The sequence below is a fragment of the Leucopleurus acutus genome, assembly GCF_964270905.1.
Source record: "Leucopleurus acutus genome assembly, chromosome: 11".
Classification (NCBI taxonomy): Eukaryota; Metazoa; Chordata; class Mammalia; order Artiodactyla; family Delphinidae; genus Leucopleurus; species Leucopleurus acutus.
The window spans coordinates 5093752-5161370 of record NC_139152.1 but is presented as its reverse complement, the minus strand read 5'-3'; the positions used below and the strand labels follow the sequence as shown (position 1 = coordinate 5161370).

Sequence of the window (67619 nt, the reverse complement as noted above, 5' to 3'; positions counted from 1 at the left end):
GGTTTTTCCAGTAAAACCCCTTTGTGTTAAGATGGTCTGAGTGCATTTCTAAATGTAACTAAAAATAGCCTTCCACTTTGTCTCATTTTATTACTGCAATACCTCTGGAGGGAATGAGTTACTATTTCCATTTTACAGATGAAGATATTAAGGCACATAGAGGTTAACTAATTTCCCATCTCTCAGGATCTCAGAACTGAGTTTGGCCGTAGGTAATGCTCCAGGTGGTATCAAAACCACAACTATGGGCTTCCCTGGTGGTGCAGTGGTTGAGAGTCCGCCTGCCGATGCGGGGGACACGGGTTCGTGCCCCTGTCCGGAAGATCCCACATGCCGCGGAGCAGCTGGGCCCGTGAGCCACGGAGAGGCCACAACAGTGAGAGGCCTGCGTACCGCAAAAAAAAAAAACAAAAAAAAAAACCATAACTATGAGGGTAAGTACTGGATCTTTTCCTTATTTCCCTGGCTCCTATCAAAATGTTTAGAACAAAGTAGGGGCTCAATTAAAATTTGTGAAATGAATGAATGAGGAATCTCTTTTATCGTCAATTTGTCAAATGAATCAAACATCTAAAAAATTAGCTGATATAAGGGGAGAGAATTGTTTTTGGAGAAATTTAGAAAATTATAAAGCATCAATATTACTTTTTTAATTATCCAAGAACTATGTATAAAAACGATGTTTTCATAAACCTTAACAATCAGGAAAAAACAGTTGAGAAATGAGGATCTTTGAAAGAATGGACGTTATCCTGCATTATTCACTCAACAGTTCAGAGATTACCCTTCAGCTTATAAAATGAACAAGGAGTGCATTTAAATGTTGTTTAGACAGAAGCTAGAAATAACCACTGCTATACTTTTGTTGAAAACATATCAAATCACATATGCTATCTTTTTTAATGAAAGAGGATGCTTTGTTGTGGCAGCTCATATGATGGAATTCTGAATTAGTCAGGATAGGCCAAGTTATGCTGAGGTAACAAATTCGTCCTGAAATTTCCATGGCTTACCACATAAAAGTTTATTTCTCTCTCATGCTACATGTGTGACATGGAGTAAATTTGTGAATTTACTCTGCAAATTCCCTCAGGGACTGGAGTTAACAATGACATTAGTACATGGATTCATGATAACTGTGGCAGGAAATGAGGACAACTGAGGGTCTTGAACCAGTTCTTAGGTGCTTCCTCCATTCACTGTCCAGAGCTACTCACACAACCCAGCTAACTGCAAAGGTGATGGGGAGTATGGGGGAACACATAAATGTTTAGTGTGTGGACAATGCCATACGGACCATGCATGTCTGAGTCTCCCAGGTGACCTCAGCCAGTGTATAGGTCTTATTTGTGCCTCTGGTCTGCAACTTTCCCCTGATCTCCTCATTCATTGTTTCTTCTTCCAATTTTACTGACATGCAGCAGCACTGTGTAAGTTTAAGGTGCATAACATAACGATTTGACTTACGTACATCATGAAGTGACTACCACAAGAAGTTTGGTGAACCTCCATCATCTCGCAGACACAAAATTAAAGAAAAAGAAAAAATTGTTTTTCTTGTGATGAGAACTCTTAAATTTACTCTCTTAACTTTCATATATAACACAGCTGTGCTCATCATCTTCATCCTGTGGTACGCTACATCACTAGTATTTAATCTTATAACTGGAAGTTCGTACCTTTTGACTGCCTTCATCCAATTCTCCCTCCCCTACCCGCCCCCGCCCCTAGTAATCACAAATCTGATCTCCTTTTTCTATGAGTTTGTTGTTTGTTTTTGAAGTATAATTGACCTAAAACTCTACGTTAGTTCCTGTTATGCAACATAGTGATTCAATATTTCTGTACATTTCAAAGTGATCACCAAGATAAGTGATTAAACATGTCACCTATATTCGCCACACCATACATTTAAAAAATATATTTATTTATTTGGTAGCACCGGTCTTGGTTGCAGCAGGCAGGCTCCTTAGTTGTGGCATGTGAACTCTTAGTTGCAGCATGCATTTGGGACGTAGTTCCTTGACCAGGGATCGAACCCCAGCCCCCTGCCTTGGGAACACAGAGTCTTATCCACTGGGCCACCAAGGAAGTCCCCCCTCACTGTACATTTTATACCCATGAATCATTTATTTTGCACCTGGAAGTTTATACCTCTTAATCTCTCTCACCTATGCTTTCCTCCCAGCACCCCCTTCCCCACTGGTAACCACCAGTGTGTTCTCTGTATCTATAAATGTGTTTCTGTTTTGTTATGTTTGTTCATTGGGTTTTTTATATTCCAGATATAAGTGAAATCATACAGTATTTGTCCTTCTCTGTCTGACTTATTTCAGTTACCATAATATCCTCTAGGTCAATCTACGTTGTTGCAAATGGCAAGATTTCATTCTTTTTTTATGGCTGAGTAGTATTCCAATGCGTGTGTGTGTGTGTGTGTGTGTGTGTGTATGTTTATTACATTTTTTTTATCCATTCATCTGTTGATGGGCACTTGAGTTGCTTCCATATTTTGCCTATTGTAAACAGTGCTGCTATGAACAGTGGGGTGCATGTATCTTTTCAAATTAGTGGTTTCATTTTCTTCAGATATATACCCAGCAGTGGAATTGCTGGATCATATGGTGGTTTTATTTGTAGTCTTTTGAGGAACCTCCATACTGTTCTCCATAGTGGCTGCACCAATTTACATCACACTAACAGTGTAGGAGGGTTCCCTTTTCTCCACACCCTCATCAACACGTCGTCTTTTTGATAATAGCCATTCTGACAGGTGTGAGGTGATATCTCATTGTGGTTTTGATTTGCATTTCCCTGATTATTAGTGATGTTGAGCATCTTTTCATGGGCCTATATGTCTTCTTTGGAAAAAATGTCTATTCAGATACTCTGCACATTTTAATCAGGTTGTTTGGGTTGGTTTTTTTTTTTTTTTTTTTTTTTGATGTTGAGTTGTATGAGTTCTTTCTGTATTTTGGACATTAACCCACTATCGGATATATCATTGGCAAATATCTTTTTCCCATTCAGTAGATGTCCTTTTTCATTTTGTTTATAGTTTCCTTTGCTGTGCAAAAGCTTTTTAGTTTGATGTAATCCTATTTGTTTATTTTTGCTTTTGTTTCCCTTTCCTGAGGAGACATATCTAAAAAATATTGGACTTCTCTGGTGGTCCAGTGGGTAAGACTCCACCCTCTCACTGCAGGGGGCCCAGGTTCAATCCCTGGTTGGGGAACTAGATCCCACATGCATGCCGCAACTAAGAGTTTACGTGCCACAACTAAGGAGTCTGCATGCCGCAACTAAGAAGTCTGCACGCTGCAACTAAAAAAAAGATCCCACATGCCGCAATGAAGATCCCGCTTGTCGCAAATGAGACCTGGCACAGCCTAAAAGAATAAATAAATAAACTTAAAAAAATATGTTTCAAATAAATGCCATTAAAAAATAATAATAAAAAATTAAAAATATTACTAAGACTGATGTCAAAGAGCTTACTGCCTATGTTTTCTTCTAGAAGTTTTATGGCTTCAGGTTGTATAATTAAGCTGTATATTTAATCCATTTTGAATTTATTCTTGTGCATGGTGGGCGAGAACAGTCCAGTTTGCTGCTTTTGCATGTAGCAGTTCAGTTTACCCAACACCATTTATTGAAGAGGCTGTCTTTTTCCCATTGTCTATTCTTGCCTCCTTTGTCATAGATTAATTGTGTATATAAGTATGGGTTCATTTCTGAGCTCTCTGTTCTGTTCCATTGATCTATGTGTGTGTGTTTGTGCCAGATCATACTGTTTTGATTACTCATGCTTTGTAGTATAGTTTGAAATCAGGGAGCATAATACACAGCTTTGTTCTTCTTTCTCAAGATTGTTTGGCTATTCAGGGTCTTTTGTGATTCAATACAAATTTTACAATTATTCTTCCAGATCTGTGAAAAAATGCCATTGGTATTTTGATATGGATTGCATTGAATCTGTAGACTGCTTTGGGTAGTATGGTCATTTTAACAATATTAATTCTTCCAATCCATGGACACAGTATATCTTTCCATCTGTCTATGTTGTCTTCAATTTCCTTCATCAGTGTCTTACAGTTTTCCGAGTACAGGTCTTTTACCTCCTTAGTTAGATTTATTCCTAGTTATTTTATTTATTTTGATGCAATGGTAAGTGGAATTGTTTCCTTAATTTCTCTTTCTGATAGTTCATTTTTAGTGTATAGAAATGCAATAGATTTCTGTATATTAGTTTTGTATCCTGCTGAATTCGTCAATGATCTCTAGTAGTTTCTTGGTGGTGTCTTTAGGATTTTCTATGCATAGTATCATGTCATCTGCAAACAGTGACAGTTTTACCTTCTCCTTTCCAACTTGGGTTCGTTTTATTGCTTTTTCTTGTCTGACTGCTATGGCTAAGGTTTTCAATACTATGTTGAATAAAAGTGTCAAGAGTGGGCATTCTTGTCTTCTTCCTGATCTTAGAGGAAATGCTTTCAGCTTTTCACCCTGGAGTATGATGTTAAATGCGGGCTTATCATATATGGCTTTTATTAAATGTTGAGGTATGTTCCCGCTATACCCACTTTGTTGAGAGTTTTTATCATGAATTGATGTTGAACTTTGTCAAAAGCTTTCTCTGCGTCTATTGAGATGATGATATGATTTTTATTCTTCAATTTGTAATGTGGTGTGTCACATCAATTGATTTGTGGATATTGAACTATCCTTGCATCCCTGGGATAAATCCCACTTGATCACGGTTTATGATCCTTTCAATGTACTGTCGAATTCAGTTTGCTAATATTTTCTTGAGGATTTCTGCATCTCTGTTCATCAGTGATATTGGCCTGTCATTTTCTTTTTTTTTTCTGTGATATCTTTTTCTGGTTTTGGTATCACGGTGATACTGGCCTCATAGAATGAGTTCAGAAGCATTCCTTCCTCTGCGGTTTTTTGGAATAGTTTGAGGAAGATAGGTCCTAGAGTCTCTGGCTGTAGGACCTGGGGTTCCAGAGCTCGTGTTGACCTGCTGGTAGGTGGAGCCAGGTCCAAGAATCTCTGGCTGCAGGGCCCAGGGGTCCTGGAGCTGGTGTTGACACCTAGCTGGCTGCTTGGCCTCAGGCATCCCAATACTGTTGCCTGCAGGCTGGTGGGTGTGGTTGAGTCCCAAGGGTAATAAACTCAAGGGAGGATTCCAGAATGGCAGCTGCCAGCGCCCGTGTCCACGTGGGAGAACAAGCTCCCCAGAATGCCTGCTGCCACTGTCTGTGTCCCCAAACATTCTGGGGCCTTGTCTTCCTGGTGCTGGGCTGGGGAGCCTGATGTGGGGCTCAAACCACTCGCTCCTTGGAGAGACCCTCTGCAATTGTAACTATCCTCTGGTTTGTGGGTCACTCCCTCACAGGTGTATAGGTCCTGACTGTACTACCTCTCTGCCCCTCCCACCCATTTTGTTCTGGGTCCTTTTTAAAATCTTCAGTTGTAGAAGCTCTTTTCTGTAGTCTTCCTATCTTCCTCGTCAATGGTTGCTCTGTAAATAGTTGTAATGTTGGTGTGCCCCTGGGAGGAGGTGGGCTCAGGGGCTTCCTACTCTGCCATCGTGGCTGCTCTCTCCTCTGCTCATTCATTTATCCAGTGACCTGCTCAGCCTCTTCCCTGGGGTCTCTAGTATAGGCATCTCAAGCTAGCTTTATCCATGCAGAACCTTTGATTTTTGCCTCCAAAGATGGCCCACTCCTCTCATCTCAGTAAATGGCAATACCTCTACCATTGCTCACATAATCCTGATTCTTCACTGTAACCTTACGTTCCCCATCAGTGTCATCACAAATTTCTGTAGGTTCAATAGTACAATGACTGCTGGACTTTTGCTTTTATTTTCAAATAAAGATCTAATCCCAGTCTTCACTGAGGATAAGCCAAGTGTGAAAATACCTGATCTATCTGGAATGTGGGATGGGGGAGGCTAGTGAGGGTTGGAGTCCATTTGCAGGGCATCTAAATGGTTTCAGCAATAGAATTGGGGCTGAAAATAATTCTATTGTGACCAAACGTTGGCCTGTTGGTTACTCAGAGTCAGTGAAATTTCTATTCTTCTTGTTTATAAATATATATTTTTAAACTGAAGGTTTTTCCTCTTTCTGATAGTAAGACTAAAATATATACAGTCTTAAATCTCCAGGACTTCAGAGCTCTTTAAAGATACACGTCTTTGAAATTTGCAGAGACTTGTTCCATGAATTTGTCCCCAGTCCTGTGGTGTAAATGTTTCATGTATGTTTGTGAAGAATGTGGATTCACTCATTATATGGTGCCGAGTTCTATATGTGTCTGAAATAATTGTGTTGTTAATTGTGTTGTTCAGATCTTCAATAAGAAAGAAAAGGAAGGAAGGGCGGGAGGAAAGAAGGAAGGAAGGGAGGGAGGGAGGGAGGAATTTAAAACCTAAAAAAGAAGTTTCTGTGGCCTCTCTCACCAAATGATGTCTTGAATCCACTTCTTATGGCTTTACTACATCCTCCACTAACCCTCCATCATCTCTTGTGTGAACAACTGTTAACATAGCTTGTCTGGAGAGTCTGTTCACATAGCTCTGCTGCCTGCACTCTTGTACCCCATAAACCATCCCCTCCCCAGCCAGCAAAGCGATAGCTCTGTAATCATCTCACGTCACCCCCCTGCTTGAAATTTTTTCACGGATTCTCATTGCCACTGAAGTCCCAGCCCCTCCAAGGCCTAGGTGACTTGGCCTCTCTCTGGGTCTCTGGTCCCATTTCCCTCCTCATGGCCCCTCTTCACCGAGCTCCAGCCAGAACGGCTTCCCTCTGTTCCTGGACCACGACGTCATGCTCATTCCTGCCTCAGGGCCTTTGCATTTTCAGTTCCTTCTGCCGACAAAGCCCTTTCCCAAGATACTTGCATGGCCTACCTCCTTCTAGCCTTCAGATCTTAACTCAGAAGTTAAGGCCTTCCTTCCAGTCCCCGCCCAGTCACTATGTGTTACCCTATCTTAGAGCACTTAGGCCTGAAATTATATCATCTATTTACTGTTTTCACAGGTTTATTGCCTGTCTCTCTCTGCGGGAATGTAGGTTTTTTTGAAGAAAGGGACCCTCTTGTTCTCTTATACGTCTTTAGTGCCTGGAATGGTGACAGTCACGTTGTAGAAGCCCAATCAGTACTTGTCATCCAGAGAAATCATGTTCCTAAAGAATATCTAATGATACCGGTAAGTGGTTAAATGGAAAAAAAAAAAAAAAAGGAAAAAAAAACTATTCAATAGGATAGAAAACTATTCACTGTGAGCCTGATGTTATAAGAAAAGACACATACATTATAACAAGATAAGAAGAAACGTATAGGTTGTGTCAGGGGTTTGTCTAGGTGATATTTATAATGTTAAAAATGCTTCTGCTATTCTACTGTTAAAGAACTTTTCAGCTGTATGCGTATAATTAAGATTTTGTTCATAAAGAAAATTACCCAGAGGGCGGATAGGGGAGAACGCCTATACTGTTGTATGTATGTGGTCACGCATATATACTGAGGCAGGCCGAAGTTCTAACATAAAAGCACTTACTAGAGTAAAACTCTGAATATTCAGAAAGAAGTCTGAGTCGGTGGGTGTGTGTGCTCCTGGGATTTGTCCTGTTTACTTACGATTGTTACGTTACGGTTCTAACACGAAGCTCGTCAAGGCTCATCAGGAGAGAGACAAGAAGATTTTAAGGCTAAAAACGGGCAGACAAAACAGACATCAGGTATTAGTATAAACTAACAAGCGTCTTCAGGGCCAGCTGAGAATTGGGTTGTGCAATTACCCAAGTTATTTCTTACCCCGCGACCTTGCTTTCTCCTCCTATTGCTTTGTAGTTGGAAATTGTCGTGGTTTATGCAAATTTAATAAAAGAGAAGGTCTTGGACTGTTATTGGCAGGGATTTTCTGACACCACCCACTGTCATAATTGATTACATGCTGTACCCTGATGGAAGAACAGAATTTCTAGGCCAACAAAAAAAAAATCACAAATACACGGTAAACCATCTGTTTGTCCAGCGACTGAGAAATAACAATGTGAGCCCTGATCCGAGCCGGAAGGGGCTGCCGGTCCAGCTGTGCCCGGTCCTCCATCAGCCTGAGGTCTGAAGGTGGAGGGAGATTGGTTCTGGCAGCCGCTCTGGCAGCATCTGACATCTGTCACCCAGAGTTCCCCATGATTGCTGCTTCCAAAAAATCGTATCTGCCAGACAGCTTTTCTGCTGATGGACAGTCCAAGGAGGCCTTGTCAGCCTGCTTCTGGGGACCTCCCTTTTATCTGAATTCATGTATCCAATAATCCCTTTTCATGCCTTGCCTTATAGCCTGTCACTTAGCAGGGAAAAGAACTTCCCCTGAGCCCAGGTTCATTGCTGTTCGGAAGAACGGCAGCAGAATGAAGGGGATACTATGGAAGTTGTAAGTGCTTATGGTTTCATAAGCCTTTACAACGTCCATAGTTGTAAATGCTTCATAGGCTGTAGATGAGAGCGGTCTCCTCCATCAGGATCCACAGGAAAACCCCGCCCCCCACCGCCCCTGCCTTTTTGGAAAATTAACATGTGCATTGTTAACGCCTTTAAAAATAATTAACAAGGTGCTTGATGTGTTTGCATATACAGGCAGTGTATATGCAACTGCTGGGAGTTGTTTCCAGGACCTTCCTCGGATACCAATCTGTGGATGTCCAAGTCCCTCATATACGGTGGCACAGTATTTGCATGTCACCTGTGCACATCCTCCCGTATACTTTGAATCGTCGCTAGTTTACTTAGAATACCTAACACGATGGAAAGGCTATGGAAGTAGTTGCCAGCGCTCTGCAGATTCACGCTTTGCTTTTGGGGACTTCTGGAATTTTTTCTCAAACATTTTCAATCTTCGGCTGAACCTGTGGATGTGGAAGGACTGTATTCAGATTCTTGTTGAAGCTTCCAATGTATTAGGCGCTGTACATAGACTACCTCATTTAATCTTCTTAATAAACCAGCAAGGTTTCCCAGCTAACAAGCAGCAGCCCTGGGATTCAAACACAGATATTCTTGCTTAAGTGAAATTCCCTCTCCACTGTGGCATCCTGACTTTCCCTGTCACCATATTTGCGACAATTTTTATGTAACAGATAAATGTACAATACTGTCAGTAACACTCCAGACAGACAGCAAGCAGTGGGGGGTATTGATTGGGAGGATCCCCTCCCCAGACACTTGACAGAGTGCTAAGGAAAACCCTGGAGTCCTGTTCTCCTGGTCCAAGTATCTGGAAAGATGTAGGATGTGAAGCAAGTAAAGCCATAGGAAGTGCCCTACCGAAGCAAACCTTCTGTAGACTCTTCATGCTGATCTATGGGGATGTGTGGAAGACAGAAGTGAATGATTTGCTGTCAGGACATCTGAGCTGTCAAGACTTTCCAGGAAGGTACTGACCAAGGTACCCAGAGGGTATCCAGACTCCTTAAGCCCAGCCACGAATGGAAAACTGCACAAGCCAGGAGCTCCCTCAGCACGTTAACACCTCCGTTGCTGGGCAACCCTTTGCTGAGAACAGCAGGGAGCCCTTGCAGGGTTCAGGTTATTGTATCCATGGTAGGATACATTTTTTGAAACAGTACCAGTGTATTTCTTCCAGCATTTTTCCCTTGCATTTTTGGCCCTTTATCCCGTGTCCCCTTGTCAGGGAAGGGAAGGTGACAGAGAGCCAGGGAAATGACCACCTGGAGGATAAAGAAAGTAATCTTGACATGAGCAAAGTTTTGAGAGACTGTGATGAGGTCTTCCCTGATCCCTGGACCAGAAAGATTCTCTGGACTGTTGGGGGAGGGGAAATGATGAGAGCAGCGATGTTGGTGGGTCCCTGAGGAATAAGGACAAACTAAAGATGTGAATTTTTTTTTTTTTTTTTGGCTGCATTGGGTCTTCTTTGCTGCACGCGGGCTTTCTCTAGTTGTGGCGAGCGGACGCTACTCTTCGTTCTGGTGCGTGGGCTTCTCAATGCGGTGGCTTCTCTTGTTACGGAGCACAGGCTCTAGGCATGCGGGCTTCAGCAGTTGCGGAACGTGGGCTCAGTAGTTGTGGCTCGCGGGCTCTAGAGTGCAGCTCAGTAGTTGTGGCGCACGGGCTTAGTTGCTCTGTGGCATGTGGGATCTTCCCGGACCAGGGCTTGAACCCGTGTCCCCTGCATTGGCAGGTGGATTCTTAACCACTGCGCCACCAGGGAAGTCCCAAGATACGATTTTTTTTAAATGACATACGTGTGCAGCGTTGGTAGGAGAGCAGAAGCCCTGCCCCTTCCCAGGCAGAGCGCCCCTGGAGGTGGCGAGACCCCACAGAAGCAGTGGCTTTGCAGAGCCTTAGACAGAGTCTGGGGTAATCTTTTGGCTCCGGGCCCCAGCATAGTATGGGAGCAGCAGAATGTTTCTTTTCCATCCAGAAGAAAACCACAGTTACAGTGTTTGCACTTTTCTTTAAAATATTTTGGAATATGCAGCCCATGTGTGTGATTTCGGTAAGTTATAACCCAGATGCTACAACCATTCTGCCTTAGCCACCTGGCTCTGCTGTAACAGAAGACTGCAGACCTGGGGGCTTCAACAGCCAACATGTATTTCTCACAGCTCTGGAGGCTGGAAGTCCGAGGTCAGGGTGCCAGCACGGTCGGGTTCTAGTGAGAGCCCTCTTCTGGTTGCAGACTGCCAGCTTCTCGCTGTGTCCTCACACAGCAGAGAGAGAAGAGACAGCTAGGCTTCCGGCCACTGCTTATAAGAGCGCTCATCCCATTCATGGGGACTCCACCCTCAGGACCTCATTATCCCCCAAAGGCCCCACCTCCAGATACCATCTCACCGGGAATTAGGTTCCAACATATGACTTTGGGGAGACACAGACATTCAGTCTGGAACACATTCTAATCAAGAATGAACAGTCTAGGGCTTCCCTGGTGGCTCAGTGGTTGAGAGTCCGCCTGCCGATGCAGGGGACACGGGTTCATGCCCCGGTCCGGGAGGATCCCACATGCCGCGGAGCGGCTGGGCCCGTGAGCCGTGGCCGCTGAGCCTGCGCGTCCGGAGCCTGTGCTCCGCATCGGGAGAGGCCACGACAGTGAGAGGCCCGCGTACCACAAAAAAAAAAAAAAGAATGGACAGTTCTAAGGTTGGTGCACTGGTGTCCTAATCAGGAGAACCACAGCCCACGGGAACTTCTATCTGTATTTCGATTGCAGTGGATACTTAATTAGCATCCTGAATTAAAGAAAATAGATTTTGTTGGTGCAAATGGTAACGTGTGCAACACGAGTTAGACGGGGGCCTCGTTGAAATTGTGTGTATTGGCTGAGACGTTTTAGGGACCCCCCCTCCCCACCAAATGACCAGTAAAGGGTCTAGAGAGACCGGCCTCCATCCTCGGGGTGCTGCTGGCCGAGCCTCGTCTCTCTAACAGCCCTCCATCCAGCCGTGGGATTGGGAGGCCCTCTGGTTGCTCCTTGCTGACTGTAAAGGAAGAGAACCCTTCCTTTGGAACATTTGCCTGGAGGAGGGAAGCCTTCCTGCGAGGTGGTGGTGGAGGCAGAGCTGCACAATGTGGCGGAAGATTCTGGGTCCCAGTCCTAGCCTGACCCTTGCTGCGAGCTGTGTGTCCCTCGAGTCACTCGGCTACAAGACGAGGTGTCAGATTCATCGGGGGTCGTGAGGGTCATGAGATGCTTGTGAAAGCTCTTTGAAGATTGCACTTAGCTGCTAAGAAGTCTCCCTCATCTCAGAGCTTAAGCTGGCGGTATTGAGTGGCTAAACCATCGATACCTGTCTGGAAAATGAACTTTTGAAAAGACTGAATTAGGCGCCTCTCTCACACTCCGCTTTATTTATTTATTTTTTAACTTTTTATTTTATATTGGAGTATAGCCGATTAACAATGTTGTGACAGTTTCAGGTGCACAGCAAAGCGACTCAGCTGTACATATATATGTATCCATTCTCCCCCAGAATCCCCTCTCATCCAGGCTGCCACACAACATTGAGCAGAGTTCCCTATACTGTACGGTAGGTCCTTGTTGGTTATCCTTTTTAAATATAGCAGGGTGTACATGTCAATCCCAAACTCCCTATCCCTTCCCTGCACCCTTCCCCCACTGTTAACCATAAGTTCATTCTCTAAGTCTGTGAGTCCGTTTCTGTTTTGTAAATACGTTCATTTGTATCATTTCTTTTTAGAGTCCATGTATAAGCGATATCATATGATATTTCTCTTTCTCTGTCTGACTTACTTCACTCAGGATGACAATCTCTAGGTCCATCCACGTCTCCACAAATGACCCAATTTCGTTCCTTTTTATGGCTGAGTAATATTCCATTGTATATATGTACCACATCTTCTTTATCCATTCCTCTGTCGATGGACATTTAGGTTGCTTCCATGTCTTGGCTCCTGTAAGCAGCGCTGCAATGAACATTGGGGTGCATGTATCCTTTTGGACCATGTTTTTCTCCAGATATATGCCCAGGAGTGGGATTGCTGGGTCATACGGTAGCTCTATTTTTAGTTTCTTATGGAGACGCCATACTGTTCTCCATAGTGGCTGCACCAATTTATCACACTCCGCTTCAACCTTGACAATGGCTAACATTTATCAAGCTCTGGCTCTGTGCCAGGCACTGTGGACGTGTTAAAATGAGTAACTCAGGAGGTACTGTGAGCATTGGACCCCATTTCAAAGATGAAGAAACCGAGTCATGGAGGGGCTCAGCAGTGATGCCCGAGGTTACACAGCCAGGGGGTGGTCCAGGGGTGGGAGTGGAAGGGGGGGAAGAGGGGATCCCAGAGCAGGCACTTGTGTTCGTTACCACTGCATGAAATAGCAGCCGTCCTGTGACTCCTTGTCTGTTTCTGCAGGGAATGCAAAGACATCGTACCTGGAACACTAGGTGCCGGAGACACATTTGTCGAATGGGGTGTTGGTGCAGGATATGCCCGGCCCGTGACCAGCCCTCACTTATTGAATGAACAAACAGTGCCCGAGAGCCCCACGCATAAGAAGGGGTGGCGAGAAGTCATCATTGTTGATGGTTGGGATGACTGAAACAGTCTTGGGATTTGTACTTTTCAACAGATCCAAAAATCTCACAGGTTTATCTTCTTATGGGGTGAATATAGCGGTAGGAGAATTGCAAGTGGCTCCCCAAACAAGCAACAGAGAAAAAGCTGATCTTTAAGCTGGCGCACCTGCAGACCTCAGTGTGGGCTGACTCGGGGGTCTCAAAGGAAGTTCAAGAATCTGGCCCAGCTCCTGGTTATCTGGTAACTAATAGCCCATGAAGAGATAACAGAGCAGAGATGACAAAGCCTAATGAGGAACGCAGGTCTTTTTCACTTGGGGTAGAAAAGTAAAGGGAGGGTCCCAAGCCTGCTCTGCTCCCCCTGGGACTTATGGGGGTCCTGTTTCATAGCTGGAGGTGGGACAGGCTGCAGAGCTGCAGACTTCTTGGGGGACAGGCGGCTGACGTCAGTGAGGGAAGCAGGTTCCACGGTGGGGGGGGGGGGGCGGGCGGGGGGAAGGGGTCAGACTGTCTTCAGCAGCAGCCCTGACTGCCTCGCAGGCCTGTCTTTCGCCAGAAATGTATTTCCCAAGAGGAGTTACAATCCTTACTTTTACGGGAAAGTTCTCATCTCATATTGGCCCGTAAGTCATGATGAGAGTCAAACTGAACACGCCCGCAGGCTGGACTTGGTTTACAGGCCGCCATTTCTATCTCTGAATTAGACACTGAAAAGAATGGCAAGAAGTCACGAATGGCACCAGCCACCCCCCAGCTGGAGTCAGGATGTGGCAGTGCTGACAGGTGCAGGAGAGGGAGCTGCCGTCCCGCTCACCTGCGGGAGGTAGGAGCCACCCTACACCTGGCTGCCCCCCTTCTCTCTGTTAAGTTGCTCCCGCCTGTGGCATTAGCGCCACCTACTGGACTTTCCAGGAAGTGCTCTATGTTGACACCCATCAAGGCCAGAGGGAGGAAGGAGATGGGGTTCCGGGGCAAGTCGCCAGCAATGAAATGGAAGCTGTGTTTTGGATAAGCATAAACGCCAAGCTCCCGTGGGATGCTGAGGCACGGTCCGAGGGAAATCAGCGGGGCTGTCTTGCTGTGTCCTCAGGCCGCCCAGTTTTGCTTGCCCACCCGATGGGATCTGACCCCCCACGGCAGCAGGAGGCCTCCAAGCCCAAGCCATCGGCTCAGAACAGCCAGACGTATTTCTCAGGAGGAATTAGGTACATGGGAATCGACGTCTGTGGCCAAGTTCATCCCGTTTCACGAGGATAACATCTGTGTTCATGGTGTTTAAAATCCGTTATATTATGCATACTCTTCAAGCTCTGAGTATTTTCCCGTCACTTTTAAAATCACTTCCCATCCCCTTATTTTTGGAAAAAAGTCAAACTCTGTTTCCAAACTCTCCTGCATCTTTCCACACGTGTTTTCCTAAAACTCATTGGCTTGAGGGAAACCATCCCATCTTGTCAGAAATTGCCCCCTGCCACCCAGGGCACCGGCGTTTGCTGTCAAGAGCTGTGTGCAGTCTTGGGGGCGTGTGCGTGTTGTGTCCCATGGAAAGCCTCTTAAACCAGGGGGCATGGGTTTTGTCTGCTCTGCTCTTCCTTGCCGGCCCAGTGTAGACCCTGCTGCACACGCGTGTTGGCTGTGGCCAGTCGGCTCTTTGTGATGTGCTGACCCTTCCCCCCGGCACGTTTGTTGCCGTTGCTGCTATAAGAGCAGGGCAGAAATGATCTGGTGTAATACCCAGCTCTGAATGTTCGCCTCATGGCAGCAGGTTGAGAACATCACTAAGGCAACTGGAACTTTCATTTTGGTGTGACCTCTGTGTCCTGACTTAAAAGTCCCAGATCTCTGCAAAGTCGTTAGAAAAGTTAGTCACTAGAGCACAAACAAAAGACCTGGGATTTCGAAGTCTCCACTCCATCACTAACGTCCACGCGCAGAAAGGGCCCTTTTGTCTCAGGTTTGAGGTTTTCCACTTATAAGATGTAATGGATCTGAGAGTGTGTTGTGAAGGGGCCGTTGGACTGACCCAGAGCCAGCTGTGTGGGATGGAACACTTGCTTCTTCAGCGTCCTTCCCACCTGCAACACCCGTAGCCCCGGATGGGAGAATCCAGCCTTTCTGGATGGAACTTGTTATGACGCCGTGTTGGAGTGTTATTAATGGACACAGCACCAACACTGCAGGGCGAACAGGTCGGGAGGGGAGGGAGGGAGGGAACTGGCTGGACAGCAGGTCATGCAGAAGAGGATTCCAAGGATGGTTAAGAGTGGCAACCAGAGGCCTTGGAAACTCCCGAGAGGTCCAGCAGACTCCACTAGGCAGAAACCCAAGAAAAAAGTTATCCCTACTTTTCCCCAAGAACACTGGAAATCAGTGGGGGATGGAGACAAAGGGGAATTTCCAGAGTCCTTGTAAGATGAAACATCCTATAAAGTGGAGCTCCTTGGGAGTAACGGGGAATGTTTTCATCTGGACTTTCGCACCGCGACCAGTATTTATCTTCCCACTTGCAACTCAGGTCAGAATGAAACTGGAAAACAGCCTTCAGTGACTTTTTTTTTTCCTTAGGAACTAGGTTATTATTTTGTGTCTCTGTAGCTTTATTTCCTTTAATATTTCATTGTTTAACTCTCACAGAAATTCACTTATGTTTTTACTTTTATTTTCACATTTAAAAAAATTTTATATTGGAGTACAGTTGATTTACAATGTTGTGTTAGTTTCAGGTGTACAGCAAAGTGATTCAGTTATACATATACATGTAACTCTTCTTTTTTCAGATTCTTTTCCCATATAGGTTATTACAGAGTATTGAGTAGAGTTCCCCGTGCTGTACAGTAGGCCCTTGTTGATTGTCTGTTTTATATAGTGTGTATATGTTAATCCCAACCTCCTAATTTATCCCTCCCTACCACCTTTCCCCTCTGGTAACCATGTTTGTTTTCTAAGTCTGCGAGTTTCTGTTTCTGTTTTGTAGATAAATTTATTTGTATCATTTCTTTAGATTCCACATGTAAGTGTTATCATATGATATTTGTCTTTTTCTGACTTATTTCACTTGGTATGATAATCTCTAGGTCCATCCATGTTGCTGTAAATGGCAATACTTCATTCTTTTTTACGGCCGAGTAATATTCCACTGCATATATGTACCACATCTTCTTTATCCATTCAGTGACTTTGGAGGAGACAGGGAACTACAGAGAAAATGAATTTTCATAGTAACATCAAAAGGGCATGACGCATCACTCTTGGCAAAGAGGCTGGTCTGAGTTGCTGGGGTCGGGGAGCAATGGGCAATTTTTTTAAGTGTGGACTTTCCCACCCCTTTCCCAGGTTCTACCTCACCACCCTTCCACCAAGGCAGGAGTCCAGTCCTCACAGGAGGGATACAGAGAGGGAGGGTCAGGAAGCAGGTGGGAGCCGGGAAGAGCTGCAGGCAACCGGGAAAAGCTGCGGAGGTTGGGTTCTCCAGAGACACGCCCTCCCCTCCCCGCCGAATCTAGAGGTAGCACCTCGGAAGCCAGGAGATACTCACACCCAGGAATGAGTAGCTGGCAATAATCAGAAGATTAGCACCTGAGGTCTGGTCAGGACAGCAGTGACTGACCCACCTTCTGAAGGTGGCCTGAGGCTTCTGGTTTCTAAGAGGGTTGTACGGGTGACCCAAAAGTTAAAAAAAAAAAAAGGTCATCCATTGGTTGCACTGCAATGACACACAGAGATGACCCTCCAGGTTAGGATTTGCATTTTATCCCAGCACCAACTGCGGCCAACAGAGTCCTGACGCAAGAAAGTTGTGTCCCACGCTGAGGACTGCTGGTCAAGAAAGAAGTCAAAAGAGCCAGAGAATTTAGGTCAAGGTGAGTTTATTGTCCAAATAGCATAACCTAATTGCATCCAAAACCATTTTCAAATCCATCTTTAAGCTAGTCAGAAAAACAGGTTATTATTTTTAAAAATCACTTAACACTGAACAGATAGGACCTCTGAAAAGGCAGCTTGACTATACCATGTCACCATCATGGCCAATACAACATTTTTCTCCCATACTTCCTAAAAACCTTCCGTGTATACTGATCGTGCTACTTCAGCAATTGCTCGCATGCCGACCAAATAAACACCCACACCTCTTACAGAGTACATGGTGAGAGAATAAAACTGACGGGATATGGCATCACACTCATTTTAAAGCAAAAAAAAAAAAAAAATTATAATAATAATAAAAGAAAGTCCAAGACGAGAAACTGTAACTGAGAGAGAGAGAGAGAGAGAGAGAGATCTGAGGTACATGGTAATGAACATAATGGAAAAAATCCAATGGCCTGGTGATCTGCCGGGGACTTCAGAGCTGGCCAGCAGTACGAAATACAACCAATTGAAAAAACAAAACGAAAGAAACCACGAGAACTTTTTTTTTTTTTTTAAAGGATAGGCACCTGTCAAAATACACTGGCTACTGTAATGGCTACAGTCAGTAAGGCACTTTTTTCCCCAAAGTAGGCTGCAGGCGAAGGGATAAATGTGGCAGCTCCAACATGCGTGTGTATGTTTGCCGATGGCTTCTGGAAACCTAAGCCAGGAATCGGGTCTGACAGCCCAGCCAAGTCTAAAAGCAGAGACACACGGATACAGAACGGTGGTCCTGGCTGAAGTGACGGTTCTGGGTCATTGAGAATCCAGAATCATGAAAAGCCAAGTGGGATGAGGAAGCCATACACGTCCTCTCAAATCTCCCGGCCCGATTTTGTACCAACGGGTGACAGGAACTGCCCCGAAGCTACAGAGCGTCTGCTGGCTGAAGGGGACTTTACTGTCTCAGCAGTAATTTCCCTTTTAAAGCTATTCTCAGGGTCGGACTGTCTCAAAGATAAACAAAGAGGAATCCTTTTGGCTTAGAAGCCAGCTGGCTTACTCAGATTTCCCCCCCATTCTTACTTCCCATTTCCACTCTACCAATATTCTCTTCTTGAGCTAGAAAATTATTTACATGAGATAAGGTGCGAGTCTATTTCTTCTCCCAGCCCTGACCCCTGTGGCCCGTGGAGGGAAAATGCCCCTGCCCTCTCTGAGAAAGTCATCCAATCCTGCTACCGTCCGCAGCCCCTTCGGAAGGGAAGCCCCCGATGCCCGCAGCCGAGGTGGCGTCCCCTCGGAGCCACGCGTGCCCAACTCGGATGCTGAAGGAGGCCGAACCGGGCCTCCGCCGCAGCACACGCCCCAGCAGGGACCCGGCTGGGGGACGCAGTGGGCCGCTCAGTGGGGTGGGGCAGTTCCAGAGGACAGCCTCCCCGGACAGAAGCCCCTTCTCTCAGCCTGGGGGGGGGGGCGTTCTGCTGAGGCATCGGTGCCCTGCCCCCGCCTGCAGCTTCTCTGCTGTCACGAACCCGCATGGAACTGAATTATGCTTAGCATATATTTTTGGCATACAAGGATTTTCCCCCGTAGGATTTGGCCAAAATTTGGCAGGTGAGGGGAACAACTTAGCTCCCACTGATGGAGAAAACCATAAACAAACAAACAACCAAAAAAAACCACCAAAAAAAAAAAACCATACAGAGGAGGAAGTAAAGTAGAGAGAGAAAGACAACAAGGTAGAAGAAGACCAGAATAGGTTTGGAACCCTCTTAGCGGGAGGAAAGAGAACAAAATGCATGGGGAGAAGTGAACTCCTCTGGGACAAAAACTCCTACCGAGGAAGCCAATCCAGGGAGCGGTTATAAGCCAGTTCAGCAAAGCCGGGACCCCTTCTTCTGCGTTAAGGAGAAAGCAGGCAGGAAAGCTAAACTACCTGGCGCGCTCCCCACCAGCAACCCCACACCTCCCATCACACTAGGCCCTGAGGATGGGAAAGAGACAAAGCCGGAAGGCCCCAGCGGCCCCCTGGGGGCTCCAGGGAAAGTGGAAAGTGAAGGACTCTGGGGGAGTCTGCTGGCCTGTTTCCTTACTTGTCAGGTTCTCTCATTTGCTGCTTCCCTTTGAGCTTAGCGGCTGGTCACTGTTCAAGGGATCTGTACCTGGCTTTCTCTTTAGGTTCCAAGACTCCCAAGAACTCTAGGGTCCGTGCATTCCTCCATCCTGTGGAACCCCTCGGGGCCTAGAAGAGTGGCCTGTGCAAAGTGTGCTCCCGATAAAACAGGCTGCTCAGCCTTCCTCTCCAGAACCTCAGAATACAGCACCCACTGGCCCACCAGAAATCCCTAGAATGTCAGGGTCATGTAACTCACCAAGTCCTGAACCCTTCTAACACACTTCAAGGGAGACTGACGCATCTGGGGCTGCATATCTCTGCAGAGAAGCAGCCTCCCTACCTCCCTTCGACCACCAATCCAATACTCATCTGACCCATCTTTCCAACCATGCCAATTCAACGCACGATCTAAAACCTGAAAACCATTTAGTGCCACTTAGCAAGGACCTGGCTGCGCTTGCCTGCCGCAGGCCGGACAGGTGGGAGCAGTTGCCGTGGCAACCCTACCTGCTGCAGGTTCAGACCTAGGAAACCCTCCGAGATCATCCTGAACGGGGGCTGCCCGTATCTGGGAAGGGGCCAGAGAGAGGGGAAACGTTCCAGATGAAAGGACCCAAAGCAGATGAGAGCCCTGCTTTAGAAAGGCCTGCAAGATGAGACTCTCCAGATAGCCTGCTGGAATTCTCTAGTCTGTGTCCTGATCGCTGGTACCCACGTGGTACCTACTCCACTGCATCAACCTCTGTGCTGAGTGTCAGCCTTGCGGGGGAGGGGAAATCCCTTGGTTTTTTCCATCATGATGAGGATACCAGAGTCAGAATGGAAGCCTGATGACCTTCACCACGGAAGAGGTCCCTGGGCGTGAGAGACCCTGGGGCCAAATCCTCCACCTGCCACCTGGGAGGGGCCGCACAGCCTCCTCCCCACCTTCTGCCTTCCCTGACTAATGGGCTCCCAAGCAGAAACTGTCCGGTTGTGAGGTATTATGAGAACAAAAATGTGAACCATTTTCTTTTGTAGCTATTGATTTTGTCCAGTACACCTGAGGTAAAGAATACTCTGTCTTTGAAGGATGTGACCAGAGAGGAAAAAAAAAAAAAAAATCCATGAATACGCTACCAGAAGAAAACAAACTATGTATGGAAGGGCTTTTCCAGTACGAAGAACTCCTATCTCAACCATCTACTTCAGGACTTGGAAATTTAAGCGGGAAAATAATATATTATAAAATTGTTTATAAGATAGCAGCACACTCGGTGAAACATTACAGCTATAGGTACTGTTAACGTGGATAACAATGAATGATCTCAGCTTCTTAGCAGCGCAAAAAAAAAAAAATAATAAAAAAACTGAACATAATAAAATGAAAAATAAGAGACCCTTAGATTTTTCTCCATCTTAAACCCTTATACTACGAAACAAGGCAGAATCTGTGTATAAAACAATTCTTCAGAGTAGCCCTGTTCTGATCTTTTTTTTTATTTTTACTTAAAAAGGCAAATATTTTAATAGCTTCATTACCTGTCAATTATAATTGTGCAAAAAAAAAAAAAGTTGGTGCTTCAACCTCTCTGCTAACTGAATGCCTCTAAGACGTGGAGAGGAAAAAAAATTCAAGTACGCTGAATGCAACCTTGCAATGAAATCAACAAAAAAACGGAAACGGGAACGAAATGCCACATTGATGACCCGCTGTCTGTCTTTGCACCAGCAATAACGCTTTTTTCCATGTCCAAAGGAGGAGTACAGAGGTGGGAATTAAGATCCTTCTGTGCCACCAAAATGGTAACAGAGCTTTACTTTTAGGAATGTTGTGATGGGGATTTCAGCGGAAGAGGGTGTGTCTTGAGTTCCGGTGGGGATGCCAGAGAGTGTCAGATACAGGACAGCAACCCAACTGGGGGCAGGAGGGGAGGGGGCACAGGAGGAGAAGGGAGGCATCTACTCTGCATGATTTGCATAAACCATCCCATCTATCCCTCGGGAACAATTTTTCAAAGTGCTTTTCGAATGGAATGGTTTATACCAAAACGCTCACCTGTGGACCAGACACGCCAATCAGCACCAAAGAATTCGTTTGTTTCCTAATGAGGGATGCCAAGGTCACATTACTCTCTTGAACACATCAGGAGAAAAGTTTCCATTCCAGATCCCACCCTCGGGCTCCATCTGCCTCCATCTCATAGGAGTTTTGGGGATGGCCCGTAGCTAGATGGCCCCTTTTCGATAAAAATTGGGTGGTGTCTGCAACGAACCATGTTTGGAAGAAGAAGCAAGATGTCGAAAAACGTGAAACCCCAGGATCCAATCACCTGTGTCCAACAGGCAAACATCACCTCTTTTAGGTAGCAGCTACTGTAGACAGCGAGAGCTGTCACGAGAGGCCCAGCAACGCTCCTGACTTAGTAACAAACAGGTGGTCGGGAGGAAGGGCGCTTCTCCATCCAAAACGGTTCGATCGCACTGAGATTATTTTGTAACTCCCTCCCCATCCTGTCCCTCCTTATTTCTAACTCCTTCTCGAGTTCATTGCTTTGCAATCTAATCCTGCCATAAGTGGCATCTGCAATTCCTCGAAAGTATCCTACCAGGGGTACATACATGCTAGTTCATAACAGGAAAAAAAAAAGTCTCTAATTTGTTCCCATAGTGCAGGCATACATTTTCGCTAGCTACTCTGCAGGTTTTCCTGTAAGCATTTTACTATGACTTTTAACATCATCAAACAATAATAACTGTTCGCATATATACGGGATTCCCTTCTGTTGTACTTCAAATAGGCACCAGATGCTGTTACTGATTCCGTGTTTATAGGACCTTTATCTCTCACTTCTAAAAGATCTTTCAATATGATCTAGGTGGGGGCAGGTTTTTTTTTTTTTTTTAAGTTTCATCCTAAAACATTAAGAGAACAAAACACAACCAGAGACAAGGAGAGAGCAGAGTGGACGCTTCTCTCCCATTCGGCCTGCCCGACATCCTCACAGGTCAATATCCCGCACGTCTGTAGGGGTGCTGGCTTGGTCCAGCTCGTCCTCCGACTTGGATCCGTCGCCCTGGTCCTGACGGTACTGCTGCAGGCTGTTCAGCAGCACCACCTCAATCTGCTCCTGGCAGGCTTTGAGGCAATCCTAGAGGAAGAACGGTCCAGACCAGAGCTGTTAGCAAAGGCAACAATACGCAGAGCAACTGATGAAGAGAACACACATGATTCAAGCCCCGCCAGAGTCTGCGCTCGCTTTCCAGCAGAAAGAAAGCTGAAAGGTACAGGAGATGCATCCTTCCGGTGCCGGAACCTCACCACTCCAAGTGGGGTCCATGGGCCGGCGGCATCAGCACCATCTGGGAGCCTCTTAGAAATGCAGAACCTAGGACTTCCCTGGTGGTCCAGTGGTTAAGCATCCACCTTCCAACGCAGGGGACGCGGGTTTGAGCCCTGGTCGGGGAACTAAGATCCCACAGGCCGCAGGGCAGCTAAGCCCACGGTGCCGCAACTACTGAGCCCGCGCTCCGGAGCCCACACGTCAAAACCAGAGACAAGCCTGTGTGCTGCGATGAAAGACCCCGAGGGCCACGACTAAGACCCGATGCAGCCTAATTAATTAATTAAAAAAAGAAAAAAGAAATGCAGAACCTCATTCCTCTCCAGACCAGTCAGATCAGAATCTGCATTTTAGCAGAAGCCCAGGTAAACTGTATGCACAGGACCTGGGCACCACTGGCCAAGATGAGCAGCTGTTTGTGGCCACACGGTGCCTGGTAATCCAAGGGCCAACGAGATGCTTCCCGCTTGGGGACACTGGGAGGTGAGAAGGAAAAGGGGAAGGCCAGCCGTACAGACAGTGTGACCGCACTAGACCACCCAAGGGATAGAGAAGAGAATGGACTGAACTACACTGATCCTCATAGCGACTGCGGAACCGCTTAAAAACAAGCAATCTGTTTTTCGCTTATTTACCGTTCCCTTAACTCTCATAAAAATACAACACAGAAATGTTTTCAAAATTCTGGACACTTGAGCCGTCTAATTTGGGAATAGGCAAAAAAATCCCTGCAGCATTGCTTTGATATTAGTCTATATTTGGTAGGGAAGATGCACCATGTGTTGATCTCAGGCAGATGTTTCTGTTAGCTGGTGGCATGGGACCCAGCGGCAATTCGTGGGTGTCACTAGGGAGGGATGGTGGTTGGTAGTCGCAAGTGGGAGGTGAGCTGAAGAAATTGCTCTTAGGAGCTATTTCCCAACATCTCTCCTTGGCAAGCCTGCTTTCCTGTGCCCTCGAAGCAGCACAGACACATGGAAAATATGTTAAATCCACTCTGCCTGGGTCTTTCCACAGTTTAATGTACGTTTCCCTTGTGCTTGTTTCACCGTGCAACTACCCAGCGGTTACTGTCTGCCGAGCACCAAAGCGTTATCTCTATTTTCCCAAGATCTAAAAATAAAGTTGGGGTTCTCAGGAACACCGTTTCCATTCCTTTCTCATCTCTCATCCATCTCAGCTTTGTATGAAATTCAAGATCGGGAGCAATGGCAGACCGAGCACTAAGGGCAGAGATGAAATTTCACCTGCAATGAATTAAGAGCGACTAGAAGGCAGGGGTATTTGCTGTCGCCCCACCAGACTTGCGGGCAGCCGTTAAGCTATCTTCCTTCTCTGACCTCAGTTTCCCCACCTGTAAAATAAGGCTCAGGAAACGCTCACAGATGGAGGACCAACTGAGATCATTTGGACAAAGTGCTAAGTTCAACACACGACAATCATTTATTATGAACAGAAAGAAGTCCATCCTGGACTGTGAAAGAATTCCTGAGATTTCTTTGAAACGAGGTACGAACGAGCATTTGCTCAGGACAGGTGAGGCGGGCAGTGCAGCGGGCACAGTGGATGGAGCGTCCGGCAGGGCAGACGTACCCCGGCCCAGAGCTCTCCGTCCCCAATGAGAAAGAGCCAGGGACTGGCCACTGAGGACCCAACAACGTTTCTTAGACTGGCCTGTGGCCTCGCCTGGTCATGTCCTCTAACCTGCCTGACCCCCTAACGGGTGAATTAGAAGCTGACGGGCCTCGCCCACTGCCTGCTCTGCCCGCCCAGCACTCCTCCTCCAAGGCCCGTCCTGCAGTGGCCGTGCTTCTGGTCACTCGCCACTCACGAAGGTGCTCGGTGGTGAAGGCTAAAGGCAGGATGCTTCTAAGGGCGCCTGCATTTCAGCGGAAGGCACTAGCGGACCCGAAAGCCTTATGATCTCAAACAATTAATCTTAAAGAACAAGGTTAACAACGTAAAAACTGGCGACAGTCAAAACTCCTCTGGCTTGTCCCTGAGGAAGCTCCTGGCCAATCCTGTCCGACTTTCCTTCCCCAAGGCTCTATTTCTGGGTCAGCACATCTGCCACCCCAATAATACGACAAACTCAGGATGCCGTGACCATCACTGCCTTAGCCACACCAGCAGCCGAGATGGATGGTCCTCCAAACAGGGAGACCGGGCTCTGGGGAGCTAAAGAATTTGATTCGGGGCCACGGACAGTCTCCCTTTGGGTCACCCATGTTCCTACTCTTCCCGGTATTTAGATTTCCCTCCCAGCAGCCTTAGACCCTAAAGGAACAGTTCTGAGAAAGGCCTACAGGGAGGGCTGGCACACTGGGCAGTGACTTCTACGGGACTTCAAGAGAACACAGGCGTCGAATGTCATATTTATGTAACTTCCAGCCAAAAACAGCTTTCCCGAATAAAATGAAGAAAGATTTCACATAAAACACAAACTCTCCTTTCTTGATTTTTCCAGTCCCACTTGAATTTCAATCTAAATCATTCCTGACTATGGTCAGCTCTTCCTCTTTGGTATCTCTTACTCCAAGGGAAAAGGGACGACTATAGCAGTTCCCCCAGAAACGAGGGACCCTGAAGCCCATAGGCTCAGCTGTGACAGCAGGACGCTAAAGCTCTCGGTGGGCCAATGGTGTCCCTCATTGCTGGAAAGCGCGCTGGGGTCTCCGTCTAACCCTCCCCTGGTTCCACTGCTTCATGACTTGGCTGTCCTAATCTGAGTTTCAACTGCGGGGACCTCTCGCTCTCGGCTAGATGAAAACCTACTTAAGGGCAAGAGCTTGTCTTGCATAAAGGATGTTGCACGTTCTACTCTGACAGCGGCAGGAAGGAAATCGGCAACCCTCTTCCTGAAAACAGAGCTCACTCCCTGCATTTTAAACCTTCCTTTAGGATTGCAGGAGTCCTTCTTGGGCGTCCCAAGAGCGTGTGGATTTCCTGTGAGCTGGTGGAAAGTGAGGTCCGAGGGAGGGCGGGCTGGTGCCCCTACCTCAGCAGACACGCCCCTCCACTCAGTCCACCCGGCCCCGGTCTTGCCGGAGGGGCTCCCAGTCTCCCGAGTGGGTAGGAGAGCGCCGGGGGACTGGGGTGGGAGGGGTGATCTGGAGGAAGGGAGGAGGCCAAGCTCAGAGAAGGAAACAGAAGGGGGGACAAGTTGCAGAGCCTGAAGGGAACCCAAAGCGAAGCTGGAGAGAGTGATGGCCATGTGTCCACGGGCGGAGTTCTAAGGCGACACACACAGATCCTTACAGGATCTGAGAACTGGGGGCTCTGGGGGGCTTTTGGAGATCCAACAGCCAGCTGCGCCCACTTCACAGCTAGGGAGCCGACCCGAAGCTGGCTCCTCCCCCAATCACACCTAGTTAAAAAACGATCCCTGGCCTTCAAAGGGCGAGACTCCAATTCCAGAACCGTCTTCCCTGTGCACCTCTCCGCCTCTTCCGGGCTCTAAGGAAAGACAGAGCAGAGAATCTCCGAGAAAGGGAGACACAGCCCAAGTGGCCTGGAAAACCCCCGACAGCGCCTCCGATGAAAAGGTGCTGCGCGCACGGCAAGCGCCGGGGCTCCGGGCCCTCTGCTTCTCCGCAGCCTCCAGAAGCGCCAGCCATTGTGCCGAGATGCCCCGAATTAAGCTGCTTAGAGGGAGAGCCATAATGCTCGTCTGTCTGTCAGCCTGGACAGGTGGCACTCCAGCGCTGGGGGTCGGGCAGGCCTCCAGCCCGAGGATGCTCGGCCCCTCCCCCCCCACCCCCGGCCCGCAGCCCTGACAGCGGCATTTGTGATGCCCGGCTCCTTCCCCGGCCCGACTTCCTCCGCGTGCTGGCTCCAGCCCCGCGCCCCGCACCCTCCTCGGCCCTCTGAATGGGCTGCGGAACTGCTACCATCAGCCTCCAGTGTCACTGCATCACGGCATTGTCACCACACACGCACTGCACTCAACAGGGGCACAAAGGGCTGAATGAGCCCCAGACCCGCGGCCAACTCAGGCACAGACAACTTAGGAAACTATCTCATTCTTCCTTTCTTCACAGCCTGTTGGGCTTATTTCCTTGAATACCAAATGAGGCCCGCGGCAAAACTCGAGCTCAAGCAGGGGCGGGAAGCATCGGCCTCCGTTTCTGTTTCCTCTGCCGTCCCGCCCCCGGCTTCCCGTCCAGCGACTCTCCTGCGGGCTTCTGACCACAGGCCCTGTTCGGGGCACAAAGGACAGTCTCGGGGACACGGGAGCCTTCAGAAGAAGGTGTGCTGTGAGGGCTCCGGGGACCAAGGCAAGGGTGGGGACCCTGGGGTTCTGACATGCAGTCACTATCGAGTCTTCCCTGGCGCTGCGGATGACCCTAGGGGAGGGATGGCCTGGAATCTTCCTGGGCAATAGTTAAGAATTCAAGGGACTTCCCTGGCGGTCCAGTGGTTAAGACTTAGCCTTCCAGTGCAGGGGGTGTGGGTTCGATCCCTCGTCAGGGAGGTAAGATCCCACAGGCCTCCTGGCCCCAAAACCAAGACATAAAACAGAAGCAGTATTGTAACAAATTCAATAAAGGCTTTAAAAGAAAAGAAAAAAGAAGGCAACAGAGAGTTTTGGTGTAATCTAGGTAGAAAAGGATACATGTAATGACAGGACGACTCCCATCTATACCTGTCCTGTTAAATACCTTCCAGTAAGTTCCCATCTTCATGGCCCGTGAGCCCCAATTCTACTTGTTCATTAGTGACTTAGGAAAATGGTGTCACGTGAAAACAAAGTGACTTGCTCTAAGATAAAGTCAGGTAAAACTCAGGGGACCCTGACATATTGTTAATGTGAAGACCTATCTAGCTTTTCCAAAAGACCTGGGGAGACCAAAGCACTAGAAACACACTTGAAACCCACCTGCCCAGCCTTTGTCCCCCTTCCTTCCTCCCCCGCCCTCCCTCCATCATTCCCCAATGACTCTGCCAGGGGATCTGGAGAAAAGGCTGAGTCAAAGTTGGGCCTCGTTCAAAAGAGTCTATATACAAGTGAACAGGGAGATAAAGGCTGGCACCAAGCTCCAGCAGGATGCCGAGGGGACGGAAGAGGAACCCCGATTCTGCCAGGGAAGTGGCCCAGTCGGTCCCCCCCTTCGCAAGCGGACCCTTGGCAACGGAAGCCCCGGTAGACGTTCCCCCAAGGCCAGAATGGCCTCTCTGGCTGGTGTCTGTTTTTAGCAACACTTAGGAGTAGAAGGAAAGAGGACTTAAAATACACCACCCTCTGAGACTTATTCCCTGTAAAACTGTCAGGCTTCTCACTCAGCTTTCTCTTTGGAATGAAGCGTTCCGGTTTATTTTGACAACCAGAGCGAACAACAGAGAGCAGCTTTCTCAGGGCCGCGTGGGTCCCTCCCATCAAAGCTCTCTGCCGCCGGCCAGAGAGCCCGAGAGATGGCTCTGGCTGTTTCAGGGGAGAAAGAGGGGATCCTCTTTCTACAGTCGTATCTCTGACAATCGACGGAAAAAGGACACCGTCAGCTGGCCCAGGTCTCTAGGTGCAAGGGGCAAGGGGCACGGGGCTAGCACACAACTGTAGGGACTCTGGGGTCAAAGGCCGGCACGTCCCGATTCTTATCTGCCCGTGCACCAGGGCCCATAGGGCAGAAGGTGGTCTGGGCACTGGGCTTCCCTGTGGGAGGGGGGCTCAACGCAAACCCCTGGGCACTTCAGTGTGGCCCAAGGACATTGTACGTCTATGTGGGTATCTACAACTTTTTGTTGTAGCAATATATACGCCACCCAGCCCTGAGCGTCTTCATCAGTTTTAAGTGTACAGCGTCAGCTCTGAGTACATTCACTGTGTCGTGAGACCACCACCCTCTCCAGGACTTTTCTTCCCAAACGGAAACTCCATCCCCATTACACAATCACTCCCCCACCCGCTGGGCCCTGGGAACCTCTATTCCACTTTCTGTCTCTACGGATTTGACGACGTCTAGGGGCCTCGGGACCTCATGTAAGTGGCATCCCACGATATTTGTCTGTGTCTGGCTTATTTCACTTAGCACGTCCAAGGCTCATTCACAGTGTAGCATGTATCGGAATTTCATTTCTTTTTAAGGTTGAATAATGTCCTACGCACGCACATACCACAGTTTCTTTCTCCATCCCAAGGACATTTTCAACCACCAAGTGATGGCTTCTACTCTGCATTTTACGTTAGGCCCGGAGAGCTCCTTCCCGAGGGCTGATTTCCTACTGCACGTCTAGTTCCAAACACCTGCTTAGCGTCCACTCATCTGATCTTCATTTGCTGGGGTTTTACGTGCTTTACCGTGGATTCGCCCTACAATCGCTACGTTCCTTGGTGACAGGAACCTCATCTTTTATTTTCCGTGTGCCGCCCACCCCCCACCTTCTTCCACGCTGTCTGTGCCTTGCCTGTTCGTGGGCCTCGCTCACAAGGTGACAGCCTGCCCGAGAGCTCTCCAGAGAACACAGGCTGATGGGTGGGAGGACTTAGCGCCCGACGTCCGGCACACACAACAGCTGAGGCACCGAGGACGTCCCCAGGGAGAGTGGGATGCGGCTCTGGGGACCCGAGGTAAGCTGGGAACTTCCTGAGCTCTCCAACTGTTCTCTGAAACAGGGGTACGTGCATGCTTGGTTTTTCACATTAAAATGTTTAACCCGGGGCCGACTGGTGAGAACGAGGCAGATGTGTGCACGTCCAACAGCTGGCGACTTTTAGAAGGAGCCTCTAAGCCAGCTTTGCGTCTAGTTGACCCAGTCTGACAGCGACTAGGATGGCCTGGCTACGTAGTATCTGAAAGGGGCAAGCAGCGTCTCCCGTATGAAACGAGACACTGGTTTGCGGACTTGAAAAGCAAGGCACAGCCCACGAGCTCCCCTGGCACCCCAGGAGCGACCTCTGTCCATCTGAAGCCTACAGTAACGGGTGACAGAGAGATGCGGGAGAGAGCTGGAGACCGCGTGGGACAATCGGCCCATCAGGGCACATCTAGAAATATCCGAAGGAGGTTACTATGCTGGCGGGGGGTGGGGTGGGGGGAATCAAACACTTGTCACTGACATTTCTGTCCCCGGGGGTCGAGGAGGGGCTGGTCTTCAGCGGGCTGGGAGTCCTTTCGGCAAGGAGCCTTAATAGAAGATATTCAGAAAAGGAGGGAAGCATATCATTTCTATAAATGCTAAGTTCCGTCCAAGATTTGCCTCTAGAGGATTCGAAGAGCATTCTTCCCAGGAAGCTGCACTGGAGGGTCTTTTCCATCTACATTTTGGAAACCACGCTTCGGAAGCCTGTTTGGAGCCAGCGTTTGCAAAGCATCTCTAAGAACTGTTTCAGAGGAGAACCCCTCCCTGTGCCACGTCCTTGAGATGGTAATGAAGGCCGAGGCAAAATCTGGGGGGGGTCGGGGGGGAGGCCAGCCAACTGCAGTCTTAGGCGTGCTGACATCTACCCTTTTGCCCAGCATCCCTGGTGGGGGCACTGGCCCCAGGCCTGTAAACCACATTATCCCTTATAAGTCAATATATGCCCGCAGCAGGGCATTCAGAATCCCCCTGACCATCTAGAGGGGGTCATCACAAAGTTCCCCTGCATTCTTGTGCCTCTCCATGGTGACTTGAGAGGGGCCTCAGAGCTGACACCCCTCTCTCGAGTGGCTTTAAACCAAAGGCCTTTTTCAAACAAAAAGATCCCAGGAGCTGCGGCGAGGGAGGAATGCAGGGTTCCCAGGCTGGGCGTCAGAGCCCCCAGGTTCTGGTCCCAGGCCGGTGACCCCGGCTTCTCCCCCTCTCTGACCTCGCAGAATCAACCTTCTCAGGACCACAATTTCCAGCTAGCTGAATCAGAGCCTCCCTGGACCCTGGGCTGTCCCCCAAACCTCTCTTCTTCTAAGGAGCTCCAAATGCTGGCAACCAGAGTTCCAGCCTCTGCACTGTCCACAGGGCACCCAGAATGGAAAAATCTATAGCTAATAATAGTTCCTTGCATTCGTACGGCACTTAACTCTTTTTAAAGCGCTTTTTAATCCGTCATCACGTTGAACTAAAGGGAAGTGAGAGGCAGGCGGGGTGGAGAGGTCTGTGGAGGTGGACGCCTCCTGACGGCGGGGGCCCCTCCGTCTCCCAAGCCCTGAGGTGCAGGAGGGGCTCGCCCGGGCCCTGCCTGCCAGCCTCAGCGCCCGTGAGCAGGCGAGAAGGCTCCATGCCGGAGGAGAGGCCGCGGATTGTACATAAATGGAAACGGGCGACAGGCGGCAAGTCAGGCCCCTGGGGAAGCCCAGGCCACACAGGAAACTGGCCAGCAGCCCCCCCCCCCCCCCCGTCTCTGCTTGCGAAGCTCTTTTCTGTTTGATGGCATGTGAGGCCTCACCTGCTGACTTCTGCATGACCGCAGGTGCCGACCTCAGAAAACAGAAACCAACGGACAAAGAACCTCGGCCACCTCCTCACTGAACCAACTGTCTCCTTCCCCGAGCTGAGGAGAGAGAGGCCTGGTCCCAGCCAAGGGGATGGATGGGGGCCACCTACCACGTCGGTGTTGGTGATCTTGGCCAGAAGGTCCACCAGGGCGTCGCCCGTGAGCGAGCTCACATCCTCGTCCTGCTGGAGCCCACAGATGGCGGCTCCCACGCTTCCAGTTGCGATCATCGACGGCGGGTACATGGCGAACTTGAAGTCTGCGAGGACGAGAGGCGGAAGGTCAGGACCCCCGCGGACGCACCCTCTCCTAAGTCTTTCCTTCACGAGACGCCCTGCATTTATTTGCCCATGACCGTGGCGGTTCCAGATTTAAAAGGAGGAGACCGAGTAGAACAGGGAGGTCTGAGACCAGTACAGACAAGATAACCCACGTGCCACACAAGCGACACGAGCCAAGGGCTCCACGTGTTCGAAGGAGGGGGAAGTACGAGCAGGTGAATCTTAGGAAGGACGACAGCCCCGACGTGACCCTGCCATGCTCTCTGGACAGGCATCAAGGACTGAGACGGCTCAGAACAAAAGAGATGATCTGATTGAAAAAAAAAGAAAACGATGGGACTTCCCCGGTGGTCCAGTGGTTAAGACTCCCTGCTTCCACTGCAGGGGGCCCGGGTTCAATCCCTGGTTGGGGAACTAAGATCCCATGGGCCATGCAAGGAAAGTGGGAGAAGCAGCCATGGGGGGCGGGTGCCGGGGGGCAAGTTTCACACAATTCCCCACTTCTACCCAGCGTCAAGGGCCCTCAGAACGTTAGAAGAGAGGACAGGAAGCCAATCACACTCCCACTATTAGCCGTCCTAATCAGAGGAACGACTTGCTTTAGATTTTATGGCTTTGAGGCCTGAAGATCCCATTTTCTTGCTGGGGAAAAAAAGAATGGTTTGCTAGAGACAAGTGGAAAAACGATGATACACTGGATGGGCTCGAACCCCCTCATTTTCCATTTCTCCAAGAGCAACTACAGAGGATGCTTTTATGTACCAGCCTGGGAGCCCAAACACCAGTTTCTTCTGGGGCGGGGGGGTGTCCCCCAGAAGGGCCGGCAACCAAATCGGCCACCGCTGTCCATGGCAGGGAGGTAAGGACACACACCCCTTAGCCCTGCTCCTGCTGCTAAGGGCTCCCACCTGCCGACACGGCCAGGACCCGACTCGTTACAGCCTGTGTAATACAGCCGTCAGCCACGGAAGCTGTGTACCATCAGTACCTTAACGTCGTGGATGAGAAACCAAGCTGTCTGAGTCTCCGCTGCCCTCACCCTGTCCTGTGTTGATAGGTGAAAGAGGTGAGAGCTTTGTCCCTGATCCTGACTGCAGCCCCGGAGTGGACAGCATCTTCCACAAAGGGTTCTCTCTAGTTTTGCCATCATCCCAGTGAATTCACTGCATGTAGAAGTGGAAAGTTGGAGGGAGGGGGATTGCTGCAGAGCGAAGACGTGGGTCACACTTCTACTCCCAGCATAAGCACCGCGTTTAACCTACAGAAACAGTTCAACCTACTATCTCCCCCTCTTGCTATTCTATCAACGTAGTCCAAGGACGCACTTCTATCAGTGACCCCACTGTCCACATCAGGTCAGTGGCGTCCTCAGAAACTGCGTTGGGTTGCTCAACCAGGCACACACCCTTCCCCTCCTGGCCGAATCCCATGAACACAGCAGGCCTGGCTGTCTGTCTGTCTTTCTCCATGGTCTTCTGTTCTTAGCCCACGCACCATCTCCACCTCTCGAGGGATGTATATATATTACGCCATTCCACCCAAAGCCTGCTGTGCTCTAACTCGTCCAGAGCCTCTTCTCTGTCACCGGACAGTGACGAAGCCAGCCTCCCTGCCTCCCGCTCTGCTGTAGGTCTCTTCGCATGGGGTCACACAGGAGTGTTTCTCTGCCCAGTAACCTCGTTAGCTCCCCCCGGGGACATTCACAATGCAGAGGCAGCAGCCAGCCCGTGGCCCTGGGCCCACACAGGCCCCGGGTGGGAGCAGCTGGCAGGGCAGGGCAGGGCAGGAGGGGATCCCCGGCCCCCCTGCCCCAGGCCTCAGCCCAGGAAGCAGAGCCCACACACGCCTATCTTTGCACCCCGCTGCCTGCAAACCCAACTCCCACTTCCAGCAAATGAATTAATCCTGGCAGTCAGGGCGTGTGGATGGATGGTCCTGGGGTTGCCGAGAGGATCGTACCTCCCTTATCGTTTTGTGGGAAAATGCCGAGGGACACTGTCCCCTGCCCCGCCCCCCAGAACTGGGGAGCAAGGGCTGCATGAACACGGCAGCCTCTGGGCAGCACCGGCAGGGCCAGGGAAGCTAGGCTGGCGCTGCTGAGCAGCAGGGCAGTGACCCCCTCTAGGGCCCCGACAACTGCCCGGCTCTCCCACAAAGCCAGGTCCAGCCCGTGGGACCCTGGGCGAGTCACTTCCTCCCTCCCAGCCCCTTGGAGTCCCAGTTGTCTATGAGGAGGATAGAGGTAGAGCAGCGAACTAACTAGTTTTTCTAACCTCCACCTGCAACTCAGTACAGGGTCATGAAATTCGTTTGTAGGTGGTAACCAGCATTTTTTGTTGTTGTTGAGTTGAACAAAATGGTAGCATAGAAAGTATCAGGAAGTAATGCAAGTAGTGAGAGTCAATACTGTCTTAAGAAACATTTGTATCGATTTGACGTATATGGACAGGTATCCTGAATTGCTTTATAAAATGTATTTCTTCCTTTATGGTTTAGGTCCAAAAAGTTGGAAGAAGGTAGGCTGGCTAATCTTCTCGGGGCCTTCCGGCTCTAACTGGCTTTTTACTTAAGGCTCTGGAGTAAAAACGACTCTCAAGGAAAAGAATAAGGAAGAGACACTAGAACACAGCACGGCTTCCCCCAGGCAGCAAAGTCACAAGACATCTCTCTCCATCGAGCGAGCGGTTCTGCATGGCCTCAGGGGCTGCCCCAAGACCACACCCAGGGACACCCCCTCTCTGCTGGTAGGGGAAATGGCAGAGAGAAAAACACCTGAATAAAACATCTGAAGGGTCGTGTCCTTGTACTAGCTCTTGTTAGCTGACCTCCACACTCACCCGTGGAAAGTTCCATCCAACCCATTCAGCCCTTTCTGGAAACCTTCAACTTTTGGCTACGGAACTGGATGGATAGATTCACGATATTTACTTGAGGGAGGGGGCAAAAAATAAAATCAGGCTTCGTGAGCACGTGCTATGATCAAGATTGCAACTGTCCATAAATATGTAAATAGAAATGCATCAACATGCAGGCATGTGGGGATATCAGGAGAATACAAAGATGTATGTAAATGTCCCCACCATCCAGTGGGGGAAACGCTATTTGCAAAAATAAAATACAAAGTAACGATCTCTCCCAAATCTCTGAATCTCTCGGTCAAAAAACGCCGACAAGCTCTATGTTGGTGCTGAAGGTGTGCTCAGGGGTGAGGGTCTACCTCCATCCTCAGCTGCCCACCTGGAAAGCTGAAGTGTGTGTGACTTCCTAAGAACCCGCCCCCCAGAGTGAGAGGCAATTAGCTGAGCAGGGACCCGTTCTGATCGAGTTACGACGTGTTCCTCCCTGTTCCAGGCAGCACCATGATGATTCCCCCAAGACATGGGATGATGATTCCCCCAAGACACGGGACATATGATCTAAATGGCTAGGTGACTTCTAAAGAAATGTCTCCAAGAAAGGATAGGCGCATTCGAGACACACACTTAGGAGGATTCCCCAAAAGCAGGTGGGAAGGGTTTGGGCCAAGCAGCTCCAAGCACTGGAAGGTGGAGGCCACGGAGGCTGCTGACCTTACCACCTACCAGCTGCGTGAAGGTGGGCAAGTCACCTGACCTCTCTGAGCCTCCATTTTTCCACCTACACATAAGGATAATAATTATACTCTCATAGGGTACTTCTGAGGATGCCACTAAGAGAACAGTGCCTGGTTCTTGCTAAACAACCCACGACACCCACCAGCAGCATCACTGTCACCACCCCACTATCCCTACCCCAGGGGCCCGCTGTGGGATCGGGGTGGGCAATGCTGACCGTCGGCGATTCTGTTCAGCATCTGCAGGGATGCGGCGAAACAGCAGGCCCTGCACAGCAAGGCCGGGGAGGACGAGGGCTCTGCTCTGGCCGCCCTGAGGCTCTTTCACTCTCTCTCTCTCTCTTCTCTCTCTCTCGCAGAACCGGCCTCATCGCGTCCCCACTGCCTCCTGCTGCTTTGTCAGCAGTGGGGGAAGCTGAGGCCTCCCAGGGGGATGGAAAGAGGGCACAAGCACACAAGGAACGAGAGAGAAGTCGGACTATTCATTCAGCTGGGGTCACCCAGAACCAAGGAACAGGTCCCATAGCTCAGCAGCCCTGACCTGACCTCCACCTTCTCCACCGACCAGCCCAGGCAGTGTTCCTACTGTTTGCTTACTTGGCAAGGAATTAGCAAAGAACAAGGTGAAATTCACCTGCTTCAAGACACTCCCTCTTACCGGTGAATCGATGAAATCTTGAGAGGTTAAGTGACTTGTCTAACGTCTGATGCCGGACCTGGGCTTAAGATGGAGAGAGGCATCTGGACGCTGCACTTTGAGACTCACCAGCAGGTAGAGAGCTCTTCAGAGGCAGCGCCCACGCCCCACTGGGAATACACGGCCATCTTTCCCATCAGAGGCCGGAGAAAAGGCCAAAGGAAGGAACCCTGGCTCAGGAGTCCAGGATATGGGAACGCCTTCCCTCTGTGGCCCCAGCCCCCTGTGGGATCCTGCAGACGCTTCACCACCCAAGGACCTCCCGGGGCCCCACTGGGCTCCTTAATCTGGACAAGGGCAGGAGAGCTGCTCCACAGTTCATCAACTTAGTTAAGATTTCACTGAAGGAAGCATTCTGAGCTAAGCGGGTTTGAAACCACAGATTACACGGCCCTGGGGGTGGCTTTATCCCCGTTGTTTTGACTATGGTGGCCGAGGCCTTGACCGGCAAGTGTGACGACTGTGCTTCTGTTCACCACTAGGGGGCGAGAGGCGCTCGCTCCGAGGGGAAGAGAACCAGGGATGCCCTTCTCTCCCTCTCCTCCAACCTGCCTCAGGTGGGCCTTTAAAAGGCCAGAGCCGGTGGGGGGCTGGACGAGGACCCTCAGCCTGCTCCCCACGCACCTTACGGCCTCGTGGGAAGTGAGATGGGCCCCGTCAAGCTGCCCGTATGGAAGAACTGAGACTCCCGTTCAACACTCCACTTCCCTGGGGCCCCGTGGCCGCTCCTCGGTGGAGGGAACTCAGAGGGTCGCAGATGGAAAGGGCTTTCCATTCTTCCTTCCACCTTCCAACCACCCAGGCAGACCTCCCTTTCTGGATCAGGGGCCAAGTCGTGGACCCTCTCTGGGCCACCACTGTCCGGCTGTAAACCAGGGATGAAGCGTCGCGAGACACGTCCAGGTACAGCCAGGAGGACGGGGAAGCTCTGGGGTATCACCGTCCCTGGGGCCCAGGCCCGCTGGGCAGGGAGCCTGGATAGCTGAGGGCAGCACCTCGGGGTGGGGGGCTCCTAGGCACAGAGGGAGATGCGGGGTGCCGTGGGAAGGGAGGCTAAACACCCCCTCCCTCACCCCCGCCCGCGCCAAGTTCAAACTCAATGCCACTGGCTCTTCTAAACTAACTGGAATCATCTGTTCAGCATGATGTCATGCATCAGGAATCTCCCCCACGCCGGCGCGATCCTGAGTCATCCCAATGGTCTCTTTCCTCGTTGGCAGACTTGGGGGCTCTGCCATCAGAGCGGCACCAGGGGGATGCTGAGAACAGTGTGCTGCCCAGCGTCCAAAGCTCTAGGGAAGGCGGATATGAAGGGCTCCCCTCACCCCATGGCCTCCACTGACCGGCACCAGCCGAAGTCTCCACCCCAGAGGCTGTTCAGGGCTGGGAAGGGAAGAGGACACCTCTCTCCGTCTCGCCACCATGGGAATCCTCAAGCCCCCGGAAGGAGGACTGGCAGCCCTGCCCTGCCCTGCCCGCGTCTTCCCCTTTCACACACAGGCACTCTCCATGGACTGCGGGACCACCGCCAGCTCTTTCACAAGCAGCTTTCCCCCTCAACTAGCCACACAGCCCCAGGGTCGCGGCTGCCCCTGAAAGGCCGGGATCCCTGAGCGGAACGGAGCAGGACCTGTGCTGCTGTAACTCGTGCCGGCTACCTGCCGGCCTGGCCCGGGCACGCGCCCATTGCTCACACGCCCTGGCCCCAGAACGAGGCATCTCATCCAGCCGGAAGGTGGTCCCCTCAAGAAAAGCAGCCCCTTGGCTTTCACTCCGTCAGGCCCACGGCCCTAAAACCCCAGGCAGCGGGATGCCACGTGACTCAGCCATGCAGACACACTCGAGGGCAGATCAGAGAAAGAAATGCCTCTCAGACAGGCTCATCCCCTCTAGACCCAGAAACGTGTGAAACCCTCCTTGTGCTCTGAGCGGTCCACGTGTGGCGCTCAGTACCCAGCTGGAGGTGTTCCTATTCCCACCCTTCCCTGCCCCTGCCCCACGCTAGCTCCTCTCTCAAAGGGCAGTCTTCCCGACTTCCTCCGCCTCCCCTCAGACCTCTATCCCCTGCCCCTGAATCCCAGGCTCCCTCCTCGGGCCCCAAACGTGGCAGCTGCCCCAAGGACCTGGCCAAGAAGGCCAGGAGTGGCGGACGGGATCCCCAGTTTTAGAGCGTGGGCCTTTAGGCAATCCGGGGATCTGCTTTTGGCCTGGGTCACTCCACCCACCCTCCCGACCCGAGTCAGAGATCAGCGAGGGGGAGTGGGCAGATGGGCCCCAAAAGATACGTCCGTCAAGAGACAAGGTCAGAGCAGAGCACTGGCTATCGACAGCTGGGCGATGGGGGAGCGCAGGGTCAGGGGTCAGCTGTCCTAGAGAGAAAAGGGCTGGTTGACCCCTTCTCCACAGTGAATCATGACAATGGAGAGGAAGGGACAGCGGGGCCTGGGAGACAAAATGACAAGTCAATGAGGGGCTGACCTCTAGGGGCCAGGCCAGACAGCAGAAGGGGAGGAAGCAGAAGCAGGGCTACGGTGTGCAGGGCAGCAAGAATCGCGGGCAAAGAATGGTCCCCCAGGGCTGCAGGAAGGGCACAGGGCACGGACACTCCACGAGGCTGGGCCTGGATCTGGGAAGCTCAGGGACGGGAAGCCTGCTCCGGGATCCACAGTGGGGGGGCTGGACCCTGCATCTGAGCCCACAAAGGCTGAGCACGGCGTCCTGCTAAACTCAAATGGGGTTAGCAGGGTTAGGGTTAGGAAAGTCATTGTATCCACTCAGTAAAAGTCAGAATCGGAGACATTTTCACATTTGGTACCAGGGCACATCGCCTACCCCTTGCCTGGTTGACAAAGGACCTCCTTGTACATCATCTCTCTTCTGATGTCCGTTTTCCTAACCACCTGAAAAGGCTGTAGGAGCGTCATGTGTCAATAGGCATATTTTGCAGATGAAGAGGCTGAGGTTCAGAGAGGTCGCGGGCTGGGAAGTAGCAAAGCCCGACCTTTTGACTGTGAACAGGGCACGCACGCTACATTGCAGATAACGTGCTCATCTTAACACGTAACAAGACACTGAAAGAAGTCAAGCCCCAGGCCCACCTTTGCAATTCCAGTACGTGCTCCTGGCAACCGTGAACCCCGCCCTCTCCCCCGGGGCAGGGGGGAAAGGTCCACCCAAGCAAGTTCTTTCCCTAACACTTCTGATTGTGAAAATATGAACTCCTGACGCTCCACCCTGGCCAACGATGGGTCCGGAGTTTCTCCCATGGCCACTACCGTTAGGGGTGGGGGGAAAAAGATGAGGGGAGGGGGAAGACGGCGGAAACTGGCCAAAGTTCAGTGTGATGAGACGGTATCAAACCGCTGCCTTTAGTTTATCAGTTAATTGCAAAGCAAACGGGCCAACGAGGACTATGTATCCACTGCGGGATCAATGGGGTGGGTGTAGAGCTCTTAACGTGAAAAGGCGGTTGCAGCGTTAAAAAGGCTGCAGTCAAAACCCCAACACGTGGAGGGAGGGCAGCAGAGCCCAGGCACAGGAAGCAGTCCTTGCTGAAAACCCCACATGTTCACCCGAACCCTGCAGAAGGAGCTGCCGGAAGGCAGTAAATGCCCTGCAGCCAAAGAATTCCTCTGGCCTCCCCGACCACTTATCAGGGCAGGCGGTATTTATCTTGACAGCGTTCCTCGGACCTATATTTGCATCCCGCCCCCCTCCAAATTTCCTCTTGGGCTTATCTCCAAGCCATCCTTTTCCTCCAAAGATGAAAGATTGAAACACGACCAGAGGGCAGTATACATAATCTTCAAAGAGCACTTTAGACACCATAAAGAATATTTTAACAGGCGCTGTTTTTTTTCCCCCCTCACCACACCTGTCCTCATAAACCATTTATGAGCTTGGCAGAGAGAGAAAATATACCAGCTGAGATAAAGGAAGGAAGAAACAGCCCAGGAATGAAACCTTGGACTCTAGATTACTTGGGACCCCCTCCCCTCGACCCCCCAATCCCTGGAAGTTAGGGCTGCGGTCCTTCTCCCCTTGAATCCACCCCCCCACAAAGCCCTCCCCAGCACCAGGCCCCCACCGGGCTCCAGCAGCTCCTACCAGTGGCGCACAGAGCGATGAAGGTCTGAGCGTGCTTGCGGATCAGAGACAGCTTCTCGCTGGGCTGAGGCAGCTTGCGAAGGATGTGCTCGATGAAGTCGTGGGGGGTGACGGCCGCCAGGTTCCACTTCAACTTGCCCAGCACCACCAGCTCCCACTCCTGGGGACGGAGGGAGGAAGGGAAGAGTATAAAGCCCACAGGCTGACCTGGCATCCGGGACTGGGGGCTTGGCATCCAGACCAGTTTTCGTAAGGATTCTCATTAGAGTGGAAGGCGGGGCCGTTTATCAGAGTGGCCCTAAAGCTTTGAAGTGGGTGACGGCTCTTCTCAGGCTTCAAAGGTCAGGCTCCACTGAAAATAATGAGCGCCCAGGTAGCTGTTGCCAAGATGGTACCTTCTTCTATTTCTCTGCCTCTCCAGCTCCCTGACCCACACCCGACCCTGACTTCCATTCCAGGGGATGCTTCTGCCCGCCCACCCAGGTTGAATCTACAGTAAGATACCGCCAAGGTCATTGTAGCCCTTTCGTAGCAATTTATTGTATATCTATCACCAGATTAATGATCCTTTTAATCCTCGTGGAAAAATGATGTACACAGAATAAAGCTCAAAATTAGGTTTCTTGGCCCAAATCCTTGGCAACCAATTAGTTTGCTCGTAGTTGGTGCCAAAATGTACCATTTTTCTCTCTGCTGCTAAAACTTTCCCCATGACACGTAATGCAGAAATCTTGGGAAATGATACTCAGACACGGGGCACCCTTCCACTGAAATGCTTCACCGGCCTTTGTTACCATGATTGAAAGACCTCATGGTCACTGGCAACCCCCTTGTGCAGCTGGAGGTGATTCAGGGCAGGGTGAAGGTCCTTGTTCAAGGTCATAGAAGCCCGCAGCCCAAATGCTGGCACTGTGCAACCCTGTCTCTTGTGGGCCTCTCACCAGCAGCCCACCTAGTGAAAAACCTTGTTTCTCTCCCTTATTGGGATACGTTGGGGGGAATTGTGCTCAAAGGGAAACAAGCCAAAGAGAGAGCCTTAAAACTACATGCAGTCAGAGGGAAGAACAGGCCCATCGATCTATCGCCATCAGCAGAACGAGCGACCAGCTTACCAGTGTAGTCCGTTCCCCCATTCACCCCAAGATACCGACTGTCTTCCGCCTGCCAAGCCGGCCACCAGAGCCCTATTCTGCCTGCGACCCACAGCACCGGCTGGCTGTGTGGCCTGGGCCAACTCCCTCCCCTTCCCTGGCCTCGGCTTTCTTGTTGGTAAAATAGGAGGACTCCTCCAGTTCTCAACTTCTGGGATAAAGAGACAGAGACCGGAAAAAGGCAGATTTGTCTGCAGCAGTACAAATTAGCTTGGCAAGCCCCTGGAAAAAAATTGGGGTGCTCTGAAACATACCCGAGTCCCCCATCATGTTGAAACAGTGAAGCAAAAGGAAGATTCGTTTTCCTCGTCTCCCGTGAGAAATATAACTGGATCCCAATTTTAACCATGCTCTCTTTACCTGCCTTCAAGTCTGCCTTGGTTTTTTTACGGGAGGTTGGCGGTGAAAACCCAGACAGACTACTAAACAGTCAGTGTCTTCCAAGATGGCTTGAAATTCCAGCTCTCCTTCTCACGGGGGAATGCGAGTATAAACCACTCGACTTGTACCATTATTAAAGGAAGCAGATCTCCTAGAAGAAAGCACCTTTCTGGGCCTCTCGGACCAAACCAGAAGCAGCTGAAATCTGGCAACTGTTCAAAGGTGAGGTCATTCATGCCCCTCTGCATTCTCGGAGATTCCTCCCCATCCTTGCACATGTCTGCCGCTAGGTGGCAGCACAGCCTCAGGGAGGAAGGCCTCTCACAAAGAGCTCAGTTCAGGCAGCCAGTCCCGGGCCCTGTGGACTTAGTGCAGGCCTGGCCAGCGGGGAGGGGGAGGGGGAGGGGGGTGGTAAGAGGGGGCCCCTTTTCCAAACAGTTGGGAGATAGGCTGTGCAGATCACTGAAGGTGGGCCTCTGGAGCCACCCAACCAATGCCACGCTGCTGCCACATGGCCGTCTCAAGTATGAAGCTACAGGGGCAAAGAGTCCTATCGGGTGGGAGAAAGGTTTGCGGGCGGAAAACCAGAGTCCAGACAGGACCCCGTGTCTATGTAGAGGTAACAGCCCCACCGGAGACAGGAATTCAGGCCTCCCAACCCTCTGACAAAGGGCCCAATTTGACTCTGCTCAAAAGCCAATGAGCTGGTATTTAAGTGAACAGCTACTATGTGTGGGTATCTTGAGACTCTAAGAGGTGCCTAAGACCTACCTTTGAACTCCCGGTTCTTAGGAGACACGCCACACGTGTATTTGAGAATCATGTGAGAGGTTGATTTCTGTCTCGGAATTCCGCGGTTGAAAATTTGGAATTTAATTAAAATATTTTATCACTGTGTTTCATGCCTCCTCTGCATACGTAAGCGGGCGCGCGCACAGGCTGCAAATGAATCTCACCAACACAAACCTCCCCGAGTGAGGACGTTATTCATGGGTGGAGTCTCGGTACTTCGCACAGAGCCCCGCACACAGTAGGAGCGCAAGGAGCGTAGTGTTAAAGAGTTCCCAGAAGTGTGAAAACGTCAGGGATGGGTAATTTGGGGTCCTAAGGATCTGTTCTGGGAGCAGCGGCATCAGAGTATATTATTAGGATAGGGGACAGCAGAAAGGCAGGGGGGAAGGAGGCAGTCATTACCAGCAGCTCCTGAGGCTTGACGGAGTTGTCCGTGTAAATGCACAACTTCTCAGCGGTCAGCGGGATGGTCTCTTTGAGCTTGGAAGCCAGGAACATGCACACGGCCCCCAGAAGCTGCAGATGGGTCTTCGGAGTTGGGACTCCGGCCAAGAAGCGGTCCAGGTAATTGATGGCCAGAGGAAAGACCTCTTCTTCGCACTTCTGCTCCTCACAGACCTATGACACGAGGGGACAGGGTCGGGGTGGGGGGAGACCATAGTATCAGGAAAAGAGGAAAAAAGGGAAACCGCACAATCTAGGGAAACGACAAAAATATTGAATTTGTCGGGGGGAGGGGGAGGGGAGTAGAATAAGCGATCAGAGTGAAGGCGAGGAAATTGGGGTCAATCTGAATGGCCATCCGCGCTGGGGTCCTCCCCGGGAGCCTAAAAACTCACCGGAGAGGTGGGTTAAGGACCCCGAGGCCGAGGGCGCAGCAGCTCCGGCCCCGCCGCCCCCGTGGGCCGCTCACCGCTCCGCTCGCTCGCACTCACTCACTCTCTTTTTTGGATTTCGTCATCTTTTCAAAAAATCAATAAAAATATTCCGGAGGCTCCGGGGGTCTCGTTCTTGGTCTCATTCGGACCCCCAGACCCTGCTCTATCATTCCCGACAATTGAAAAAATTGTCGGGGGGAGTCCCCGCGGCCCAGGCGCCGCATTTGGGGGGGTGGGTGGGGAGAGGTGGGGAAGCGGGGGGAGGGCGGAGGGAGCCAGCGCCGCGCAGCCTGGGCGGCCGGAGTCGGGGCAGGGGAGACGGGTTCAAAAAATAATTAAAAATCGAGGAAATACCCCAGACAAGACCTTTCGCCGTGAAAACCCCACAGAGGATCCAGGCTACCCGCAACGGAGGTTTGGGGTGCCGGGAAGGTCTGGACCGCGACCCCTGGGGCTTTGGATACCGAGGGGGAAACTTGCAGGGGTGAGCGCGGCGGCGGGAGTGTCCGGCCGCGGCCCACAAGGGCAGAGGCCGGGGACGGTGGCGAAGAGCTGGGGGACAGACGAGAACGGGGAGCCGCCGGAGAGAGGCGCGGGGGGCTCCGGCCTCTCCTTCGGGGGGGACCCGCTATCGCCCCTGCACACACCTCCTCCCCCCTCCCACCCCACCCAGCTCTCCGCACCCAGGAAACTGAAGGCCGAAACGTAAGTAACCTTCGTGAGGGAGGGGGGGATCGGGGGCGAAGGCGCCATCAGAAGTGGGGGGCCGGGATAGTGGGGTGAGAGGGGGAGCGGGCGACGCGTTCCAGCCTCTCCACCCCGAGTTTACAAAGCAACATGGCGAAACCACGGCAGGTCCGGAGCCGTGCAGACGTGGGCACACGGCTCGCTCCGCAAGGGTTCGGAGCGAGGGGAAAGAAGTGGTTCTTTTGGGTTCCCCGAAAACACACGTTTCTTCAGTGTGACTTCCGGGGCTCCTGAATTCCCCGTTTCTCTTCTCCCTCCGCCCTCCGCCCTCCCCCCTTAAGTGCCAACGCGGAGTCGCGACCACAGGCGAGGGGGGGGTACCCGAGGCTAGGACGAATTTGCCCTGGCCTTTGGTGGGGGGGCTGATTTTTTAACTTTGGGGTCCCGGCTTCCCGCTCCTACTCCCTTCTTCAAGGCACCTAAAGCAGCCTCGGCTTCGCAAAAGACAGGTCGGGGTGGGGGGGGGGGAGGAGGCAGCCACAGGCAGGCACCCGCGCGCGGGATGCTCCCCCACCCCCGCCCCGGGACAGCCTCGCTGCTCCCAGATTTGCCTCCTCCCTCCTCCCCCCTCCCCCCGTTAATCTTGCACCCCGCAAGGAACAGAAAGGAAGCCACGCGTCTCGCCGAGGGCACGGGGTAACCTCTCGCACAGCAGCGGGGAGGCGGGCGCGGAGGCTGCCCTCTCGCAGGTTCAGGGTCCCCGCGTGGGGTCTGGGGTCCGGGCAGGGACGGACGGTGCGCCTGCCTGCAGACCTACCTCCAGCATCCAGGTGGCCACCATCCTGCGCATGTAGGGCTGGATGTCCTTCTGCACGCACTTGAAGTAGGAGCACTGGGGAAGGTAGCGCTCCTCGATGGTCAGCAAGTTCTGCAGCACGCGGTCGTCGTGGAGCAGGTTGGCGTCCGGCACGGCCCTGCGGACCGGGTCCACCTCTCCGCACAGCAGCTCCATGGCCAGCTGGGTGCCCACTCGCGCCCCTGCGATCTCCGGACTGGAAAATTGGGGGGTTTTTTTGGAGGGGGGGAGGGGAGAGGATTCCCCTTACCTCCTTCCTTTGGCTAAATAAGGGGTTTCGGGGAAATAGCGAAGGGCAGAGAGGGAAGCTGGGGAAGAAGAGGGGAAAGGGATGGGCGGTGGGAGAGGAGCGCCCCGGGGGCTGCTGACTCTGCCTGCCCTCCCCTTCAAACTTGTCTGCTCTCCCCAGCTCGCTCTGCTCTCTGCTCTCCGAGGCAGTGACGCAAACTGGCTGGGCAGTTACTTCTCCTCCCTCTCGCCTCACCCCCCTCTCCGGTTCCTCCTCCCTTTCCCTCCCCTCCCGGTCCTCCCCTCCTCCTCTCAGTGTCTCCCTCCCTCCCTCCTTTCCCCTCTTGTTATTAAGGAGAACAGCAGCTGGCCCGACCAAACTTCAAACGCGGTCCCCCGCCCCCCGGCCCCCTCTCCTTAGCTCTCCGAGGCCCTCTCCCTCTATGCAGCCCCGCAAGCCAGGGGCCTCAGAGAGGGGAACCCACAAAAAAAACCCCACCGATTCCTACTTATTTCCTCTAATTGCGCACATTCTGTAGGTGCATCCTGCCAAAATACGACCCTCCGACTCTGGCTACTTCAAAACTGATCCTAATACTACCGCCCATGTATTTTAAGATCCAGGAATGACGGGTGGATTACTTGAAGATGAGGTGGGCTCAGACAACTGAGAAATAGATCCCTTACGTGAGAAAGAGGGAGGGCGATCTGAGAAAACAGCAACTTCGCATACCCAGAGAAAAAGGTTATGTCCCTGAAATTTATGTTCCTGATCATGTTGCTGTTTCCAAAACCCGATTAAAGGGACCAGAACTTCGGCGCCCACTCCAACCCCCGCCTCCGCCCCCCCGCAGATGTGTTGGGGGGGAGGGGTGAGTGTCCGGAGGGAGGGGGCGCTTCTCCGACGTGATAGAATGTGACCCAGGAGCAGAAACCATCCCGTTCTTGGGGCGCCGCAGGCGCCACTGGGAGACGCGGGGAGGCGCCCCGAGCCGCCGCAGGCCGGGGGCAGGGCTACCAGCGGTTCCGCCGCGGCCAGCGGCCACGCAGGAAAAACCCGCTTCCTCGCCCTGCCTCTGCTGACAAGCCGCCCGAGGTGCCTGCGCGGAGCGTGGCCACACTGATACAGCTTTCTAGGAAATAGCCCGGGAGGAGGAGGGGAGAGGGGCGAAAGAGGGGTAGGTTTGGCTCCCCCTCTCTCCCCGGGCGCCAACGACACCACCCCTTCCTTTCCTCCGAGGCCCAAGAGTTCCACCCCGGGTCCCTCGCCTGCACCCTCGCGGACCCTCCGGGTTCACGCGTCGCTCGCAGCCAGGGCTTTCCCCCCCGCGAGCGGAACTACGGTGGAGACGCAGCCAGTGCGGTCGGCTCTGACACGTGCTCCAATGCATCCTCGGGTCAAAGCCGCTTTTAGAGGGGATCTGATGGCGTTTCCTCACCTCCTTCCTCCCGCCACCCCCCACCCTGCCCGTCTGTGCTATTTCACTCCGGGAAGAAAGGGAGTGGGCCCAGGGCCCGCGGCGCGCTGGCGGAGCTGGCACGTGCGCCGAGCGCGGCGTGGGTAGGGTCTCTGGAGAGACACCGAGGTTGGCCCAGGACCTCCCTCGCGGAGAAAGGGGGCCCGAACCGGGGCGCGAGGGCGAGCGGGGGGAGGCGGGGGGCTGGGTGAGCTGTGAGCTCTGTTCTCTGAAAGGAGGGGGAGGTGGAATAAAGAGGGCGGACAGCGCATAAACCAGAGGTGCGAGCGATTAACCCTGGCCCCGGGGCCAGCCCCTTTCCACGAGGGTGGGGCGGAAGGGGTGGGTGGGTGGGTGGAAGGGGGATATCGCTTTAAAAGGGTGAGTAAGAGTTTGGGGCGCCGTCTCCCCTCCCTCTATTTGCATAGCCAATAGCTCTGGGTCTCCTGCTACTGCGCGCTGATTGTTACCGGGCAGATTACTTTTTTTTTTTTTTTTTTTTTTTTTTTTTTTTTTAGTAGGACGCGTTCCCCGCTACATCAAAAGGAAGCCAAGAAAGGGAGGGCGGAGGGAGAGCGGGGACTGGGGCGGGCGAGGGCTGGGGAGAGGCCGGGGCGCGGGCGACCTTATCAATAGCGTCGGGAATTAGTATCCAATCGACTGTATGTAAAGAAAGGGGAGGGAAGGGGCGGGCGAGGAGAATGTCTAATTGCGGTGGAAGCCATTAGCTTTCTGGAAGAAAAAAAGCTCGCTGAAAAACCCAAGTTGCAAACTCAAAATGAAACAGTCCCGCGCGGCGGATGACAGTCGGGGCCGAGTACGGTGTTCCTCGGAAGACAGCGGGTGCCTAACAATCACCTCTTGATTTCAGTCAACGTGGACTTCCCGACTCAGGCCTTGAGTCACTCCGGATAAATAAGTGAACTTAACATTTTAAAACCCCATAAAGGACTTACTCAAACTTCAGCTCAGCCACCTTTGAGCGGATCAAAGAAAGCTGTAGGGGTAGAGGGTGGGGGGCAGTGTGGGCGAGAGAGGTATTTTTAAAGTATAAATCTGCCCCGACAGGCAAGGACAGAAGCCGGCGAGGGCTCCCAGCCTCTTGACATCACTTGGTAACTAACCCAGCACGGCCTTTTCTCCACCTCCCTGCAGGGAAAGCATCCCGAGCCCTGGGTCCCCTGAAGAGGGGCAGCTGGGGGCGGGGAAGAGGCGGGTGGTCGTCCTCCGGGCCTCGCCCACCCTGGGGAGAAAACCTGGGTGGTGAGGCCTCAAGTCTCGGGAGCGGCGAGCCGAGGGGCCCCCTCTCCCCTTCCCTCCCCCTAACCCCAAACCCGTCTGGCTTTACGGAGAAATTCCGGCGGGGAGCGGGGCCGGGGGGCGGGGGACAGACGGCTGTGAAGAGGAGGGGCGCGGGCGGATGCCCCCCTCCCCGCCGCCCTCTCCGTCCACCCAGACCCGCGGGTGCGGGCGCTCCCCGCGTGGCAGGCTCGCCCCTTCAAGTTCCCCATTGACTTCCCCTTCCGATTACGGACTGTTCCCGAACAGCAACCTCGCAGCGAATCCGTCCCCCAGTGGTTCAGGCTCCAAGGCTCGGGGTGGGGCGTGCGAGGGTGCGGAGGTTGGCAGGAATGTCTCCACGAGGCTTGGACTGGAAACTGAGTTTTCCCTTTTGGTCGCCACTCCGACCATGTGTTAAAACTTTAATTTTGCTTGCTAAAAAGCACTCCTCCTCGCACGCGGGAAAAGGCACGTTGCCTTCTGGACAAACCTGCGCATTTTCTTTTGAGTGTAGCCTTAGGTTTAGAGAAAAAAACCAAACGTCTGTGCTCCGGCTTTTAAGTCAAAACTGGTCACTGTAGGGAAAAAAAACAAAACAAAATATTGGCTCTTCCTTATTCCTTTTAAATCCCTCAAGGGGGGAAAAAAACACCTCCTTCCCTTTGTAGGATCAATGATAACCTTTAGCGAACGTCAGTTTTACTGGACTTTTATTCCCTCCCTGGCCGGCTCACCACCCCTCGCGTTGTGGAGTTTCGGTTGGAAAGTGTACAAACTCCTGTAGGTGCAGGGTGTTTATAGGCACATTTCTGCAGGAACCTGCAACGCTAAGCACACTTACGCCCCAGCTCACCTGGCGGATGCCGCCCAGCCAGGTGATCCCGCTGTCGGCTGCAAGCTTCGTCCTCCTAGGGGCGCTCTGGCGGGGTGGGGGGAGGGGAGTGAGTTCGGGATCAGGCGCCCCCGCCACCCCTAACTCCCCCCCCCCCAGAGCAGAGCGGTGTATTTCTCCATTTAGGGATGGACGGGCAGTCAAAACCGAAAACCCGACGGTCGCTTGAAAGTAGATGGCCAAGGGTCCGAGTCTCGGCTCTAGGAGGCCGGAGTACCAGGAAGGAAGCCGAGGAGGTGCAGAAGGAGGGGACGGGAGGGAGTGGGAAGGGAGTGGAAGCAAATTAGGAAAATGTGCGAAAGGAAGAGGGACAGGTCGGGAACTGGAGCTCGAGGGGACAGAAGGTGGGTGGGGACGAGCCGCCGGGTGGCTCCCCGCGCCAGGCACTGGGACCCAGGTGTGAGAGCGCTTCCGGGACCCCGCACGGCCGCCCCTCGCCCGTGGCAGCCCCGGGGCGCCCAGACCCTGCGGGGATAGACACGGGCCGGCCTGCGCTCTCCAGCCGCCCTCCCTGGGTCCGAACTTGAACCCGGGCTGCGTGCCTCGGGCGGCAGATGCGACAGGCGTGGGTCAGAAACGCCTGCCGTCCGTTCGCCCCCCTCGCATCTTCCTCCCCTCCCTTGAAAAAAAAATAAAAAGTAAAGAGACCCGAAATTTCCCCCTCTTCCTGTCTGATTCAGCTGCCTCACGCGGCCGAAAATAGCCCTGGAAGTGTCTTCGGTTTATAAAAGTGACTTTTGCAGTAAGATCTGGGGCGGGGGGCATCTGCCCCCCGGCGTCGGTGGGGCCCGGCCTCCGGGAGGAAAGGGAACCGGCCGGCTCGCTCCTTCGCCCTCCCCCCCGGCGCCCGGGAGGGGCCCGCTGGGCAACGGAATCGCGCCTCCGCCGGAGGAGCCACCACGCGGCTTTTTCGCGGAATTTTGACGTCATCCACACGTGGGGGGAAGGGGCTGGGAGAGCGAGAGGAAGCGGCGGGGGAGGGGGCGGGCGGGGGCGGGCGGCGGCGGTGCGTGGCCCGCCCCTAGCGGACGGCGCTCCGGCCTCGCGCCCCCGGCCGCCCGGGTCGCTGGGACCGCCGCGCGCGCCCGCCCGGAGCCAAATGGCGACCCCCTCCCAGGCCCTCCCTGCCGCGCCCCCGCACCTTCCACCACGAGGAGCTGAGTTTTCTCCCTTTGAAATCGCGAGCTGCTCTCAGCTCCGGGAAAAGCTGATTCCTTTGCGTTGCCGTCCAGTTGCGCTCATTGGCGACGTCAGATTGAATATCGCGATTGCTGGTCGCGACGCGCCACCACCTAGCTCTCCGCCGTCTCTCCAGCGGGGGAGACGTGGGTGTGCTTTCTGTTCCTCGGTAATGAGTTCTGCACTTACTTGGACGCCAGTATTTTACGCGCGACTTATTCCTCCCTGGTCCCCCCGCCCCATCCACTATTTCGATACCAGCTGGGTTGGCTGACTTTGTGAAAATTACATGTGACAGTCCATCTCCCGAGGAGGCGTAGAAGCAGTTTTGGACGAATTTTACCGTGTTAGGAGCAAATCCGTCTAGAAATAACGCCCGTCCAAAGAGTTCCACAAATAAATGGGCAAGCGTTTAGGGCGACTCCCCTCCCACTCGCTGGATACCCCCAGGGTGTCCGTGCTCGTGGAGGACCATTTAGACCCCGAGAGCTAAACACTGCAGCTGCAGAGTGAGTCCGCGCACCTTCATTTCCCCTCTATGTGGGCAAAGTCTTTTTAATCTTTCAGTCGGGGGGGTGATATCAGAAGTGTGCCATTCTTAAAACCCACGGTGATAACGCTGAGTTGATACTGAAATTTACAAGAAGCTCTGTGGGACTCTTTGGGAGGAAAATAGTCAATGTGAACTGGGTTTTACCTCGATGAGGTATAGAGAATGTTGCAAGAATCAGATGCAGAAAGCTAGGGGCTTCTTTGAAAATGTGCTTGTGAGGTGGAATTACTTGTTTCAAATGTAAAGGAGAAGCTTTCTGTTTGAATCAGTCATGAAGTGTGGAACTGTTTCTTTTTGAAGATGACAGACTTTGGTTATGACCATTCTTACTTCGTTTTAACACATTCCCTCTATTTTTAACTTATTATTTATTTCTTTTTCGTTTGATGGTTGCTGTTCTGACCCAAGAGACTTTGTTTTGTTTCTTCTGGGGGGAAAAAAGAGTTAAAATTAATGAAAATGTCAATACTTGCTGTGGAAGGTCAGTCTGAGTGAACTATATTTAAGAGAGCTTGCTTTTCTGGTGCCTGATTTGATGGACACTTGATTTGTATGTACAAAGGTAGAAAAACAGAATAAATTATTGAAGGAAAAGAAAAGGGAAGGAACCAAAGAAGTGTTTGAAAAACCAAAAAGACAAATGTCTTTTAAATTTTACTCCTGCTTCATTTTAGACATTTAAGTTCGGGGAGGTCATGTTAAACGTTTTGTAGATTTAAATCCCTAGTAAAATGTCAAGACTACCCCTACCAGAAATGTTTCTGGAGCAACAGTCATTTTTATTTGTTTTATAAAACTTAAAAATGTTTTTATAAACACTTTGCCCGAGTTCAAACGTTCATTTGCCTTTAAAATGTCCACTTTCCTAGTGTGATTGAATATTCTTTCGATTTTATGGCTTTATTCAGCTGTGTATTAGTTACAACCAAATCGAAGCAATGTAAACTATTTCTAACAAATAGTCCGTATTTCATATTTTATTTTTCAGCCTTTAAACACAAGGATGGCCGGCATTTGTTAGTATAGTTTATAACATAACTCTACAACACCCTGAATTCATATTCTCCAAACTTTAAAAAACTCATTAATAAAAACCGGAGACATAATTTTCTTGTTGAGGTTTTGGGTTGCTTTTGTTGTTGTTTGTGGCTTTTTTCCCTGGTGGCACAATTCAGGAGGGAGATTGAACATTTTTCTAAAATTATTTTCTTGGTGGTCTTTGGTTGGCATTTTTCATTTGAAATGTGAAATAGATTGTTTTTAAAGTTTTATCATCTTTAAGATGTGCACCTCTGGAGAGAGATGTTCTTTCTATTTTAGGATTGACCTGAAAGCAAGCAGTTTGTATAAGTATGCTAGACAATCCAAGCTAGGATGGATTTAGACTCCTAGGAGGAATGCATTTCCTTTTTGTTCAGCCTGAAGTAAGGGCATCTGCTCTTACATGAACTTGAAACAAAGTCTGCGCCTATGCATTGTGTAAACAACTTAGAAAAGCACAAATTCAGAGGAGAGGGGTTTATGTGGAAGGTGAAGTTAGAACAGAAAATCCTAATTTATTTCTGCTGTTAGCCATCTCAAATCACACTTGCATTGTGGTCCCATCAGCTATAAACCAAATAATTTTTTCTTTATGACATATAGAGGTGTGTTCCTTCAAGCCCTGTGTAATAATGATGATGATGATAATAGATGATAGTAATTCCGCTGTCTTCTCTTCCAATGAGTGTGTGTGAGCCTTCGTTTTATGTTTCTTTAACAATTGTGATCGAATTGTAAGGAAATGGATTCTGAAGTTAGGTTTTTGTCCTGGGAAACAACACCAAAAGGGCTCAATTTTGTGCTTTTGAAAATAAAAAGTCACCAAAATTTAGTAGACGTATTGCTTAAGGGAAGAGAACAAAATGCACAGGATTAAAAATGAACAGGAAAATTCCTTTGCCTAACTTACAAATCCCTACCTTCATCGTGCCCACATATGTTTCCATTTTTGAGAGCCGCCAGGCGGTCAGTCTAGCTAATGCAAACTCAGGACCTAAAGCCTTTCCTGGTGTCAAGGAAGATGTTCTAAAGCGAATGGTATGGGTTTACGTAAGGTTTTGGAGGAAATGTCTTACATCTGGCATCTCACAGTCACCAATTTTTTCAGGATCATGAAATATCATTTTAAAGAAATATTTTGAGAGAGAGGGGAGTCTAGATCATGCATTACATCTGGACGGCCATTTTGTGTGTGAGGTCTTCCTGAAATCATTTAAACTCAGGAAATTTAGTTGTCTCAGGTAGCAGCCCATGAGCTCCCTTTTGTATAATTCCAATAAACTGGTGAAGAGCAATTTTTTTACCCCCTACTTCTGAATATATATTCTTCTAATGTTTCTCTTTTTTAAATAAAATGGTGTACCTAATTTAAAATTTCCCTCACATAATATAGACCAAGGCTCCAAGTGACGTGCCTTTGTACAAGGAAATTATTCAGATAATTACTCTTTGTAGTGCAATTACCCGCAATTTTATGTCATCTAGCAAATGAGTTAAGTAAGCTGGTAATCGAACCCCAGTGAAATCTGCTATACTTGGGCTGAAAACCATACTTTACCTCGAGAAATCAAGGTCTGACCTTCCATTTAGACACTTAAGACTTTACCTAGGCTGCCTGTATGTTTCACTCAGTGGAACTCTTTTCAGATTTAGGGAAGCCTGGCTCTCTGTTATAGATTAGATGTAGTCTTGCTTGGAAACAGGGGAATGGGCTGTGGACCCTCATGACATTTTGGCCCGTCACAGAATATGCCTTCTGTGTCTGGGAGTCTGCACTTGAAATTCTATATAGTATTCATCAAGGTATTCATGCTGAGCGATCACATATGTGCTAAACTGATAACATCACAGGTCTCTGCACAGATACATCAGAGCATGTCGGGGGCACGCTTCAGATTTGTAAGGTAAAATTCAAATGGTTTTAATGAAGGAGTCAAACATGCAGGGGTTTCTGTGCTTTGGAGATCGCCTCTGGCTCTTGTGTTTTATTCTTTCATTTATTTGGTGCAAGCTGAGTCCTTACCAGGTGCCACACAGCGTGCTAGGCATCGGGGATGTCGTGGGTATGTAGTTAGACACTCAGTGAATGTTTTGTAAGGCTGGCAGGAAGGAAAAAGCGTTGAATAATACAGTCCCTGTCCCTAACAAGCCCGTTGTCTAGGGATCAAGCCTGGGAAAGAATTAACATCCTATACATGAATGCTTTAAGAAAATAATAAAACATAGAACAAAAGGCATAGAATAAGATGCCATGTTTTACCCATCTTACACCACCTACCTTAACGCAGGGGCATGGAAATTTATCTTTTCTTTAAAACTCAGTCTAGGCAAGTAATTATTCCTTGGATTGCATAGTCGTTTTTAAAATTATTTTTCTTAAATGATTCTTGAATATTGTTCTTAATAAACTATTGGAACTTGTTGATTGGATGTCTGGGTTACATGTCTGGGGTTTGGTCAGTCCTTTTAAAGTAGCCAAACCCCTTCTTGGTCCATCAGACTGCGAGAAGTCCTTTCTTTGAGTAGCTGGTTTTCCCAGAGCATCTGTTTCTCCTCAGAATGAACCCTCCCTGAATCTGACAGACTATTGATCAGCCTTTCACTCCTTTGGTTAGGGAAATTGAGGTCACAGTGGATCATTTCCTTGTCCTGAATCACCCAGATGTTCACAGAGCAGAAGGTAGACCTCTGATTATAAGCTCAGATGCCTCCTAAAATAGATGCAGAAAACATTGTCCCTGTCATTGGCACCATGGTGGTGAAGTGGCACCAGTCTAGGAGTCAGAATGCACACATTCTAGTTCCAGCGCTGTGACCTGGGGATAGCTTCAATGTTTCCATTTCTTTTTTTAAAAAATTAATTTTTATTGGAGTATAGTTGCTTTACAATGTTGTGTTAGTTTCTGCTGTACAGCAAAGTGAATCAGCTATACATATACATATATCCCCACTTTTTTGGATTTCCTTCCCAGAGCATTGAGTATAGAGTTCCCTGTGCTCTACAGTAGGTTCTCATTAGTTATCTGTTTTATACATAGTAGTGTATACATGTCAATCCCAACCTCCCAATTCATCCCACCATCCTTCCCCCCTTGGTATCCATACGTTTGTTCTCTACGTCTGTGTTTCTGTTTCTGCTTTGCAAATAAGTTCATCTGTATCATTTTTCTAGATTCCACATACAAGCGATATTATACGATATTTGTTTTTCTCTTTCTGACTTACTTCACTCTGTATGACAGTTTCTGTCCATCCACGTCTCTGCAAATGGCACAATTTCATTCCTTTTTATGGCTGAGTAATATTCCACTGTATATATGTACCACTTCTTCTTTATCTATTCCTATGTCGATGGACATTTAGGTTGCTTCCATGTCTTTGCTATTGTAAAAAGTACCGCTGTGAACGTTGGGGTGCATGTATACTTTCAAATCAAGTTTTTCTCTGGATATATACCCAAGAATGGGATTGCTGGTTATATGGTAGCTTTATTTTTAGATTTTTTGTTTTGTTTATTTTTTGTAATTGGGGTATAGTTGCTTTACAATGTTGTGTTAGTTTCTGGTGTACAATGAAGTGAATCAGCTATGTGTATACGTATATCCCCTCCCTCTTGGACCTCCCCCGCATCCCACCCATCTAGGTCACCACAGAGCACCGAGCTGAGCTCCCTGTGCAGTACAGCAGGTTCCCACTAGCTATGTGTTTTACACATGGTAGTGTATATATGTCAGTCCCAATCTCAAAATTCATCCCACCCCGTCCCCCCGCCGACCATGTCCATTCTCTACATCTGTGTCTCTATTCCTGCCCTGCAAATAGGTTCGTCTGTACCATTTTTCTAGATTCCACATATATGTGGAAAATCTCAGCACAAAAGTTAAACTAACCCAGTGCTTATTCCTACAAGTCAAACACAATCCCCCTTACAGCACATATCGACATAGAGTTTTGGACGGACCCTAACTTGCAGATCCTTCTTTAGGTCTGACTAAGGGACAGCTTAGAGACTGTGGGCCTCTTTCCATCAGGCTTACTCTGAGCTACATGGAACTCATGGAGCATCAGCTAGCTTGTTTGGTGAAAAAAGAACAAAGCAAATCTCCCAGCACTGCAATCCTGAGACAAGATACCCCTCCTTGCTTTCTGGCGCGTCCTAATAGCGAGGAGTAAGCAAGGAAGCTTTCTGCTCTGTCGCACTTTTCTCCCTCACTTTTCGTAGCTTTGAACATGTGACAGGTTTCATTCATTGGGGTTCTTTGTACTCCACCAAAATCCACTTAGATGTAAATTATTTGCTTTATAGAATTATATGTTTGTAGACATGTTTCCTTCTTAAAAGTGTGGCTACTGAGAAAGAGAAACTGGTAGTCATTAATAAGCAATTACGTTTGGGAGAGTTTCTGGACAGTGTTCTATATAATTTTTTTAAACATGTGGTATGTAGGGCCATGGAGAAAGCACTAGACTTGGGGTTGGGAGAGGTGCGATCTAGTCCCCATTATGCCATAGGCTGTGTAACTTGGGGCAAGACCCTTATGGGATTACCACATTTTAAGGTTGTCAGGGAAACCATGGGTCTCCCAGTCCATACCCCCATCTATCACAGAGGAACACCTATAGAGCATCCCTGACAGATAAAAGTGATGTCTTTGCTCAGATATTCTACTGATGAGGAACTCGCGTCCTCTAAGTTATCCCCATTGTCTGTTCTAAGTTTATATGTTCTTTCTTATTGAGCACGACGCTCCATCAGCATCACTGGTGTGTGTCTGCTTACTACTGATGGACCTTGAGCTAGGTGCTTTGCCTTATAGGATCTTCCCAAGAACCATGTGCCATTAGGATCCTGACGGACAGAGGGGTTCGATGACTTACTCAAAGTCATGGAAAGCTAGTCAGGGGCCCCAAACCGCCTGCTTCCAGGCAATTTCTTCCCACATATGTTGTCTCTGGCCACTGGGACAAGAGAGAACTAGCTATCTCCCTCGTTTGTACTGACAGTCGGTCAGATATTTGAGGCCGCCGTCCCTTCATCCATTTCTCTTCAGCTCTTTTATTGGATGCTGTCCCCTCATTAGCGGGCTACCCTCCTCTGGATCCTGACTAGTTCATTGACATCCGTCTCAAAGTGTGGTATCTTTCTTAGTGTGTCACTAATGAGCTGGAGCGGCTCGGAACAACTTCAGAAACCTGCAGATCATCAAGGGGGTCACAGGAAAACACACAGCCATGGACCACCCTTTGGCTTCTCTCACTCCACTTACCTGGTACCATTGAGGCATCCCCCAGTACCACGGAGGACATACTAGTCTAGACAGGAAAGAGAAAATGGTTATCCCGTCTTCTGGAGGCTGGTTTTGTTAATGAAACCCCAGATTGCACTCCATTTTCTCATCTGTAAGTTGGGTGACTTAAACTATGGATGGTCTTACCTTATGTATGTTCTGTGGCCCCAGGGAACAAAACGAGTGATTCTGATAAAACGTTAGAAAGAGGCGTATTTCTGCTCACTTAAAGAGCTTCCTCTGTAATCCATTGCAACATGGCAAGGGTTACCTTTAGTAATCAAATAAAGGACCTATAGTAGTAACTAATTAGGGATGTTCCAAGGAGATGGATGGGTCACTTATTGACTCTGAGCCTAGATGTCCTCCTCTGTAACCTTGGGATAATAATATCCATAGCACAGTGGTTGTAAGGAATAAATGTTTGTGGTGTACTTAGCACAGTGCTTTGGCGTGCTATTAAGCACTGAGATAAAGATAAGTGGAGTTATTATTATTGTTAAACTCTACTCTCAGACTCAGTGCAGCTCTAGGAGTCCATGGAATTATTCGTGCGTTTCATACACTCTATGAAAGTATGGATATTTCTGTACCAGATCATGGCTCTGGGGTGTCTCTACCCACTGTTTACACCACTATTAGCCAGTTACTCAGTGGCTTCTGCCAACATGGTTTAATCTCAAACCAGTTAATTCTCAACTTCCTGTTACCTCGTCCTCAGAGAGACATGTACTCAGAGGTAATCTTCCAACCTTAGTAATCTTCCAACCTATGCAAGGGACAAGGGAAAACGCACGTACACAGTCACAGAAGTGGAAAGAACCTTACACGTCGAATCCATTATTTATCAAAGTGAGGTAGTTGGTACCTGGAGGAGCATTTGTATTTAAATGCTTTGAGGTTTATTTTAATGAGTATCAGAAAAAAACGCAACATATCAAACTCATAGTTTCACAAATATTATAATGGTATTTAAGTTTAAAAAAAAGAATCCATTTTTTAAAAATTAAGTAAGTTGAAGAAGTGGTATATAGATACGGGTTCTAAAAATCTGGAAGGCTGTATGAAATTATTAAAGCTTAGAAAACAAACTCCAGTTCTTCCTTAGAAAACTAAGGAACAGCATCTCATTTATACCCATAATCATACAGCCTGTCAGTGGCAGTCTGGGACTGAAATAGCACCCCTCACTTCTAAAACTAAAGAAGTTAAGACTTTGCGTGGATTATTTTCATGTAAACTATATTGTTACAATTTACCCATCCTTCTCGTTTCTTCTGTCAGTATTTTATTGTGACTCACAAATGTATTCTGTTTTCTGAATGGCTTTAGACACTTCTTATTGTTCATCGTTTCTGTTTTAATGATTTTCCCTACCTTGAACTTTTGGACTGGCTGCCTTGCTTTTTACCAGACCACCACTGCCTGTTACTTTTGCCTCTCCAAGTAGGTTTTCCTTCTGTCCTATCACCTTTCCAAACTTCTCTGCCTTTTTAAGGGCAGAGAAGTGTCATTATTTGACTTATCTATCAGTTCTCTGGAAAAGCTTCTTTCTCAAGCTTGTCATTATTTGACCTCACTCAGAGGTTGCTCTCTGTGAGCAGCCTTATCCCCAGTGTGTTTGCCCAAAACAATCAGCGGCAATTGTTTAGCATTTCAACTACCTGAGGTGGTGATATCCATTGGGCTAACAAGAAGCGACTAAGAAAAGTAAAAGGAAACACTGGGAAATGTGCTGTCCATATGGGCTTTGAACAGCTCTGACATATTCTTGGGAATCTAGAAGGTCACGTGCATGTGCATGGCTTTGCATGTACACAGGAAAGACCTGAGAAAGCCCTAATTACTCACTACCAGTGGACCTTGAGCCTCTGTGCAGACAGAAAGTGATTGTTAAGAGTTTTAAACTGTCTGCCACTTGCTGAAGACACGCCCCCACCCCCAACACACACACACACACACACACACACACACGCTGGATCTCTTGGCAAAGTCTAGGAGACACACTGGTTCAAGGCATTTAAGGAAATCTCTATGTAATCATTAGCTGACCATGAAGAAAACGAAACAGAGACTTCAGTGGTTATACATGACCAAGAATACAGACTTTATGGAATTAGCTCACGAAAGGCACTAAGTAAACAAGCAACAGCAATAACAACAGCAATAAAAACAACAAACGCTGCTCTGTGTGTGTGTGTGTGAAGCTGATTTGCGGGGTCGCCACCTTATATTATTTAAAACATCTAGTTTTCAATAAAAAATTATGAGACACACAGAAAAACAGACAAGTATGGCCTAAACACAGGGAAAAAAAGCAGTGAATAGAAATCATCCCTGAGGCAGCCCAGATCTTATACTTACTACACAAACACTTTAAATCTGTTATTTAAATAGAAATATGTTCAAAGCAGTAAAGGAAACCATCTCTGAATAAAGTATAAGAAGTAGAGAATATTGGGACTTCCCTGGCAGTCCAGTGGTTAAGACTCCATGCTTCCACTGCAGGGGGCACGGGTTTGATCCCTGGTTGGGGACTTAAGATCCTGCATGCCGTGCGGAATGGCCAAAAAAAAAAAAAAAAAAAAAGGAAAGAAATAAAGAGAAAAATTATTAAAAAGAATAAAACATAAATTGTGGATTTGAAAAATATAATGACTAAATGAAAATTTCACTGCAGGGGGCTCAACAGCAGATATGAACTAGCAGAAGAAAGGATCAGCCAGTTTGAAGAGAAACCAATGGAGATTATCCAGTCTGAGAAACAAAAAGGAAAAAAATGATGAAAAATGAACAGTCTCAGGGACCTGTGGACACCATCAAGCATACCAACATACATGCAACGAGAGTTCCAGAAGGAGATGGGAGAGAGAAAGGGATAGAAGAATATTTGAAGACATAATGGCTGAAAACTCCCCAAATTTATTTTAAAACAGTACTCTACACATTCAAAAAGCTCAAATTCTAATTAAACTCAAGGATAGTCACATTTATACACATATTAGTCAAACTTTCAAAAGACAGAGAGAATCTTGAAAATAGCAAGAAAAGAGCAACTCATCACATCCAAGGATTCTCAATAATTTTAACAACTGACTTCTCATCAGAAACCATGTAGCCCAGAAGGCAGTAGGATGACATGTTCAAAGTGCTGAAAGCAAGAGACTGTCAACCAGGAATTCTGTATCTGATAAAATTATCCTTCAGAAATGAAGGAGAAATTAAGATGTTTTCAAATAAGCAAAAACTGCGAGTTTGTTACTAACAGACTTTCTTTACAAGAAACACTAAAGGGAGTTCTTGTGGTTTAAGTGAAAGGACACTAGATAGTAAGTCAAATCCACACAAATAAAATGTACAAAATAAAAAGTAAATGTAACTACATAGGTAAATGTAAAAGGCAATATAGATGTAGTTTCTTTTTTGGTAACAGTTTTCTTCCCCTATCTAATTTAAAAATCAATTGCAGTAAGCAATAATTATAAAACTTTGTCGATAGGCTTATAGTGTTTAAAGATGTAATTTGTATCACAATAATAGCACAAAGGAGTGAGAGGGAACAGTGCTGTACTGGAGTAAAATTTTTGCATATTAAGATGTTAACTGTAATCCCAGGACACCCACCAAGAAAATAATTTTTTTTTTAAAAAAGGAAATGAAACAATAAGAATTTAAATGACACACTTGATAATACTATTCAACACAAAAGAATCCGCCAATGGAAAATAGAAGCACAAAAATGGCATAATAGATATAAAAAACACAGAGCAAAATGGCAGGTGTCAGTTCTACCTTACAGTAATTACATTAAATGTAAATGAACTAAACAGTTCAATCAAAAGGAACTGTTTGGCAGAATCAAGAAAACATGATCCATCTATATGCTATCTACAAGAGACAAACTTTAGATTCAAAGACATAGATAAATTTAAAGTAAAAAGATGAAAAAATATTTATCATGCAAACACTAACCAAAAGAGAGCTAAAGTGGCTATACTAACACCAGACAAAACAGACTTTAAGACAAAAATTGCTACCAGAGACAAAAAGAACAACCGATAAAAGGGTTAATTCATCTGGAAGACCTAACAATTATAAACATTATATGCCCCTAATAAATGAGCCCCAAAATACATGAAAAAAGATCTGTTTTATACTGAGCAGGAAAGTGCCTGTGTTGCTTTTACTCCACGTACTTATTTCTGCCCTCTGGAGCCTCACGAAGTAAGTCTAACCCCTTTGTGACTAGAGAGTGCTCCAAATATTTGAAGCCAACTCTCACGTCTTTTCTCACTTTCAATTTTTATGTGGCTTTGCCTCATAAAAATTTCCCTAGAACTCAATTATGTTCACTTATAAGGAAATCTACTGCAGTGTAGAACGACTGCAAGAGCAGAACCTACTTTCATAGAATTTCAGGGTTGGAAGGAAACTGAGATGATTTTTTTTCCAAATCTCTAATTGTATAGATGAGTAAGCTGGGGCTCAAGCTGGTTATATCACTGAGCTGGTTAATGGCAGACTAACATCCATGATCTTGGTTTACAAACCCCTTGCCTAGTAGTTATTCCAACATTTTCCTTCCATGATCGTTTCCCCCACTTGGGTACTGAGGAGGGTTGCTGGCTTTGGGTGAGAGAGAGGCTAAATAACTCTTCTTTCTTCGCCCTCCTTTTAGCAGTACCTGGCATCCTTCATCTTGAATGTGCCATAGAAGAAGAAAGCTAAGAGTAATGGAAGGAACTGTACTGGGTATTAAAAGATACGGATTCTCATCTTTTTTGGTCACTAACCTATTTCTGATACGTTGGATAAGTCACTTCAAAAACTAATAAGAAATACTGTCTATTGAGCACCTCCTGTTTACCAGGCCCTGTACTAGGCACTTTATCTACAAGCCTCATATATGTGTTCAGATGTGTTCCTTTCTTATCTGTAAGATAATCGGGTTATACCGTATGTTGTCTGTTGTCCCGTCAAGCTCCAGAGTTGCGTGACTGTGAGGAGCTATTAGGGTGTTCTCATGTAATAGTTCCTGAGGGTTCATCCTGATCCCCCTCCTTCCTGTTTCCTAGCTGGCAGTGGTAGGGTTGCTGTGGAATAGTTGCTGTAGACTTCTCTCTACAGTGAGTCCATGAGTTGTGATGTCCTACTCTAGCTCCCGACAGGCTTTCCATTTTCCGTAGGATTTGGCTGGACTCTTACTGGTCCCTTTCAGGGTTTCCAGGACTGTATTCTCTGCCCTCTTCTCTCTGTAGATTCTCCCCATGGACCTTTGATTCACTTTGGTGGCTTCTTATTTTACCTGTGGGCTCGGAGAAGTCGAATAATTTAGAAAAGGTCACTCAACTTGTATGTAAATGGCAGACTTAGCAGCTGTCTGACCCCACTGCCTTTGTTATCCCTGGTATAACATGATTCCTGTCTCTGACAGTTTACTTGATCTAATTTTCCCACCCTTGCTTAATACCTTGCTCAAGCCCTGCCTTCTCCACCAGCTCAGCCTGGCCAGCTGCGCATTCCTGTCAATTTACCCGGCAAGTGTTGTCTGAAGTACACATCAGGCACCACCTTGGGACTTATGCCTTGGGAGACCCTATGGCTTAGTGGCTATGAATGCGAGGTCTGGAGTCAGAGGGCCAAAATCGGAATCCCAACACTACTACTTATAAGCTGTGCAACCTTGGGAAAATTACTTAACCTCTGTGGGCCTCGGCTTCCTCAATTACAAACTAGAGATGCGAGTAGCACTTACTTCCTGGGGTGGTTGTGAGGCTAAATGTGAACTGATTCCATCACCAGCTCTAGGGGTAAGCCCTGATTGGCCCAAACTGATGGACATAATCCCATCCATCTTGCCAGAGTGATTGAGTTAGACTTGGGTACGCGAACTTGACTAGGCCAGAGCGACCTTCAGGACTGAAGTTTGACAATGTGGCCTCAAAGGTGAGGCCTGGAGTTGCTAGAGCCGTTTTGTTTTACTAGCAGGAAGCCAGCCTGAGGACAAAGCTGACACAGAGAGTAAAGCAGGGCTGAGAAAAATCAAAGAGAACTAGAGCTGCAGGCCTGATTACGTGTCTCCTGAAGTCCCTCCGACCTCTGGAATTTTCCGTGGCTTGAGCCAATTAAAAAATTTCGTATTTCAGCTACTTTGCTAGGTTTATTTTATCATTTGCAACTGAAAATATCCTAACCGATACTTATTATTATTACCTTCCTGTGTATATACAACACTTTGTCATTAGACTGTCATGTCCTTTGGAGCAGAGACTAACTTCCCCAAGCTCTGTGTTGCCGTGCAACCTGGCACGGTTCTGGCGTATCATCTGTGCCTCATATCACAAATCCTCATTCCCCTCTGGTAACTCTGCATTTTGAGTGTCTTTTTTTTTTTCCTTTCTGATCTTCAGTATTCTCACTTTTTTTTTTCCCCATCTTTATTGGAGTATAATTGCTTTACAATGTTCTCTTAGTTTCTGCTGTATAACAAGGTGAATCAGCTACATGTATACATATATCCCCATATCCCCTCCCTCTTGAGCCTCCCTCCCACCCTCCCTATCCCGCCCCTCTAGGTGGTCACAAAGCACCGAGCTGATCTCCCTGTGCTATGCGGCTGCTTCCCACTAGCTATCTATTTTACAGTTGGTAGTGTATATATGTCCATGCCACTCTCTCCCTTCGTCCCAGCTTCCCCTTCCCCACCACCCCATGTCCTCAAGTCCGTTCTCTACATCTGCGTCTTTATTCCTGACCTGCCACTAGGTTCATCAGTATCATTGAGGCAGAACGAGAAGGTGGCCAGAGTCCCCTGCTGCTGCTTCATCTTCTTACTTTGCTAAGATAATACGAAAGTAAAATGCCTCATAGATTAGCGAAACCTTATCGAGCACAAGGCGTTGAACACGGAATCATCTTTTTTCTTCTCGGTTACCGACGGTTACTATTACCATGCCCTGTGTTACGAATGAGAAACGGAGGCTTACAGAGCTTATTCAACTTGTATAGGACACGCAGCTTCTGCGTACCATAATTTAGGGACCTGCACTCAAATGACTGCATCCGTGTCTTTAAGTTCTCATTCCACTTCACAGAAAATGAAACTAGCGATCTAGACAGTGCTTCATGGGTGTGGCTTGCCCAGGAAAGATGAGGGAGAACTCCATCATCAGACCCACGCTAAAAAATCGGCTTTGAATGGACATCAAGAGATTTGCAAATAAAGGTACATTCACTTCAAATAAATGTTTAGGTATGTATAATTCATCTTTTAATGATTTCTCACTTTCCTAACATGTTTAGATAACCCACCACCCTTCCCAGTCACATCAGAGAGATCTTTACTTTTTGGTTTTCTTTTCTTTTCTTTTCTTTTTTTTTTGCGGTACGCGGGCCTCTCACCGCTGTGGCCTCTCCCGTTGCGGAGCACAGGCTCCGGACGCGCAGGCTCAGCGGCCATGGCTCACGGGCCCAGCCGCTCCACGGCACGCGGGATCCTCCCAAACCGGGGCACAAACCCGTGTCCCCTGCATCGGCAGGCGGACCCCCAACCACTGCGCCACCAGGGAAGCCCGGTTTTCGTTTTTTGATCATCAGAATTGAAAAATCTAAGTAGGATCATGACAAACATATTGTTCTGTAACTTGATTTTTTTCATTGAACAGTAATCTCTTGGAGTCTTTCTATGCCAGTTGGTATAGATCTGCTTCATTCATTGTAAGTACAGAATGATTTTAATAGTTACAATGTATCGATGTAACCACTTCCTACAATTAATGGGCATTTGGGCGTCCTCCCTCACCACTTTTTTTGCTTTTATAAATAATGTGCCATTAAGTATCATCGTACTCTGCTTCCTCGTGCATTCAGGTGTCCATGGGAGGAGAAAAATACTGAGGTCTTGATTTTGTGACCTCAAAGGAGGTCCAAGATAGAGAATATGACCTCACAGTCTATAGGGGAGCAGACATGTACACACATAGCTTTCCTTTTAATATAAGAGTGAGGCAGATAGGAATCCCCTCAGTGTTACGGAAGTGCAGGAAGAGGGAGGCTGAGGGGCTCAGTTGAGTGGATGACTGGGAAGGCTGCATGGAGGAGGTGGCACTTGAGTCCAGTCGTGGAGGATGGGAAGGCTCTGGTGCTTGGTCTGCCCATCTTCCTATCATGGTCTTAAAATGTGCCTACCATTTGGTTGGATTCTTCATTAGGCCATTTGGTTGGATGAATAACGGTGGGGATGGAGGGGAAGGATGCTTTGAGCAAAGGAGACATAGCCCAGGAATTAAAGTGCCCGCTTTCTCAGAGGGCCAAGAACTGACTGCTGTGGCCGGAGCACACGAGCACAGGCCACCTCCAGGCAGCGCAGGGATAGAAGGATGTCACAGGCATGGACTGAAAGGCACCCAGGAGGGATTTCAGTTTGCTGGAAAAGGAGTTCTGTTCAAGATGCGTGCTGAAGGTTGGGCAGAGAGTGTAAGGACAGAGCAGACAGCTCTCTGATGGGATGATGGGAACCAGACAGATGGGTCCACATTCTTTCTAAGTGACCCCGCAGCCCCAGTTTTAGTGAATCTGTTACTGCGGCATCTCTCCGCTTCACTTCGGGGGGTTGTCTCTGCTTTGAATTCAAGTGAAATAGCCACGTGGAAGACAAACTACAAAGTTGTTGTTTTTAAAAAATAGTTATTTGGTTGCACCGGGTCTTAGTTTTGGTTTGCGAGCTCCTTAGTTGTGACTCACCGGCTCCTTAGTTGTGGTATGTGAACTCTTAGTTGTGGCATGCATGTGGGATCTAGTTCTCTGACCAGGGATCAAACCCGGGCCCCCTGTACTGGGAGCACGGAGTCTTATCCACTGCGCCACCAGGGAAGTCCTGAAACTACAAAGTTTTGGGGGGGGAACCCTCCTACTTTTAGCTGCTGCTGTGTCTGCATCCGTAAAAATTCTCTCCATGCCCCATGAATTTCAACAGGCAGTTTATCTCCTTTGTTCCATAAAACATTAGATGTGACTTTAATGGCCTAACCCCCAAACGATAACCTGACAGCCATCAAACATTCAGCAGCGTTCCAAATAACCTTCTGCTGGAGCCTGCCTTCTACGGGGCCATGTGGATGTCAGACACACACAGCTGGAGTCACGCTGACATAGCTGGCATGCCTGGACCGCAGTGGAATCTCGGGGGTACCAATCACAGGCCAGAGAGAAGCCATCGGCCAGAAGAAACGTCAGCGTGCTCACATCTCTGCAGAAGGAGCTGTGTTGATAGTGATGGAAATGACAGTTGCAGCCAGAGGGGGACTGTGACCCTGAAGCAGCATGGGCACACACGTCAGTGATGCTGGCACTGTACAGAAGCATTCCGGGGGTTAGGGCCATGGCCACACACTTCTTCTCCTGACCCCCAACCAGAAAAATTAAGAAGAGAGCAGATTTTCCCCCAAAATACTTCCTGAATGGAATGCCCTGCCATCTTCAGGGGTTTGAGAAATCCAGAGTGGATAATAATGGCCCGAAATTCATGAAGCACTTAACATCTACCAGACAGCGTGCTGGGTGTCTTAGGAAGAGTTCATTTACTTCTCGCTGCTCCACGGTGAGGTACTTTTCATAATTCCCACTCTAGGAAGGTAGAAACTGAGGCTAGAAAGGAGGAAGAAATGTACCCAAATTCCTTAACCAGTAACTGACAGAATCATGGACTTGAACCACAGTCTTTCAAAAGCAAAGCCTGGGTTCCTGACCACGGTACTCAAAGCCACGTGGCAGGTCCACACTCTCTGTGGCACCCACAGCAGCCACTGTCCCAGATGGAGGAGGTCTGTGTGTTGACCAGGTACAGGAAAATCCTTCGAAGGATTCTTTTTACTCCCCTGGTTTCCTGGGCGTTGGGCAGGCATGCTTAAACATGCTGTTCATTGAACCCTGGTTTTACTTCAAGACCCCTGGCTCAGGCCAGCGAGGGGATGTAAGGATGTAGGGGATGAGGCCACTCCCTTGGGGGAGGAGGGGGGCTGAGTTGCAGGCATTTTTTACATCTCTCTTGAGTTTGGTCATTACTTTTCTAGCCAGGGTTGATCATCCTTTCTTTTTTTCTTTCCTTCAAGATTCTTCTTCTTCTTCTTTTTGTTTTTATGCTATAAACCTTTATCTGACTTACTACATGTCATTTATGGTGCTAACATAAAACCATTAGTGGGCAGCATCTCTTTGGTCCTCCAACAGTCAAGTGAAGTAGGTGCTGTGATTATCCTCATTTTAAGAAGATGAAGAGGGCTTCCCTGGTGGCGCAGTGGTTGAGAGTCCGTCTGTCGATGCAGGGGACACGGGTTCGTGCCCCGGTCCGGGAGGATCCCACATGCCATGGAGCAGCTGGGCCCGTGAGCCATGGCCACTGAGCCTGCGCGTCCGGAGCCTGTGCTCCGCAACGGGAGAGGCCACAGCAGTGAGAGGCCCACGTACCGCAAAAAAAAAAAAGAAGATGAAGAAACGGGGGCTCAGAGAGGTTAAGTGATATCTCCAGGGATGCCTGATTCAGTTCTCTGCTCTCTTAACCACACGGTCACAACCAGACTGTATACTAATAGGGCCTTCACTCTGCACAAGACACCATTCAAATACTTCTTTTATAGTAACTTGTTCAGTCCTCACAACAACACCGTGCAGGGGCGCTATTATCCCTGTTTAACAGATGGGGAAACTGAGGCACAGAACGGGTATGTCATTTGCCCAGGCTCACCCTGCTGGTAAGTGGCAGAGCTGAGATTATGCTTCACTGCTTATATTTTGTGATGAAATAGGAAGACATTCCTCAGTTTGGGTTTTGTTTTTCCCTTGAAATCTTCTGCGAGGGCCAGGGGTGGGATGCCAGGGTTCTGAGAATAGAGTCTCTGAGCTGCACTGCGAAGGGGTGCCAGGGATGGCCAAGCCCCTGCAGCTCTGGAGATGGAGGGCGGTGGGGAGGGTGATGAGACAGCAGCCACAAGCCTGGGGTTTTGCCAGGGAAGACCTCAAAGCCCACTGGCGGGTTGGCACCCCTGAGCTGGGCAGCGCACCAAAACGAGTCGTGGCTTCGAGGAGACCAGCAGAACATGGTCCTCGGGAGAAGAGAAAGCCTGGGGGAAGGGCTGGCACGACCTCAGCCTTCAGATCTGAGAAGGGCTGTTCTGTGGACGAGGGGACGTGGGGAGCAGCTCTCCCAAGAGCCAGCCAAGAAAAAGTAGGTTTCTGTTTGGGCAGCACCAGTGGGATTTCAGGGAGAAAGAGGAATTCAACCTGGCAACCCTGGCAGAGGGTGGACCTTGCCCAGAGGAGGGGCCTCTAGAGAGAGGACATGGGCCACCCTGAAGCTGACCTCTTCGTGTCTCTGCCTTCTGAAACCCTACCCATCTTTGAAGCCTTGGCTGCACGGGCACCTCCTCCATGAAGCCCTTCCTGACCAACCCGTAGAATTCCCAGTTCTGTTCCAGGGGTATAAAGCCTAGGTACTCTGA

General features: G+C 49.3%; 1 protein-coding gene across 1 annotated transcript; it reads right to left on the bottom strand.

The window, feature by feature from the left end:
* Positions 1–21210: 21210 nt before the first annotated feature.
* Positions 21211–44617, bottom strand: CCND2 (cyclin D2). Its single transcript, XM_082850938.1, has 5 exons — positions 44167–44617; positions 42187–42402; positions 39461–39620; positions 30894–31042; positions 21211–22184 (listed from the first exon to the last, which is right to left on the bottom strand). The coding sequence occupies exons 1-5, from the start codon at positions 44359–44361 to the stop codon at positions 22035–22037; spliced, it is 870 nt and encodes a 289-aa protein (XP_082707064.1). The 5' UTR covers positions 44362–44617; the 3' UTR covers positions 21211–22034.
* Between the last annotated feature and the right edge of the window lie 23002 nt (positions 44618–67619).

Bases quoted from the DNA above. Each gene is read 5' to 3' on its own strand.
- CCND2 (XM_082850938.1), bottom strand. From the start codon at position 44,361: ATGGAGCTGCTGTGCGGAGAGGTGGACCCGGTCCGCAGGGCCGTGCCG. The intron at 31,043-39,460 runs GTAGGAGCTGCT...TCGTCCTCGCAG, and splicing joins CATCGCTCTGTGCGCCACTG to ACTTCAAGTTCGCCATGTAC. The intron at 22,185-30,893 runs GTAGGTGGCCCC...TTCTTCCTCTAG, and splicing joins AGATCACCAACACCGACGTG to GATTGCCTCAAAGCCTGCCA.